General features: G+C 40.2%; 4 protein-coding genes across 5 annotated transcripts in view; 2 read left to right on the top strand and 2 right to left on the bottom strand.

Annotated features, from left to right (window-relative positions):
• The first annotated feature begins 19,174 nt into the window (after positions 1-19,174).
• On the top strand, positions 19,175-32,301 carry rhag (Rh associated glycoprotein). Its single transcript, XM_074615124.1, has 10 exons — positions 19,175-19,458; positions 25,506-25,689; positions 25,883-26,033; positions 26,124-26,271; positions 27,355-27,521; positions 27,612-27,749; positions 29,187-29,308; positions 29,471-29,544; positions 29,674-29,747; positions 30,532-32,301. Exons 1-10 carry the CDS (start codon positions 19,269-19,271, stop codon positions 30,604-30,606), a joined length of 1,323 nt encoding a protein of 440 aa, XP_074471225.1. The 5' UTR covers positions 19,175-19,268; the 3' UTR covers positions 30,607-32,301.
• A 2,075-nt stretch (positions 32,302-34,376) lies between these two features.
• On the top strand, positions 34,377-41,600 carry LOC141755995 (uncharacterized). 2 transcript variants are annotated; one of them, XM_074615399.1, is made up of 7 exons: positions 34,377-34,562; positions 36,868-36,940; positions 38,631-38,786; positions 38,947-39,008; positions 39,111-39,200; positions 39,620-39,709; positions 39,798-41,600. In XM_074615399.1, exons 1-7 carry the CDS (start codon positions 34,560-34,562, stop codon positions 39,846-39,848), a joined length of 525 nt encoding a protein of 174 aa, XP_074471500.1. In that variant the 5' UTR covers positions 34,377-34,559; the 3' UTR covers positions 39,849-41,600. The 2 variants fall into 2 exon arrangements, with proteins under 2 accessions (XP_074471500.1, XP_074471498.1); XM_074615397.1 differs by having other exon boundaries at positions 34,384-34,562; positions 39,108-39,200.
• A 607-nt stretch (positions 41,601-42,207) lies between these two features.
• On the bottom strand, positions 42,208-44,819 carry rd3 (retinal degeneration 3, GUCY2D regulator). The gene is made up of 2 exons (XM_074615396.1): positions 44,451-44,819; positions 42,208-42,684 (listed from the first exon to the last, which is right to left on the bottom strand). Exons 1-2 carry the CDS (start codon positions 44,738-44,740, stop codon positions 42,327-42,329), a joined length of 648 nt encoding a protein of 215 aa, XP_074471497.1. The 5' UTR covers positions 44,741-44,819; the 3' UTR covers positions 42,208-42,326.
• A 23,311-nt stretch (positions 44,820-68,130) lies between these two features.
• slc30a1a (solute carrier family 30 member 1a) overlaps positions 68,131-72,089 on the bottom strand; it is a 10,641-nt gene continuing 6,682 nt past the window's right edge. The window contains exon 2 of the mRNA XM_074614755.1: positions 68,131-70,762. Coding sequence (XP_074470856.1) covers positions 69,858-70,762 — 905 coding nt within the window. The 3' untranslated portion in view covers positions 68,131-69,857. The remainder of the gene's footprint in view (positions 70,763-72,089) is intronic.

The following is a 72,089-nucleotide window of genomic DNA, read 5'->3' as shown; positions in this document are numbered from 1 at the left end:
CTCTGCATATCTAGTGATCAAGTGCAGAGGATACATTTCCCCTTGCTCTTTCTTTTAATGAAATAGTGTTAGACGAGAAGGAGATAAGTGTGAAAAAAAGAAGAGAGAAGGAGGGAAGTAAGTTGGCGGAAACACATAAAGACATTTTCATAGGCAGGAAGACACTGGGAGATCAGTTACATCAGTCTGTCCAAACTGAAGACAGTTCATTTAGTCTGAGCTGTTATCTCATCACATCACAGTCCCGCTGGATTAGAAACAGGATGCTGGAAAAAAAAAACAGAGCTCACTCCATTTGGATCTGACCAAAGATCTCAGGGCTCAGTGCAGCACACTGAATGTGATTTACTGCGTTCAACTGACTTTAAAACCAAGATTAAATACTCCATGACACTGGGACAGCTGGCCTTTGAAAATAATTTGTTTTAAACTGCTTGTAGAGCTTAATGGGAGGGTTCTGCCCTGTACAAATCAGAAAGTGTTTCTATCGCTTGCCACACCAAACCTAAAAAAACTGTGACTTAGTGTCACGTCCGGGGTCATGGGGGTCTGAAACACTTAAATTAGATTTTTCCTGTCCTTTTCATTGGCCTGCTTTTATTACCTGTTTCCCTTCTTTGTCTATCTTTCTTTAGCACTTTGAAACTTTATTTTTAAAAGCCCCGTAAAAATAAATTGATATTGGACGTAATTCATGGTTTTGCAGAATCGTCCAATGTTGATTTTCTTGTCTGTTCTGATAGGAGTTGGGTTAAAATGTATATTCCAGCTACCCCTGCCAGCACAGCACACAGAGTTCCCAACTTCCCCAGTTGATTATGTACATTAAGACAATTATTTTTTGCATTGCAAGTTTTCTGAAAATGTATGTTTAATATGCAAATGAGGCATTATCATATTAAATTTGTGCTTATTTGCACAAATTTCCAGAACAGAAATCCGAACATTGGATAACGCCATTGTTCAAAATTAGAGCTGTCGCAATAACCGCAATACAGCGTTAATGACAAGCAAACCACAGGGGATGGCAAGCAACCACCACAACCGCTATGTACCTCAGTAAAAACCTTCAGAGTATAGAGAGGAATGAAACTGCAAAGTCTGGAGAATTTAACTGAAGGGGAGATTTCTGGCTTCGGAGTCTGAGAGAAACCTCATCTTGAGAAAATGGCCTTTAAAGATACGGATTGTAAAATAGTTACTAGGGGTGTAAGAAAAAAAAATGATGCACGAGTATCAGGATATTATGTGTTGTGATACTGGAATGATTCTCCAAAACACTGTATAGATTTTTAATTAACCTCGCCTGCCGTCGGGCCGAAGCCACTATTCGATCTTTCAGAGGTTGTAACGGCTCAGTTTTAAAGTCAAAGGGAAGATACTCGCATCATATGAAACTAGAATACCTAAGGAATCCATTGGTACCAACCATGTCATACTAGCTCCAGACTCCAAGCTTAAATATTTGTCATTGTTTTGTGTTATTAATTGATTTCCAATAATAAATATATACATATGTTTGCATAAAGCAGCATATTTGGCCACTCCCATGTTGATAAGAGTATTAAATACTTGACAAATCTCCCATTTTGAACAGATAATGTGTGATTAATTTGTGATTAATCGCGATTAACTATTGACAATCATGCAATTAATTGCGATTCAATATTTTAATCGATTAAAATTAACACCTACTTTAACAAACCCTTGACTGTATCATCACACCTCTGTTGTCCTAAAAAGGAAACAGATTGGGTCAACACTTTAACTACTTCTTGAGTCCGTTCTCACTCCTGATTTTATTTTCTTCACAGTTGTAATCGTGTGTGAACGAATGTTTTGCGCTACATTGTGTTTGGGATACGCCCACACCCACTTTAACCATTTCCTCCACGGCTGCCTTGGGACCCCTCTCCCAGTGTTTGTTGAATGTACGTCTGCTGGAGGACCATTGAGTGAGAATAGCTATCAAACAGGCAGCGGCTCGTAGAAAGAACAACACCCGTCTGCTGATGGCTGACGTGATCCAGGCCTGTTTTACTTAGCTGGGAGAGCTCAGTCTTTGGCCACTGGTTGAACTCGTCGCCATCACGCTAGCTCATGAAACAATAACCACACTAACAGGCACTGGAGGAAGCACCGGGCACACAAAAGACCCATGCTGTGCACCCAGTCCACAGGTTATTAACTTCTCAGGACAATATAGGGAAGTATGTGGTAACTTAGAACCAGCTACCACACACAGATTAGAAATGAAGTGTTTTCCATGGCTACAATCCTCCTTCCTTCAGGCCTTTATCCATGAAAGTGATCCGTCAGTGCTTTGGTATGTGTCAGAGATCTGTTTTCAGAGGGCTTTGGTTTGACGGTGGTCCTGCGATGTTCTTGTACTTGTTCTTGTGATGAAAGCTTAAGAGGCGAGCTGACGAGCCTGTTAGCAAGTTTTGTTGTGCTGCATCTCAAAGCACTCAATGAAAGGAAGGAAGCTGCACAACGACGGCGCTCTGCTCTCATTAGAGGGAGGTCTGAATGTGCATGTAGCACTCAGTGGGCTGGAGATCACTTCCCACAGGTGACACTTCAATACAGCGTGGAGAATGGGATCTATAGTCCTTCTTGACAAGCTAGTATGACATGGTTGGTACCAATGGATTCCTTAGTATTTAATGTATATATGAGTCAGAATTGATCAGATTTAGTTGATGTTTCAATCTATTTTCCAGCAGTAGAATGTATATTGTCACATTGATTGATCGTTTGATTAGTGTCAGGGTTATAACTGTCTTATCCAAACGGAAATTTAACTGATTTGCACTAGAAAACAACACAAGCAACAAACAGCCGCAATACTACATGAGCACAGTAGCAGCTGTAGAGAGACTAAACATTCAACATGCAGACTAACGTTGGCAGAAATGCATGTGGGCACCTGCTCCCCAGCATGCAGAGATGTATGTGTGTTATTAACTGAATGGCAGATGGGAGTAAAGAGTTCCTGGCTCTGTTACTTCTGAAACTGGAGGCCATATTCACTTTATCGCAGAAATACCAACCAAACCAAATCAAAACAGATCAGGAGAGACATATAGCTTGTACATATATATATATATATAGTTAGAAACTAACGTTACGTTTATAGCAAATTACTGTTTGACAATAATGTTATCTGAACTCTCCTGTGCATAGTAAAGTCTTGTGTGCAGTATTGTGATTTTTGGGGGGCAATATTACCGTTACCATGCCAACAAAGGAAGCACACACCCACATTTTTGTATCACATTATATGATATGTTCTTATGGCGCCTTCAAATGAAACACGTGAGCTTGTGTTTACAACACAGGAAGTCGTGTACACAATATGCTTCCAAGTGGTTAAGTCGTGAGAACACCGCTGCTAAGCAATGACAATATTAACGTTACTGTCGGTGTCTAGAAGCCACAGAGGCTAGCAATTAAGGAAGCTAGCCAGTGGGTAACGTAATGCAGTAAATGTAAAGGCATAATGACAGAGGAAGAAGATGAGGTCGTTGGGAATATCAACATTTTCCTCAGAGATATTATACAATTATGAAGAATTACAACTAAAATTACAATATATTCACTTATGTACCGAACTTCCATGACCTCCATTATTTCTGACAAAGTCAACAAACACGTCACAACTCGTGAAGCTTTCAGAAACTTTCAGTTTACGAGGTTTTGAATCCCACAAGAGGGGGGCGTTCATATGAACGCGGTAAACACGACAAGGCACCGTTACACCCCTACAGGAGAGGATGCATGTCATTCTTCAACATACTGCAACCTCAAAGGCCTTTTCAAACTTCGCTGTCAACTTTCATATGCATTATTTCCGTATGAAAAATACATTACGTGTTTATCCGCCCTGGTGTATTATCACACGAGGGAGGCCCAACGTCCTGACAAATATTGCATGAGAGAGAGGGTTACTTTCTCCAGAGCGCCGTTCTCACTGCAGCGCTTTTTTCTCCACTCTTTGCCTTAATAATAAATAAGCCCCACGGGTCTTTACATCTGCTTATCGCTGCTGCCACAGTAATCTGACACAGACGTTTTGCCGTGCCTGACATTTACACAGAAGACGAGGAGAACATTCCTTGTTCTCATCCCGGTAAATCTGTTTGCCATTAGCCGTGTCAGACAGATGCAGGGACTAAATCCATAAGCTTCACTCAGGAATGGTTTGGTCATGCAAGGGTCAGTCGCTCACAGTTCATTATTTCAGTGGCAGCCAATGCATTCGAGGTACAGCAGTTATGTGACGTGAGAAGATGTTTGAAAGGTCAAAGGTCAGGACTGGCTCGCACCAGCTATTTGTAAATCCTAAAGTTTGCGTGCAAAGTTCTTACTAACTATATTAGCTAGTTTCAAACTAGTAATTCACTAAATCGGGTTGCACCAGTAAAACTTAAGGATAGTAAAGACTTTAGTAATGTGTAAATCAGTTGCTCTTGTCAACATGGGAGTGGACAAATATGCTGCTTTATGCTAATGTATGTATATATTTATTGTTGGATATCAGTTAACACAAAACAATGACAAATATTGTCCAGAAACCCTCACAGGTACTGCATTTAGCATAAAAAATATGCTCAAATCATAACATGGCAAACTGCAGCCCAACAGGCAACAACAGCTGTGAAATAGGCTGTGACACTTTTAGTTTTAGCTAGCTTGCATGTTTTTATCTGTAGCCTATGATGCTCATTTTTCTCTGGTTATGTTATCTAATGCCAGCGATATAATCAAAATGATATCACTGTAAAGTGACAACAGCTGGGGGGAAAGTGAGTATATTTGCCGACGGTAGATACATACAGTATGTGGATATAATGTAACTGCAATATAACTTTGTTTTTGTTTTTCTCCTAACGTTATAAATGGAATAGAGCCCATGGGAGTGAACTTTCTTGGCTCTATGTTGTAAAGCAGCCGCCACCGCCACCGCTACGGTCTACACCAACCACCGCTTGCAAACAAAAACTTCCTGATGCTGGCCTCGAGTCAAGAGATATCATGTCAGTGACGGAGCATAAATGTGAATCCTACCTACAACCAATAAATACAGCCTTTAAAACCAGGAAAGGACAACTCGTATGCCATCTTATGTTATTTTGTTATGTGGATAAACATCTGCATGTGGTTGAGGGAGACAATATCAATTTTCACATTTTTTTTGACAGGCCAAACTTTATGAGGGAATAGAAATGACTGAGCTGGACATGTAAGAGAGAGATTTATAGATCTTAATTACATCCATAGTTGCATAATCAAAGGTCTCTGAATGCTTTACATTCAGAAACAACAGGGTGCACTGAGCTCCGTAAACATATTTGTAATGAAGTGTTGACATAATCTTCTAATTTACGGTTCTGTCGTAACCAACTACATATTTTACTTTAGACGTGTGAAGTATTTTCATTGTTCTCTCTCTAGAGGAATGTGTATAATTTAAAAGGGTTGGCTCACCCAAATTACTAAACATGAGTTTATCTCTTGCAGTTTACAGCCACGCAGATAGTTTTGGTTTAAAGACAAGAACATCAATGCTGGAGGATACTGCAAAATCCCAGAGTCATTGACAACATTATTTATGTCAAGTGACAATGTTTTTGAAATGATTTCTTCCTACAATACACAACAGGGAAAGAGCTTTTTACGAAGCTTTTGACCACATCTCACAGCCTTTTTTGACAAACAGAAGTTGCGAAAGTGACATCTTGTGACTTTAGTACTGAAATCTTGGTCACAACATTGACTGGGAAAGTGTTAAAGTCATCAAGCACGAGTTAGTGGACGGCCGTAAAAAGAAAAAGGAGGCCTTCGGTAATAAACAACTGAGACAGGTTCCATCCATCAAACACAGATATTTGTTTGCTCCATGCTCAAGTTTGTTTAATTTGCCTACTGAAATAAAAAAGTCTAATGTAATTAATGCTGTAATCATTATAAACACTGCATCATTTGTGTTTCATTTAGCCTAACTTTGGAGCATTATTTAGTGCTTCCTGACAAGCTAACATAACGATTCCTTAGGTTTCCAGTTTCCAGTGTATCTTCTAGCTTTAAGACTGAGCTACAACATCTGAAAGACAGAATAGTGGCTGAGCCCGCTAGCGTTAAGGTTAATAGTTTATATAATAAAAGATAGATACTTGATGTCCGTGTATCAATACAATATTGCCATGCAAAATATTGCATTACTGTGCTCCATACATTTTTTTCCCCCACCCCTATTATTTATTTATTTTTATTTATTAAACTTTTTTGGGGGGTACAACGCAGAAAGTCACAAGAATAAGCATTACTACAAAACATTAATAAATACCGTAGAAATAAAGGGCACATACTGTAAATACACAAACAAGTGGGAGATCTAGGCAACAATCAAATTAAATAAAAAGAAAAACTTCACAGGTAGTAGAAAACATGTTGGTATAATATAGGGAGGTCACAAATTGTCACAAAAAACTTGACGCGCCACGGCTCAAGATTAACGACGTCCCGACATCCCGGGGACGATAGAAAATGTGTTTGTGACTCACTATTGACGCGTCCAGGGTTTTCCTCTATTAATGCTTCATTGCAAATAACAAATCTGTTTTGAAAGCAACAGGACGAGCGCTAGTTAACGTTAGCTTTTAGCTCCGTGCAGGACTGTGTTGCTTACCGGCTGCTAACAGCTTACGTTAACTAGCTCTCGTCCTGCCGATTTCAATACATCATGATGCATTCAGGCTCTATTCAGTAAAATGAGAATATTGGGCGAAGGTAAATTCCTAATGTTATCATGATGTGTTCAAATGTAATCTTGTAAAATATAGTTTTTGGCGTGAAACTTGAATAAATCCAGTTGTTTGAAGGAGATGTTTTCACAGCAATATAAAATAGATATTAGAAAATTATGACCTGTTTAACTTTCAAACAAAAACCAGCATGCAAACGGTAATAAAGGAGTGGATGTTGGAGTACATGTGATTTATTGTTATACTTTTGTTTTATACTATTTGTGGTATCGTGTAATATCACTGGTATTGGTATTGACGACTAAATTTCTGGTGTTGTGACATCCCTAGTGTAATATAGTTATATAATTTGCCTCCCTGTGACCTTAACAGTGAACATAAACCAACATTGCATGCACACACATACTATATACAAATGCATACTTTCTAGGAAAACTGCAATAACCACATCCAGCTGTTTGTACAACCCAAACACAGCCTGTTACATTAGAAGTTAACCATGTCCTTCCAAATTGATGGTGTTTCTCTCACTGATTTAGCTCGAGGTGTTAAACTGTCATGAGAAAAGCTCAAGAGGACAAACATACGCTCTCCCATGTACAGTAAATGGACCCTATACTTCACATCTGTTATGTAATTAACATGCCTCCTTTAATAACTAACATGTGGGGAAATATTTAAACAGCTGGATCGTCATTAAAAAAAGACATATTCAACATATATTCTGTTTCATGTGGAAATTCTTTCATATAATCAGTTAATTGCTTTAAATCAATATTTTCAGGAGGGATTTCATTTCACAGCTGAAACTCGCACGACTGCTCTGTGTTTCCACTGGATGCCAAGCACTTTCTCGTTGTGTAAATGTTTTAAATACTGCAGTCATTAATTATATCGTATATACACACAGCTCCTCCCAGCTGTGCGTTTGCGTGACAAGTCATTTTCTCTTCTTCCCCTCCCTTTTCTACTTCATGCCTCAAACCACCAATCTCTCTACATCCTGTGCACTGAAAGCTCGCTCCGCATGTCGTTTGAGCCAGGATGTTTTTTCTTTTTTCCAGTTGCTTTTTTACCCCTCCCTCCTTCGTTTTCCTTTTCTTTCTATGGGAAGTCCTGGGTTGTGGTCCAATCATTTTAGTTTTTATTAAGATGCAGCGATAACGCGGCAGGTTGATTGCCGCGTGGAGCCACATGAGGAAAGGGTGCGGCGAAAGGCCCCTCAATTAGGCGTCATTTAAAGAAGCCTGCGCTAGATAAAGCAATTACAGCATGCACAGCGGGGAGGCTCTGTGCTTAAAAGGCGGCATGACATCAGGATGTGCTACTGAGGAAGCTGCGGCGCTGACTACCAAGAGGCTTTCATCCAACAATAATATGATAGGCAATTCCTTTCAGGCTGGGTGGATTTAAAAGAGTAAGACTGTGGGAAATCAAACGCATGAAAACAACATTACATGTCCTTTAACCCATCTCCACTCAGGGTGTTATTTTGCATACAATTATCTTGACGTTTAAAACTGAAAAGGAAAATGTCGCCCCCGTTTGAATGCATTTCTTGCCTATTTCTCTACCATAAGAAATGTCAAAATTAATAGAGCGTTATCATACATGTCGTACTTGCGGTGGCCTGGGACTTCGTGTTATCTTTATAATTGAGGAAACTAGAAAGTAAAGCAAAGATTTATCTCTGTGTGCGAGCAAATGGACGAAGTCCCACGACACTCTAAAGTAACTAAACTACACCCTCCCCCCTGCAATAGGCCGCATACTGTATCTGTAAACAGTAAGCATGGGTTGAGATGTATTTGTAGACGTAATAGGTCTTCATGGAGCCAAACGTAATGCCATCAAAGTATTACGTAATTCTAATTACTATTCAGTGAATCTGTTCTGCTTAAAATCTTTCAAAATGTGATACCATACTGCTGAAAGTTAAACTTGTTTAAATATATTTAATAGGGCTTGCCAAAGTTAACACAAAATCGTTTTAACACCGCTAATATCTTTAACGCATTAACGCAATTTTGGAGGTTGTAGCGGGCTCGGTTTTATAATATATACTGTACATACATTTTGCATAAAGCCGCATATTACCCACTCCCATGTTGATAAGAGTATTAAATACATGACAAATCTCCCTTTAAGGTACATTTTGAACAGATAAAAAATGTGTGATTAATTTGCGATTAATCGCGATTAAATATTTTAATCAATTGACAACTCTAATCATTGACGCATGTACTTTTTTCCACCTACTTGCACAGTATGTACTGTACATTATAGTTAAATGTTTATTTTTACCTATCTTTGTTCAGCTTTAATGTCCTAGCTTTATGTCTATTTCTATCCATGAACCAGTAAATTTTTCTTTGAACTGTGTGAGAGCAATGAAAAGAAACGTATTCCTTATATGTGTACATACATGTAAGCGATAATGTACAGCTAACGGGTCATTGTTGTGAAATAAACCCCGACTGGGCGATGCTTTGTGTCGGGGTGCCGCATGAAGGGGTTTATTTCACAACAATGACCCGCTAGCTGTACATTATTACGCTTATGACACGACTACTTACTTAAGAAATCACACAAAAATGGTCCTCCAGAGTCTGTTATACATAGCAGCGGTCTGCTATAAGGAAATAACAGACCGTAGAACGCCGCAAAAAGCCGTGTAATAAAGCTCATCATCAGTGGTGGAAGAGGATTTCAGATCCTTTATCTAAGTAAAAATACAAATACCACACTGTGTTACACTGTAAATCTGAGATTAATCGTGATTAATCTTGGACAATCATGCAGTTAATCGGAATTAAATATTTGAATTTATTGACAACCCTACTATTTAACCTTACAGGATTTAAACTAGCAACCATCCAGTAAGAACCACCCCTCTTTTAAAAGCATGAACAGGCTTCAGAGGATCAGTTGCTGTACATCTTCCTGCTGTCACCAAAAAAACAAAAACGCATAACTGTAAGTTCTCTGTATCATGTTTTGCACATGTGGTTTCAGTCCCACAGCGTTCGTACTGTACTCACGCTCCTCTGTCTGCACTCTGTTGTGACTGATGCCTGTTGCACATCCCACGGTAACTCGATCGGCACGGCGCTAAAGCCTCCAAACACCTGTTAAGCATCGGAGAGCTCTCAGGCTTCTTCAAACAGAGCTGCATATCAGCATCTGCAGTTGTATGCAAAGCCTTTTAAGTACATACAGTAGGTAAGGTGCTGGCTGTAAGAGGAAATGTTATAAAGATGCAACGCTTGACTGACAGAAAGGTATTTCTAAAACCTTATCTGACAGTTTATTCAGGGTCTACTTGTTGTTATAGTTTCTTTCCATCTCACCTTAAAACGACAGATTCCACCAGATGTGTGCTCTCTTAACGGTGTGACGTGAAACACTATAGGATGCTACACAATTGGCCTTCACTTAAATAGCATAAAAGGGACACCGCAACATAAACATGATGATAGCTTGTGATTGTTCTTGATTGCTAGCATCCAACATGCTGATTACCCGCCTGCAGAGGCTTCCCTCTGAGCGAGCTTATCAGGGTGTGCAACTGTTCCCCGCAGCCCCAGCGACAGGAAACGAGGGGTGGGGTACGTTCAGGGTGGGGGGGGGTCTGTGGTGAGAGAGGACGTCTATGCTATATCATCCTTTCCTCTCCAGTTCACACCCCCATGATGCATCAGGGGTGTTAGAGAGTTACATGGAGAGGCCAAAATAAATCTTGAGGTACTGGTAGCGATTAGGAACGTCACGGTGAGGACATTTTCCCACCGGTTGAGCCGGGCATACTCTGTACGATTTTAGAAACGGTGTTGTTTAACTCCTACTCCTACTGTACGAGTAGATTGTTTGTGATGTAAAGCCAAAGCTCCCGATTTATGTGCTCACACTGTACGGTCCGATCGTCAACCACGACCTTTGTGCTCACACTGGACGTGTAAAATAGAAGAAAAAAAACACGGCCTGTCAGCTCCTGCGAGTCGTTCTGGTTTATGTCAACATACTTGGCAAACTTAAGACCTTTAAAAAAAAGGGAGGATTTCAAAGCGAAAGCAGTTTGGTTGGGTTGAGGGGTCCTCCCTCAGAAACATTTTAGTTTCAGAGACTTTGTTTGCTGCATTCTGGTGACTTGAAAAGAGTGAAAATAACAAGATAATAAGTACACTGCAACAGCAATTTATGTTAAACTTTTGATTTTAACTTTAACTCCCAGGATAGAAAACTGAATAATTCGCCCCTCTGGTGTGAATCTCTGGCGTAAACTAATATTCATCTGTTTTTATTTATTTTTGCTCCTGCTAGAGTATTTATTTCTCTTAGTACTCTCCATTTCTCTCTCCGTCTCTCACTGAACTGAACGTCCTTTCAGACACAACGCGACAACGCCACGACAGCGCTCTGAAACGCGTTAACTCCAACGGCTGGCGCAGCGCCACGACAGCTTTCCGCTGCATCGAGCAAAGACCAACTTTTGGCGCTGCACGCTGTGGCGAGCGCAGCTCAAACTTGAGCTAAAACTGCGCTGTGTCGCGAGCTTAGACTGCTCTCTTCTGCCAGGAAACTATAGTTTTGGTGTAGCTCTATTGTCGTCCGGGTGGAAAATTGGGAGAAATACGGGAGAATTGTGACCCCAGGAGGAAACCAGGAGAGGGCGATGAAAAACGGGAGTCTCCCAGGGCAAATCAGGAGGGTTGGCAAGTATGGTTGACAGTTGTCATTAAAGATATGTTTTAAAGCTCCGAGGCAGTTAAAATGTGTTTGCTAGCAGAGGTCTGTACGGGTCTCAATGCAAACAAGGCAGAAACGTGCTGCCTTGATCAAAAGGCACCGGGATGTATAGACTCGCAGGTGGCTAGGAAGACGTGGACAGTAGAGAATTGGAGGTAAGCTAGCTACGTTCTACTATATCTATTGTACATTTTTATCTCGATAGCTACGCTCTGATTACTGTAAAAAAAAAAGTAAAAATAAGGCACTGACGTTGGGGAATCGGCTCGTGTCTCTGCTTTAACTGTTCCCCCAGAGCCTGGTCTGGTTTCTTCTGAATAAAGAATCCTTTCTCCTCACCGCCATGCTTCACATTTTTAGCTTCAACGGCAGTCACCCGCTGAGCGACTGAAGTGGACTACTTCTTTGACCCACGCGAGCGTTCTGACCTCTGCTCCTGCTGTCACATTACACCAGGCTTGAAAAGGCTGCCGGTGCACATACTGCAGAGATAATGACACATGTAGAGCAGGAAAGAAACGACTTGGTCTCAAAGCAAACCGCCCAAAGTTTCTTGGTAATATTAACTCATTACTTTTCTTCGCAAGAGTTTCAACACCCTTCAGTGAAACGCCTGCTGGATCAGAGAACAGAGAAGACAAGAATACTGCAGCTGTGGATGTGAATGATGTAGCGCACATGTCGATACGATCCCATCTGTGTTTAATCCCAACATATGTGTTCATTTTGCTCGCCTCTCAGGTGAAATACTTGAGAGGAGAGCGGTATCTAGACTTCAGTGATTCACTACAGTGGAAACGGACGCTGTTTCTGTTTGATCACAGTGAGAGGCGATACGTTCACACCTGTCAAAGTGTCCTTGAGGAAAACACTGAACTTTATCTGCTCTATGAACCCAGCTGGACCTGTCCTCTGTGGTGACACGCAGACAGGAGTTTCAACCAGGAGACCGGTGTTCAAGATTGGTGAGTTTTTTAGTGACATTTGTGACGTGTTTTCCGTACTTATGTTGCGTTGTTTCCGTACGTATTTTACTTAGTTTAGTACTTATTTTAAGCCCAACCATGACGTTTTTCCTAACTAAGTGGTTTTGTTGCCTCAACCTAACTGTGGATGTTACTATAGTTTTGTTGCGTGCTGTACAAATAACAGGCAAAAACAGGGACGCTGGTACCAATATAACCACTCCATTTTTGGTACCACCTCGATCGAGGTTCCAAGCGAGCTGAGTTAAAACACTACAGACCACTGATTGGTCAGAGAGAATCACAGGACGTCCTGCACAAACCGGCACAAACACGCGAGCCGTACCATGCAGTGGAAACACGGTTTATGATCCAGGAGGAGATATTAGCCCAGTTCTCTTATCATTAAAGACTTTAGAAATAAATGTTTTGGCCTTCAGTGGACATTTAGTCAGTTCTTTATCCAATTTGCCTGTAAACTCACAGCTACAGCTCCATAGTCTCTGGTTACTTTTACAGATACACATACTGTATATCTTATTCAAACATGCAGTATTACTTCCAGCTTTCTGAGCTCTGCAGGCAGGACAAACCTGCAGCTCTGCTCTGAAGCTACAACCGAGGTCATCCTTTATTCACTCGAGAAACTCTCTGGTGCTTTTATTTATCAGGCCTCATAAATCAGACGGGATTACTGAAGATATTGCACATGCGAAGCTCTCTAGAGCTCACGCACATTCATGTCGAAAGCCGTACGTGATGTTACCCCGCCCAACAAAAGACTGATTGCTTTATAGCTTTGATTAATGAGGAAAAAAGACCTGGGTTTTGTCTGTCACACCAACTGGCCTCTGTTTCCAATCAGCCTCATACATATCTCTATATGGAAGAATCCTCCAAACTGAGGAATGTGCTGTTGATCCCCTGAGTATCCAACAAGAGGCGTGTGCGTTTAGCTTCACAGGAAAGTCTGTATCATGTAGTGTAAAAGGAGGACTCCTTGTGAGGACATAATGGTTCTCATTACCAGTGATAAGAAGTGGGGTTGGGGCACGATGCATGTCAAGTTGACATTTGCATGAGGAAGAGCTGAACAAACAACCACACAGAGGAATGTCCAAAATATCAGCTGCGAGGTGGTGCCTCCCACACGAGACAAGGGTCAAAACGCTGAGTGAATGCACTGAGAAAAATGGTATTTGATAGATTTAAATGAATGAATATCCCAAATCTCTAACCACTGTATGACTTTTCAATAAATAAACAGAACTTTTTCATCATAAAAACGGATTATTCTATACATCTAGTAGGGGTTTACGATTTTGTAATTGATTTTTTAATGCCAGAATCGATATATTTGCTTCATTTGAGTCAATGTGGAGGTAGAAGGAAGTTAACGCTTTTATTGTTGTAGTCTGAGTAACGTGACGTCATATCCTTTCCGTATCCGTCAACCAAAACAAACCACAGCGAGCCGAAACGAGAAAGTAGGAAACGGCGGAGGGTCTGCGTGGATACGACCTGCACCCTCACATATTAAATCCAGCATGGTAAACACTACACATCCAGTAAAGTATAGAAACACTTTGGGTTTCACACATTGACAGGAAAAGCAGAGCTAGACATCACCGCTAAAGCTGCATGCTAACTCTGTCACGAACAGGAAACGTTATCGTATCGCGGTAACTTGCGGTCAAGCCGGCCGTCGCTCTCATCTCCGTGGTCAAATGGGCCGACGCTACAACCATGGATGGATAAAGAGAACGGAGCTGACAGGAGAGCTAGAGACGGACTTGGAGAAGTTAGAGGAAGTATACACGTGGGACTACGTCCGGTTTTCAAAATAAGGTGTTAACAAAGGGAACTGTATATACAAAATACATATATGGAAATAAAATAGATTGGATTATATTCACCAAAAGTATAAAACATTACATGTCCCTTATAAATTAAAAAGAAAATACCACTAATTTGTGAGAGAAATGTCTTTCTTCTTTGATTTTTGGGTTGCTGGAACAATTAAAATAAATAATTCCTGACAATGACTGATATATTTGACTTCAGGACATCTCTGACTACATACATGCTGAAAATCAAACATTTTTACGGTATTAATTTAGATATTTTCCAAAGTAAAAGTCCCTAGAAGTGTATGATTCAACTCTTTCCCCCATGGTCTAGTGTTAAAAAAGTTGGCACCAAAGTATTGGGACAGTATTGAATCGGGAGATGTACCAGTCCCAGTCCTAAAATCTGTTCTTACTGCTCAGATAAAACTAAAGGTTTTCCTGGATGTTTCATCAAAAAGCAATTATCAGAGCAATATATGAAGCAATGAACCTCAGTTTGACCTTTACATGCAGCAGACTAAAGCCTCTCCAGGAATGTCCTGAGGTTGAAAACTATAGTCGGCGTCCATCATCCATCTCCTTCGCTCTTTGATCCCTCACACTCACCGAGTCGTCTTGCCATTACAGCGAGACTCACCGTCTGTGACAGATGGACCGAGTGATCGCAGTATCAACTGTACAGTCGGTGTGGTTTCAAAGCGGCGCGGGACATCAGAGAGGTCGGTGTAGTCATGTGTGTTGCGTAACGGCACGTGGGGACGCCAGACAAAAGGATGGAGCACATTTAAGGCCTGATGGCTTGTTTATTTTCCACAAATCTGCGCTTTACGGTGGAGTTGTGAGTGAGTGGAGATAAATCGCTTAATGGTTTTCCTGGAATGTTCCTGGAAGTTCACAGGGAGGTTAGATTAAAACTGATCTGAGCTGATAAACTAATTGGCTGTTTAGCTTTGCATTTTTTTCTCTGCTTGGTTGCTTTAATGTTCAAAGTTTCTCAGATTCTGCGAACCTAAACAAGCCAACACTTTTATTTCCAGCAGCAATAAAAAGGGATTGTTTGATGAAATTATTCCTTTAAGACTGACGGAGCCGCAGAATGGAAAAGGAGCCAGAATTTGACGTAATACAACATCGCAGGCTCAGTAATAAACTCCCATCTCGGAACTCCCTAAACTACAAAAGGGAGTTCAAAAGTCAAACTAAGCAGGCATTTATTCAGACTACTCAATTGGCTAGCTCCTCAATAATTATAGGTAGCAAGCTAATAACAATAGTTTTCTAAGCTTTTTTCTATTTCCTCTGCTCAGTGCCATTTACTGTACCTCTCCCAGCAGTTTGTGCATCATTTCAATCAGTAAAGAGTAATTAAAGACGGACGGACGGGGGGGCTTTCCAAGCAAGCTAACTTGCTAACTGTCAAATAGCATGAGCATGGTCACTAACACACAGGGTGACCATAGTTTCAAAAGCCCAAACCGGGACCCTTAAAGGGACTATTTGTAACTTTCAGAATTGCTTGTTAACAGCGACACCTGTGGCCGTTAAGTCAACGAAAGTCAACGTCGGGCTCACGCTTGCTCGCTCTAAATAGACATGAACGAGCATCACTTACTTTCACCTCCTTTAATCACAGGGCTATCCCCCTCATGACACACTGACAGTTTGGGAGTCCCGTAGAGAGTTTTCCTGGTCTGGGACTACGGGAATTATTTTTCAACTTTAGTTTTGAACCCAAACAATCTCTATCACATCATGTTGCTCGCCACAGCCACACATCTACCTGTAGGTGATTCAAAATCAAAAATGTGGAGCTCATAACATTTTGGCCAGGACGGAGACACCGGGTGAAAGACTGACAGGAACGGACGGTCCTAGGGAAGTTATAAGAGGAGCGAAGAGGTTTAAGTGATTCACAATGTTTTGCCTACACGTCTGTTGATGCGCAGGAGGAACTGTGTAGAATAGTTGAAAATTTTTATTTTTTAAAAATGATTTGTCTACATAAAAATGTTATTAATATAACCTTTAAGCAGACTGAACAGTTTCCAATGATATCCCTTGGTCATTAGAGTGGAAATCCATTTAGTAAATCAGCTTAACTTGGTTGAACGCTTCATTTCCACTTTAACACACATCTTCTTATCAAGCTTCTCATCTTATTCTTGGAAAGAAAGCAAATAAGTGTATTTTCCCAAACTTATTTTCCATTCCTGCAGAAGTTCCTGTTTACTAGTGACATTCAGCAGATTAAATCACATCTGTCAACGTCCAATGAAGGCACTAAATCAAGCGTATTCCAAGGTTAGAGAAGAAATGTTGACAAAAGCAACAACCTAATAGCGCTGGTACCTCGGGGATACCCGGCTGAGAAATGTGAGACTTTACTGTTACTGAACAATCTTGACTAAATAAACACTTCTCATGCTCTCTGTCAAAAAGACTCTGACAGATTACAGCTGAGTAGAGAAAAGCTGAAAACTACCGACATAATAATTGGTTCAATAATTGCAAATTGGAGTTTCACCATTATACAAACATTTCTCAGGGTTAGAGCTTCTCTGGAGGCAAAAAGGATCAGTTTGATGTGCGGAGTCAAACAGTCACAGTTTGTTTTAGACTGAAATCTAATAAAAAAGAGTTAAAATAATGATAATAATATGAGGGGGTATCTGTGACTGTCATGAACGAATCACTGTGACAGTTGGACCACAAATCCTCCCATGCTGTTCAAGTTCACCGGTTAGCTCACTCGTCTGTGAAAAAAACAACAACGTGGCTCCGCCCAATGACAAAGCCTCCGCTGCCTGCCAAATATTAGAACAAAACGCCGTCAAGCACATGCTCGGCTCGAGTAGATTAGTCCGAGGAGTGCTGCAGAGTTTTTGATATCTCTCAACATTTGGAAGTAATTTCCCAAAGGGTCTGGGAAAAAAGCCTCACCGCTCCAAGACAAACAGAAATGTGTTGCTGGCAGTGATTAACTACTCTGCTCATTCATAAAGCTCTTGGACCCAAATGAAGGGCCTCTGGCCTCGAGGTAATTTGGCGAGAGGCCTCAGTTTGTCACCATACTCACTGTGGGAGCCACTTACTGTACTGGATCAGAACCTACAAGCCAATCAGCTGGGAGGGTTTCCAGTGGGAAAGGAAGCACAGGCATGTACTGTATGTTACAGTTGATTGTAAAGGACTTGAACTATGAAGTAACCTGATCACAGTTACACAGACTGTCTGTAGGGGTCACGACTGGAGCGACAATGTGCAGCATTTGTTAAAGCAACATGAGACAACTAAGAGGCCACATGTGCTTCGACGGGATTCAGTGGTGGGAAGCTGAAATTCTGTACTTAAAGTTACTACAAGGAACTTTTAACTGGTTCTGAAACCATCTCAGTTTAACACTGATTCCTCTATATGACCTATATAAGTAAACGAGACCATCAGCGAGAAGATTAGCTACTTCTATATACCGGTAGTTATTTTTAAAGCTTCAGTAGGAAAAAAATTTTTGGCATCATTGGGCTAAATTTTCATAATAACCTTTCAGCATTTTGTAATTCAAGTGTTCTGAGAGAAAACTAGACTTCTGCACCTCCTCATGGCTCTGTTTTCAGGCTTTAGAAAATCTAGCCCGTGACGGGAGACTTTGACCAATCACAGGTCATTTCAGAGAGAGAGAGCGTTCCTATTGGCTGTGCTCCGGTTGGTGGGCGGTGCTTGGTATTTCCTCAACTTGATCTCAACATAGCTGCCGGGTTACAAACTTTCTCTCACCTCAAAACAACTACACATTAAAACGCTGCTCGTACATGAATGTAGCGTTTTATTATTTTTTTTTATACTTATTTTATTTATCATCATCATTTTAGTGTTTATTTTACTCTTTCGTTTATCAATATTTTAATGCTGATCATTATTATCACTTTTATTTTATTAACATTTCATTATTTTTAATACAATCTGCTTATTTTGTGTAGTTTCATAATTTTTATTTATTTAATTTTTATTGTTATTTTTTTTCCTTGTATTTTATTTATCTTTTATTATCTTAAATACCCATCTTTTATTGCTTTCTTATTCAATTAACTTTTATCTTGGTTGTTTTGGTATCGTCTGTCCAGCACTTTGAATTGCATTTGACTTGTTTGAAAGGTGCCATACAAATAAAGTTTGATTGATTGATTGATTGATTGGATTAGTTATAATGGGTCCATTTACCATAACAAAGTACTTTTATTTTTGATACTTAAAGTACATTTTGCTGCCACTTCTGTATACTTTTATCTGTATAAGAAACTTAAAATGCCGGACTTTCACATGTAATTTAGTATTATTTTGCAGTGCTGTATTGCTGCTTTTATTTAAGTGATGTGTCTGAAACAGCAGGTGCATGAAAAAAACTGAGAAAGGGTTTTAATATCAAGGGAATAGTGTGTAAAGTCTTCTGCACTAAGAAAGAGGAACAGTGTTCAGTAGAGCGGATAAAAGAGGAATCTCAAAAACACTCTAATTGTGTGAAAGCTACTGTATATTTTCTTGAGAATATCTCTTTATAGAGACATTTCTTCTTCTAATGTAAGACATTAAAGATATGCACCAGTCCCAACATGAAGTCAACAAGTCAACAAACAAAAGTCTGACAGTGAAAAATGGGTGGGAAGGAGGCGTCATTAAGTCTTTCTCTCACGTCCGCTCACTGGCCGAGTGTCATTACGTTTGTGTTTTGCTCCAACGTCCAGAGAGAGGAAACCCATCCCCGTGAGCAAAGTGCATGAGGGGGGGTGTTCAGTTTTCTGCCCTGTCATTGGTCACCACGAAACCTGCATCAGTTTAAAACCAGACACCACTTTCTTCCCTCCCTCCACACAGCACAAACCCTAAAATAAGACAGATAGAGTGAGTGAGTGTGTCAGTCACTGTGAGAGATAACCAGTCTCAGGATGCCTGCGTACGCCACCAACATGAGGATGAAGTTCCCCATCGTGGCCTTGGTTTTGGAGATTATCACCATCATCCTGTTCGCTGTGTTTGTGGTCTATGATGATGGGAAAAGTCACGGCCATGACGGGCACGACGCGCAATCCAACGACACGCACACTGAGAAGAAATCACCCATGGATCTCTACCCCAGTAAGTCTGTGTGGTCTACGTTGCTTGCAGAGGGATGCTCTGCTGAGGAGGTTAAAAATTATGAAATTTGTATCTGATGGTTCGAACACATCACCTTTGTTGCAGGTTGCATGTTAACAGAGAAAAAAAGCTCCTTGTTCTGCTGACTCAGGGTGATTTTCAGTAGGATATGACAAAATAGTGTAAGAGAAAATGATGAAATTAAGCTTATATCTATTTATAAAAAGGAATAAATCTACACATCTTCCATATTTCCAAGCTTTGGTTGTATAGTCTTAAACTTTATACTTGACATTAGTATAATGTCAATTTAGTTAATTTATAGGGCTCTGTATTGGCAAGAATCTGGCGATACGAATCACGATACAGGGGTTATAATTCAATATATTACAATTTTTTTAACCTAATTTTAGGAAAACTGTCACAGTATAAAGAACACATCCATATTCATACAATCTGAGTTTAAAAAAAGTTTACTTTTTCATGCAATCTGAACACAAGGATCTGCATTTGCATTCATCACAGTCTCTGTAACATCAAATATCATAGCACTACTTTGAGAAGGCACTTACACTGAGAGGATGCATCTCTTTACAAATGAAATAAAGTATTGTCTTAGTTAATCTTAATATCTTAATCTTAATATTGCGATATTCAATATTTTCTTTTAAGTGTGTCATTTTCCGATTACTTGCAAACAGAAACGGAAGAATGTGGAGTCTGTTTTCCAGAGCAGGTCTGCTGAATGCAATAAGAGGAGTCACGGGGGTCACATTCTCATCCTCTCACAGAGTCTATTCATACACATGCAGCTGAGGAGTCTCCTGCAGGCCTCATACAGAGGAGGTCAACATAAATCAATGTGTCTAGCACACAGAGATAATAAAGAACAATGGTAGACGGTAGATAGAGCAGAGAAAATGCCTACCTATTTAGCGGTTTCTACAGTTGAGGAGTTTTTGTATCTTGACAGCTTGTCTGCATTGAGATTAGCTGTTTTACTGTGTGAACGTGTGCTCATGACGGGGCGGGGCAGGTGTGACCGATAGAGATTAGCTCGATGGTCATCATTCAGGCTGCTTCAGATAGGACAGACTAGAACACGTGCAGCAATGTAGTCTGAATTTACATCATTATTTTTGTTATTTCTTTACTTTTTAATCACACGATCTTCTCCAGACATGCTTAAAGACATGTAATAATACTCTGCTTTGAATAATAACTTGTGTCTGATACGGTTTTCTTGCAAAAAAAGTTCATGTTGCCTCGTTAAGAAATCTTCTCCTCCTTTTCCCTCATTGAAATATCCAGAATGTGCAAATATTGTTGACACACAAGACGGGTTTTTTTTAGTTGCATTGTAAAAAAAAAGTCTTTAAATCACATCTGCTCATCCAGAATGTGCAAATATTGTTTAGTTATGTTTAACTACTAGACACAATACACACGGAAAAGTTAATTATCAGTGTATTTTCCACATTATAACTGTGTAAGTGTCATATTGGACCACGAATGGCTTCCAAACTAGTTGTGATATTATATAACATGTGCACTACGGATCAGATATCAGGTCGATACTGACTCAAATACTGGATCGGATATCAGTGACAATGGGGCCGATGTATTCTATTTAATTCTATGTTTATATACTTTATACATCATATACTAGAATTGTAATTCCTGTTTAAGTTTTGACTAATTTGTTGCTGCATTAAAAAGGTTTACACTTGAATTTTCACCAAGTTACTGGTGTACGATTTATTATTTTAATAATAATAATTCATTAAATATTAATATCTATGTATTTATTTGTTACATTTTGTTTTACAAAATTAGGAAAGTAATGTTTAAGTCAGGCCTGATGTTACCTTGCACATAAAAAAATGATCCCAGTCACTTCCACACAGTGAGGCATACAGATTATTAATCAAACACTGGTATCGGATCGGTACCCAAAGACCAGGTATCGATATCGGGACTAAAAAAGTCGGATCGGTGCATCCCTGATGTGTACGCCTGTAAAACTGATATTTAAGGTGAACACAGAGAAACGTTCCCTCCTTCTAGAGTCAAACTCTGCACATACAAACATCCATGCAAAGTAACAATAAGCATTTACTTAAACATGTTGTTAAGGGACATATCTACAAATGCCTCTAAAACAATATCAAGAATCTCACTGATGCTGAGCTCAAGCTACGACCGTTTAAAATGTGATTAGATAACGTGAGGACTTGCGGTTGCGTGCAGAGAGACGCATACCAGACAGCTGCAGTTAAAAGGATCAAAGGAAGACAAACAAGCAGAGAAATGTGGACCGGACTGGAGCGAGGAAAAGCTGTCACGGCTCAAATCAATCAACTTTGAACAGAATGTAAATACCAGAAACTAATTCTGGTCGTTGAATGGCATGAAGAAACGCTGCATATGTTTCTTATTAAGACTCTTGGAAAGTCATTTTTATCCTAATGAGGAGTTGATCTGCAGAATAAAAACATCAAAGACGAGGAAATTTGTTGCTCAAGCATTTTTTTAAATGAAATAATGAATGTTTTTGCACCACTGCTGTACAGTTTGCTCTACAGGAGGTCCTGAGGGGATTCTCTCTCTCTCTCAGTTCTTCAGCAGATTACTGAGCGTTACCTAACATCCAGGCGTGGTGCCAGTCACTGTGGCTGCTTTCCAGCTTTACCTCCTCCCTCATCCTCAATCCACTGTTCACTAGAAGCCCCGACTACAAGAAGCACAAGTCTGTGTGAATGAGAGAGGGGGGTCAAAGTTGAGGGTGCAAACAGGTTTTGTTGAAAACAGCTCCGTGGATGTGAGCCAAATCAATATTTACACCTCAACTCGCTGCTGACGATATCAGAGCTCAGTGTTCAAAATGCTGACGGCGCGTTACGCAGCACTAAACAAACACAAGCTGATCATTAACACACATTACACAAACGTTTTCTAGTTAAATCATACGGACTCATTCATATGAGGGGTGGATGTCATAAAAATGAATTGAGAACTAATAGAAATCAATTAAATATACTTACTTTTTAAATAAAACATAATTCCATGGGAGTTAAACACAATGCAACTTTTAATATAAACTATTACTCATCAATTAAATGTATTTAATTCTAAAGTATCATTACATCATTTAAGTTGATATATTGTGATTAGAACTTCTTTCTGTGGACCTTTCAGTTGGGAAGAACTTTTATTTTAGCGTCTTGCAGTTGCGTTTGCCACAATTTTCATTTAAGAAGCTCGATTGGCTCGAACACTGATGGGCGTGGTGTATGATTGACCAACACGTTCTCATGCCAACTCGTCACATACTGAGGCTTTGTCACACCTTGGCACTAGGGATGTAACGATGAAGACATTTTCCCACCGGTTAATAAACTTGTGACAACATCGGTGTTTTAGCGAGTGCAACTGACGGTGCACACTAGAGCTGTCCCACACAATCCCAAAACAGTTATTGTCATCGGAAAATATGCGATAACATCGTTGTATATCGCGATATTACTTGCAATATATGAACAGATATTTAATATTTTAAATTTACTGCTTTTGTGCTGTTTTCAGTATTCCGCTAAAATAAAGAAATTGCTTTTTGAATTTTTAAAAAATTAAAAGGAAATAATTTCCAACATTGAAAAAATGTAACTGAACATAGTTACGTTTTAAAGTGCAGTTTTCTACCGATACTCTCTTTCAACTAACTAAAACCCCTGAGTGCAATATCGCGGTGTGTTTATCGTACAAGTTGGCGTCATGATGATGATAAAAAAACTACATTTTGTGCAGCCCTAGTTTGGATATTTGCTATTGCATATTGCCTCTGGACAGAGTGAGAGCCCCCGAGAGACAGAAACACTACTGGTACTTTTTTATCTATGGAACGCACTCAGTTCTGGCGAGTGAATGTCACGGATTGATAAGATGACAGGCGTCCTCTTAAATGGTAGATGGACTACATTTATGTAGCTCTTTGCTAGCTTAGCTTCTTAGCAACCACTCAAAGTGCTTTACACTACATGTCAGCATTCACACACACATTCATACACTGGTGGCTGCCATACAAGGTGCCAACCTGCTCATCAGGAGCAATACGCACACTCACACTTCAACATGTAGACTGCAGGGGCCACGGATCGAACCACGACCTTCTGACTAGTGGACGACCGCTCTACCTCCTGAGCCCTGTAGCAACATCGACATCATCGTCCATCATGATGTTTCACTGTGGACAGCGTCTTATTCTAATTCCGAAGAAATCGCCCAACCTTAGTGACTCATGGAGACAACAGGAAATGAAGCACATTGTTTCTCGGCCGGTGAACTCCTCAACCTTGATGTACTTTCCACATCAGGGGCTCATTCTATCAAGCTTAAAGGATTTTTTCCCACTTCCCACACGACATCTAGTGCACGTCTGTCCATCCTGGAGGGGGATCCCTCCTCTGCTGCTCTTTTTTCCCTGTTAAAAGGTTTTTTTTGGTTGGGGGAGTTTTTCCTTATCCGATGAGAGGGTCGCACTGTAAAGGACAGAGGGTGTCGGATCCTGTGCAGATTGTAAAGCCCCCTGAGGCAAATTTGTAATTTGTGATTTTGGGCTATACGAATAAAATTGACTTAACTTCCTGTCAGATGCTGACTCTCCGGGGCCAGTTTTACTTCCTGTTTTTTAGTTAACGTTCCTTCTCAAACAGAGAATGGGGGTGTGGTTAATAATCAGATGTAATTCAGTACCACGGCAACCAGATTGCATCGTTTTTCAACCCAGTTTAGATGAATTTACCGTTTATCAGACCACAAATGAGACAAGAATTAGCGCAACACGACGACTCTCTCTCTCTCGCTCTCTCCTTCACCGTCTCCTCCTGGCGAGGCGGCCGTCTGGCTGCTGCTGCACAGAGGAGCCGCCATTTGAAATGCAGTTTCGGGAAGTTTTGGAGGAGCACCATCCACCAGCACCGGCCGCTCTCGCCTCAGCTCCAGCACCGACACCGCACCGATTAATTTATTTCTCTAACGGGACTTTTCTCTTGTTTTCTTTTGGGCTGAAAGTTGTGCTCCCCATCTTTCAGAGTTGTGAGAGGCCTGAAACCTTCGGTATCAGCTGCTTTCCGTTAATTTATCTCCAGCAGGAGGAGACGGTAAAGAAGAGAGCGAGTGAGAGAGACAGTCAGTGTGTTGTGTTAATTCAATTCAATTGATTTCACAGCGCACACAAATGTGAAAATAAACACACTAAACTAAAAAATAAAATGAAACCCCTCAGTTAGCTAATGCAAAAAGTTGGGCAAGCTTACTACACCAAACTACCTAACTAACTAGAAAGACAAACTAACAGACAAATAAACAGATTTATCAGTTTGTTGCTGCTCAGACTCAACGAGCATGAGTGCGCCTGCAGCTTGGAGGATGATGTCCGTCCTGCAGATTCTTCTATAGTCAGACGTCATATTCCCATTTTAGTCTTTTTTTAACTTTGTGCACAAAATTAAGTTAAAGGCTTTAAAGACCTCGCCTCTTATTGCTGAGAACACGGTGAAAACATCACGTACTGACAACATGGGATGTGACCCAAACAAATTCCATCCGTGCTGTCTTTGTCCGAATAGCGACCGAGTCTAATAGATAAGAGTGAGCCAAACGTCTTCTCCCCTGAGACTTCATAAGTTAAACGTATTAAGATCATTACTCACTTAATAGAAACGGGAACAGCGGGAACATTTTCCCAGAAGCCCATTCATAGTGTGATTAAATTGCTTTTCCAGCAGGTCACGGCTGACAATGCAGCCCCTGTGGAAGGAAATGACTCCCGTGAAGTCCAGTAGTCGCTCTATAAATCATTTAGACTAAAATAAAATAGTCTTAGAAGACGACTAATGTCTAATTGATGGCAGCGCATCATAAAAGTGTTTCATCTTATTCAGTTTCATGTCCACATTCAGCTGAGACTAAAGAGGGACCCTCACAACAAAGCAATGCCCTGTCATCGAGTTAACAGCAGTACTGACCTCCCTTCCTGATGTCTCCAGTGTTTCAGGACGTCCACGTCATGATCTTCATCGGCTTCGGGTTCCTGATGACCTTCCTGAAGAGATACGGGTTCAGCAGCGTGGGCCTCAACTTGCTCCTGGCTGCCTTCGGCCTGCAGTGGGGCCTCCTCATGCAGGGATTCTGGCACATGGATGACGGCAAGATCAAAGTCAACATCTTTAAGTACGAATGTCTTCTTCTAACCCTCTGATTAACATTTACCAACTCAGTAGTTGCTCAATAAACCAATGACCTGTCCTGTTGGCTGCTGAGTAGCTCTAACAGATCACTCTAGGTTCGGTAAAGATTGAACTGTGCTGTTTCCACCTTTTCTCCTTATTATCCTATCATTTCTGTTTTCCTCTCTATCCTGCAGAATGATCAACGCAGACTTTAGCACGGCTACAGTCCTGATCTCCTTCGGAGCCGTTCTGGGTAAAACCAGCCCGGTGCAGCTCCTCATCATGACTATACTGGAGATCACCATCTTCTCCATCAACGAACATCTGGTGGTCGAAATCCTCGGAGTGAGTACACACTTACACATGCCTTAAGACCAGGAGCATTCACTGTGTAAACTGGGTTTAATTAAACTCTACCCCCCCTCTCTTTCACAGGCTAGTGATGTTGGAGCATCCATGATCATCCACGCTTACGGAGCCTACTTCGGCCTGGCAGTGGCTCGAGTACTTTACCGACCAGGTTTAAGAAACGGACACGAGAACGACGGATCTGTTTATCACTCTGATCTGTTTGCTATGATTGGTAAGAGCCAGTTACACGATCCTGACCGACTTTGCTGTCGTTCAGAGGCTGTAACAGGATCAGTTTTAGATCTAGAGTGAAGATACTGGCATCATATGAAACTAGAAAACTGCGGAATCCATCGGTACCAACCATGTCATACTAGCTTGTCAAGAAGGAGGTTAAATAACCCTCCAAACTCACGCCACATTTTGGCCATTTTCAAAGGGGTCCCTTGACCTCTGACCTCAAGATATGTGAATGAAAATGGGTTCTATGGGTACCCACGAGTCTCCCCTTTACAGACATGCCCACTTTATGATAATCACATGCAGTTTTATGCATGCAGTATAAATGTGTTAATTTCTGCCTATTCTGAAATGGTGTATTTGAATATATCTGCATACTGCATAACAGTCTTGGAATTACATAAATTGAGTATCACTGTAAAGCTGAGACTCTTGTGTATCCAATGAGTCCAACTGTATTTATGTGTGATGATGTTAGGCCCCATAGGAGACATTTCATATAGGGATATTTTTTTAAACTTGACCTCACTCTATAAAATGACCTGTTGTGACCTCTAGGATAATCACAGCCTCATGAAACTTTACAACCACAAGATCTATAAGACTAGAACAACTTGACACATAGTACTGAGCTGCATCTCAAATTAATCTTCAGGTTCCCAGCTTTCAGATGATGTACACCACTTCTATGTGACATCTACTGTTAACCTGCTATCTCCCCCTAAAGACCCCCCGTCTCCCCCTAAAAAAGACAGGTCTATGTGGTTCTCATAGGGTTAAACTAAGGTTATGTATTAGTCATCGGTTTATAGCAGTGATGTGTTTTATTTGGCTGTAATCTTCCCTCACTGGTTCATCACTGACCTCCTGCACATGTACGACTTATGCCACCCAGTGGACACAAATAACCACGCAGCATGTACAGTGACAAACAGATACTGACCTCAACTGTGTATCAACCCTGTTCATTCATCATTAATATGATGCGTCTCTAACTTGCGGTGTGGTTTGACAGGAATGAGATTTTCAACATGAACTGATGCTAATGCTGTTGCTTCATCACCCTCTCCTACAGGAACCGTCTTCCTGTGGATGTTCTGGCCCAGTTTTAACTCGGCCATCGCTGAGACGGAAACCGAACAGCTCACAGCGGTGGTCAACACCTATCTCTCCCTGGCCACCTGCGTGCTCTCCGCCTACGCCATCTCCAGCCTGGTGGAGCACAAAGGAAAACTGGACATGGTCAGATCACTTTCCTCTAATGTCCACAACAACACCAAGTTTTAAAATTTAAAAAACTAATATTTGTTTTTATATCTTTCTATACGACAGGTGCACATTCAGAACGCCACCTTGGCCGGTGGCGTTGCCGTGGGAACATGTGCTGACATGAACATTGGACCATTTGGGGCAATGCTGATTGGATTAGTGGCTGGCATCATCTCCACTCTGGGCTTCAAGTTCCTCACTGTGAGTGGAAAGCAAATGTGCAAAATAAAAAAAGAAAAAAGGCTGATTTTAAATGATAGTTTCTTTAAAAGTTTTTAAAATTTGTGACGTAAACAATTAATAGATTAATCAATTAGTGAGTTTGCAGAACACCTGCAACAATTTGAATGGATTAAAGTCATTTTTAAGTAGAGCTGCAACGATTAATCGATTAGTTGTCAACTATTAAATTAATCACCAGCTATTTTAATAACTGACTAATCAGTTTGAGTATTTTTTTAAGAAAAAAAAAGTCAAATTTCTCTGATTCCAGCTTCTTAAATGTGAATATTTTCTGGTTTATTTACTCCTCTATGACAGTAAACTGAATATCTTTGAGTTGTGGACAAAACAACACATTTGAAGACGTTATCTTGGGCTTTGGGAAACACTGATCGACATTTTTCACCACTTTCTGACATTTTATAGACCAAACAACTAATTATTAATTGAGAAAATAATCAACAGATTAATCAACAATGAAAATAATCTTTAGTTGCAGCTCTATTTTTAAGCAAACATGGGGAAAAAATCCCTGGTTTCAACTTCTCAAATGTGAATATTTCATGGTTTTCTTGCTCTTCTATGATGGTAGATTGAATATCTTTGGGATTTGGAGTGTTGGAAGGACAAAACAAGACATTTGAAAATGCTCTGAGAAGCTGTGATGGACATTTTCTACAATTTGTTGACATTTTTTAGACCAAACGATTAATCGAGAAAGTAATCAGTAGACTAATCGATAATAATTATTTGCAAAACACTTTACTTAACTACAAAAAATGTCTGTCAGCCAAAAATGATGAATTTCTAGATATAATTCAACATCTTTTTGGCAATATGAAGGCTCTTGTCCATTTTTTTTTTTTTTTAAACAAAATAGATAGATAGATAGTAACTTTATTGATCCTGAGGGAAATTCAAGTTTCCAACATCACAGTTCCATAGTGCAAAACATGTTAGTACAAAGGCAGTAAAAAAAGTTAGTAGTGCAAAGTACAAAAAAATATACCAGATATAAAAATACAAGGAGATGAAGAAAACTGTTCAAACTGAATATAGTGCAGAGTAACAGCTGAGATACAGGACTATTAAAATGTGAATATAGTGCAGAAAGTGATATAGTGCTGGATAATAAAATATAAGAGATATACAGTAGAGACCAGGGGATTAAGAAATGTCAAATAGAATATAATGTGGGATGAGAACTGAGGTAGAGAGTTTTTTAAAAATAGACTAAAGTGCAGAATAAGCTGTACATTATTGGTGGGATACAGTAAAACCAGTCTATAAAGGAGCAGAGTAGAGCTGTTGGTGGTGTGCAGAATTTTAAAAAAAGCTTAGTCTATTGAAGTGCACTGTGTGTAATGTATATTTCACCTTTTAAAAAGACACTCCTTTGGTTTTTCTCCTCTGCAGCCCATCCTGGCATCCAACCTGGGCGTCCAGGATACCTGCGGTGTCCACAATCTGCACGGCATGCCCGGCATCCTGGGCGGGCTGGCTGGTATTGTGGCTGTGGCTATGGGGAAAAAAGACAAGTAAGAGCCGTTTAACTCACCATAAATCTAACATATACATATAATAATACACATACACACACACACACATATAGCTGTGCATTGCAGCTTTGAAGTAATTTTATACTTTAGTTAAATGCTTACATTCTCTTCTACCCTTCTCCTCCTCCTCCTCTTCCTCAGAGGTAATGCTGTCATGCAAGCTGCTGCCTTGGCTTCATCCCTCGGGTTCGCCTTGGTTGGAGGTGCTATTACAGGTGGGTGGAGACCATAACATGTGACATATAACAGTTCAATTCCTGAGCAGTAGGTTTATCACTCAAACGGAGAAGGCCGAGGTTTGTCATGATGGAGCAAAAAGCCTGAATTAATTTCCTTCTTTCCAGGTTTAATAATGAAGTTGCCGTTCTGGGGCCAGCCGCCAGACCAGAACTGCTTCGATGACTCTCTTTACTGGGAGGTAAGATATCCCACTCCTCATAAATATTATCTCTAGTTTCTGACTGTCGAACATCACAAGTGATAGACGCAGTAGCCCAGTATTTCTTTAAGTTATTAAAGCATCATTACAATCAAGATTTCATTCATAGAAAAGAGTTCTTCCTGTGTTCAACTCTCTGGTGGTACAGCAACATACATGTCCATATGATGTACACCCAGGGAATGAAATTAGCACCCACCTCCTGCCAAATAAATAACAGGGTAAATGTTGTGGCAGGTCAAAATGTCAGGTCACCTGTAGGTAATAGTTTGCATGCAAAGATGAACTCAGTCAATGCTTTATTGTATTTGCAAAGATATGCGTCCTCTGTGATAAATGCAAATGCAGATCCTACTAATCTGATTGCATAAAAAAGTAAACTTACTCAGATTTTATGCATATGGCGGTATGTTCTTCATACTATGACAGTTTTCCTAAAATTAGATAAAAAATATATATATATATATCGCCTTACTTACAGTACCGCAATATATCGTGTTATAATGGTAACCCCTGTATCATGATACGTATCGTATCGCCAGATTCTTGCCAATAAACAGTCCTAGTGTTTATAATTGTAAAGCGTTCTACGTAGATTTCAGAAGTGGCAGACGAAAAAATTGTTTTGCTAAATGTTCAGTGACCTGCCACAGTGGCATGTGAGGAAAAAACTTAATTCTAGACCCTGCATACACCCATGTCTTATTTAGCTTCCTATCATTATGCTACAGACAAATAATTTGAATGTCTGCATGTTTTCCAGGTTCCCGAGGAAGAGGAGGAGAACGAGGAGAGCTTGGCTCACGCCGATCACTCGAAGAACAAAGCAGAGGTTTAAATATCTGCTCAAGAAGTAAATCATTAATCGGCTGCACCATGTCTGCAGATATCAATTTGTCAAGTATATTAATGTGATGAAAACAAAAACTAGACGATTTGCTCTCCTCACCAACACTAGTCAACTCTGAAACTGTTTTGTGAGCAAAGATAGCTACAGTGGTGTATTTCTTTTTTTAATTAGGATGGTCAGAGAAGGTTTTACACATTAGAATCTCCAAAATATACATGAGTACTTTCTAAAAAATAAGATTTGGTTAATTCCATTTACACTACGAACAAAAAAACTTTAAGAATTTGAAACAGGGACCTTCAGGGAATTTTTTTTTACACTGAAAATTGTGATCAATATTTTTTTAAATCACGGTGGGTCATAGATTCACTGCTGATACACACAACTACTTCCATAAGAGCTTTCTTTAGGGCTGACCCGAATGCTTCAAGGCTTCAAAGCTTCGACCGTTGCCATGGTAATCGACCTCCAAATCAGTATTCGAATGCTTCATTTTTTGTTGATTTTTAGTATTCAATAATAAAGTATATATACCCCCAAATAGTCCGTGAAATAAGGAATAATCACACAATATTATTCATTATTCATATTCAACATTGCTCTGTCCAGGGCACTGAATATTTCTCACATTGAAGCTTCGAAGCCCAAAAGCTGGTATTCTGGTCAGCCCTATTTTTCCTTTGTTTCATTTTTTATATTATAAAAAAGCATGTTTTTTTTAAAGATATTAGTATAGTGTGTATTTGTCTTCATACGTTCTTTTATATTCCCATACACCTGGCGTATGTGTTTCTGCTGAAGCTGAAGGTCAAAAGGTTAGGAGGAGTTCAACCTGCTCTGATCTGCTGCTTCACGTCACCTCACTGGAGCCCAGACCTTCTGCAAGGAGTCCGAGTCCGACAGCTCTGACATGGGCAGGGATAGTCGCATCATATGTTGTCACTAATTAACCTTCGCATTGCTTATCTCCCACTGTTTACCATCACTTTCTATACACCTGAGGGCAGCTAACATTTTCTTAAACGCAACGAGGATGAATGTGTTTAGCGTTTATTAGATTGGCTGTCACTGGGCGAACTGAAGTTATGTGTTTTTATTCTATTTACATCTAATGTATTCTTACATGTACATACAGTTTAGCTTTTAGATGGATCGACATGGTCGGTTTTATCAAAGTCCTGCAACTGGTACTGAGTACTTTTCAGATGCCTTAAAAAGAATTCAACAGGAACTGATAAATAAGAAAGGTTTGTGGCATTTATATGAGGTGTGAATGTGACAATAAATTAACTTTTTTACCATTTTCTTTGTACAATTATATCCTTTTTTTGTACCCATTTTCGTCTTTCTTTATAGATGAGTTACTGTTGGATTCTTTTTCATTCTGAGTTTTGAAACGTCACACCTGCAACAAACCAGAGAGCAGCTGTTTCTTTTTAAGCTGCATAAATAGTGTCTGAGTGCTGAAGTACAGGTATTTTAATGTTTAACATTAAAACTGCAAGGCTAGATGGAACTGACTACACATACAGTAATGTTAACCAATATTTTTTTAATGATTCATGATGTTCAGAACACTGAAACGCATCAAGATTTTGTATTTTTATACAGTGGGCATGTGCTCGTATTTGTATAATATACTATTACTAATACTGTCATAATAAATATGTTTTTTTACATTAATGTGTGTTTTTGGGGTGGTAATCTTTCAGATATTTGCGGAAATATTACAGTCTAATAACTTCCTTACATTTGACTGTAACTTGGCACAATTAAGTCAGAAGTAAATGATTAATACTTGCGTTACATCAGCAGTAGGGCTGCACGATTTTGAAAAAAATATCTAATTGCGATTATATTGACTGATATTGCAATTGCGATATGATTTGCGATATTAGAAGAAATAATAATTTTTACATCATTATTCTCATCATCATTATTCTCATTTGAAAAACATATTAAAATGATTATGGTGTGATTTTTGCAGGGATCTGTACCAAACAAAGATGTTTTCTTAAGTCTGCAGAAGATGATGTGTACATGTAAGCCAGGACATCTCTGCAACACCACAATATTTAATTAAAAATGGTATTTTGACACATTTCACCTTTAACAAATATTGCAATGTCCTCCTCATCCTACAATTTGAAAATGCAGTAGAAGATATTGTGATTTTGATAAAATTTCGATTAATTGTGCAGTTTTGATCAGGCATCATGTCAGGTTTACATTTGTGGTTTAAATTAAATATCTATTTGATGGACTACCATTGTGGTAGAAATTGCCTGCAAACATTCAGCACACAAATTGGAGGGAAAACAATATATTATATACAGTATATTATGGTCCCCTTCTCATGATAATTTACTTTCACACCATGAAATTTGGTTCAAACATTCATGGCCCCTCAGGATGAATTGGTGATCCCCTGACCTTTCCTCTAGCACCACCAGCAGGACTAAAGTTTAATTTAATTTATGACCAAATACCAGAAAAAAAAAACACATATCCATCCATGATTAAAATTAAATTATATTATAATTATTAAATTATTATTATTAAATTATTATATTGTAATTATAATTATTATATTATAATTATTAAGGTATTATTTATTGCAGAAATTATTCAAATTAAATTATAGTATAATTATTAAATTATTATTACTACATTATTATATTATAATTACAATTATTATATTATAATTATATTGTAATTATTAAACTATTAAAGCATTATTTATTGCAGAAACGATTCAAATTAAAAAATAATAATTGTATTAATATAAATGTTTTAATAATTAAAATAAAATGAGTTTATTATTCATTTTAGCTAGCTGGGTGTAACGTTGCCTAGCAACCTTTACAACGTCACTCTATTAGTGAAGAAGTGAATTATTGAACCCCTCCCAAGTGTTTAGCGGTCACTTTCAGGCAGCTAAACATTAAAATTAATCGGCAGAAATAAAATATATTTAGTATATTTTAGTTAACAGCTTTAACTCACCTTTTTATAATGTTGTGTTGGTGCACAGACAGTAGAGTGTGAACTAGTGATGTGTCGTCGCGAACTAGCCGGTTCAAAGAGCCGACTCTTGTTAGTGAACGATAAGAGCCGGCTCCGTCGGAGAGCCGTTTTTTTTTGTTTTTTTTAATTCAAGGCAGAATGATAGGACGATCTTCCTCGCGCCACTCCATGCGCTAATGGTACGTGTCCACAGGCTCCGTCCTTTCCACGCTTCCCAGTCACGGTCTATGAAAGCAGCCGTGCAATGCATTCTAGGCCATGTAGCGCTGCGTAGCGCTGCATAGCGCAGCGTAGCGTTGCATATCGTTGCGGTGCTATGCGTTGCGGTGTGATGAGGTGCGTTGCGTTGCAGTGCGTTGCGTTGCAGTGCGGTGCGGTGCACAATAGCAGACAAGATGAGGGACAGTTGGAAACGAAGCAGCATGTAAAATTACGGTATTCTGGAAATTATAAGGTTTAGTATAATTATATTGAATAATTTAAGTGATAAATGTGCACAATTACTAATCATAGGTCAAAACAGCGCTAAATTTGTATGAACTATGAAAGGCAGAAGTGGTTAACCGAAGAGCCGTTTTTGAGCGGAAAGAGCCGACTCTTCTTGGTCAGCTGAGCCAAATGATCTGGCTCACTAAAAAGAGCCCGATTTCCCATCACCAGTAGAGCGTGAACTAGTGATGTGAACATGTTGTTTCTCTCCTCACCGCTGGCGGAGCTGCCGTGTCCGATTTTCGCTCCCTTGTTTTGAACGCATCAGCCGCGGTGCATCATGGGATACAAGATGTCTCCTAAGAGTGCAGGCTAATGCTACTTCAGGAGCGATAACTGTTATTAAATCTCTAGTTCCTCTTCTTTCTGATCTGTTAAAGTCTCAGTGTCTATATCTGGTACATTAACTGTGTTCTGACGTCACCATGGTGAGTGCAACACGTGTTCTTTCACCTGCAACTAGCTCATTTAGCTGATAGCTTTTAGCTTTAGCTTTGTGAACGTTGAGAGAAAGACAATTAAGACAAGAGACCACATCTACTGAGTCTGCGACCACGTGTCTGTTAATAAGGTCACTAGTGCATGTATTAGATTACCTGTTTAAAGCAGTAAAGGTGAGCTAGAGCTGTGCAGAGTTTAACTTCATCAGCTAGTCTTCTTTCCGGATGCAGATCAGATCCTATGAGAGACTGTCTCCTGTCACATCATCACACTACAGCTGTCACATCATCACACTACAGCTGTCTCATCATCACACTACAGCTGTCTCATCATCACACTACAGCTGTCACATCATCACACTACAGCTGTCACATCATCACACTACAGCTGTCTCATCATCACACTACAGCTGTCTCATCATCACACTACAGCTGTCTCATCATCACACTACAGCTGTCTCATCATCACACTACAGCTGTCTCATCATCACACTACAGCTGTCTCATCATCACACTACAGCTGTCTCATCATCACACTACAGCTGTCTCATCATCACACTACAGCTGTCTCATCATCACACTACAGCTGTCTCATCATCACACTACAGCTGTCTCATCATCACACTACAGCAGTCTCATCATCACACTACAGCTGTCTCATCATCACACTACAGCTGTCTCATCATCACACTACAGCTGTCACATCATCACACTACAGCTGTCTCATCATCACACTACAGCTGTCACATCATCACACTACAGCTGTCACATCATCACACTACAGCTGTCTCATCATCACACTACAGCAGTCTCATCATCACACTACAGCTGTCTCATCATCACACTACAGCTGTCTCATCATCACACTACAGCTGTCACATCATCACACTACAGCAGTCTCATCATCACACTACAGCTGTCTCATAATCACACTACAGCTGTCTCATCATCACACTACAGCTGTCTCATCATCACACTACAGCTGTCTCATCATCACACTACAGCTGTCACATCATCACACTACAGCTGTCTCATCATCACACTACAGCTGTCACATCATCACACTACAGCTGTCACATCATCACACTACAGCTGTCTCATCATCACACTACAGCAGTCTCATCATCACACTACAGCTGTCTCATCATCACACTACAGCTGTCTCATCATCACACTACAGCTGTCACATCATCACACTACAGCAGTCTCATCATCACACTACAGCTGTCTCATCATCACACTACAGCTGTCTCATCATCACACTACAGCTGTCTCATCATCACACTACAGCTGTCTCATCATCACACTACAGCTGTCTCATCATCACACTACAGCTGTCTCATCATCACACTACAGCAGTCTCATCATCACACTACAGCTGTCTCATCATCACACTACAGCTGTCTCATCATCACACTACAGCTGTCACATCATCACACTACAGCTGTCTCATCATCACACTACAGCTGTCACATCATCACACTACAGCTGTCACATCATCACACTACAGCTGTCTCATCATCACACTACAGCAGTCTCATCATCACACTACAGCTGTCTCATCATCACACTACAGCTGTCTCATCATCACACTACAGCTGTCACATCATCACACTACAGCAGTCACATCATCACACTACAGCAGTCTCATCACACTACAGCAGTCCCATCATCACACTACAGCTGTCTCATCATCACACTACAGCTGTCTCATCATCACACTACAGCAGTCTCATCATCACACTACAGCTGTCTCATCATCACACTACAGCTGTCTCATCATCACACTACAGCAGTCTCATCATCACACTACAGCAGTCACATCATCACACTACAGCTGTCTCATCATCACACTACAGCAGTCTCATCATCACACTACAGCTGTCTCATCATCACACTACAGCTGTCACATCATCACACTACAGCTGTCTCATCATCACACTACAGCTGTCACATCATCACACTACAGCTGTCACATAATCACACTACAGCAGTCACATAATCACACTACAGCTGTCACATAATCACACTACAGCTGTCACATAATCACACTACAGCTGTCTCATCAGCTGTCTCATCATCACACTACAGCTGTCACATCATCACACTACAGCTGTCACATCATCACACTACAGCTGTCTCATCATCACACTACAGCTGTCACATCATCACACTACAGCTATCACATCATCACACTACAGCTGTCACATCATCACACTACAGCTGTCACATCATCACACTACAGCTGTCACACTTCATACATTAATGCATGAATATGTGTGTCTGTTTCTAGTCAACTAAAGCAGAGTCCAGAGTGTCCAGCTCCACCTCCAGAACAGATGAGAGGAGGAGATCCAGGAGCACAGGTAAGACCTCTTATAAAGAGACACATGACTCTCACTGTCACAACAAATACCTGACTAGTGTTCAGTCACATGTTACTGTTTGTTTTCCTCACTTTCAATACTGTCTGAAGTGAAATGTTGTGTGCATTTAATGTTAGAAGAGTTTTTTAGACTGCATATTACAGGATTGTTGTCGTTTTTTTCCTCCTGTGAGTGTTTTTCTTTTCTAAGTATCCTCTTTAATCTTCTCAAGTTTCAAGTTTATTTGTCATATGCATTTAAAAGTACAGTGTACAGTGAAATGCATTTTACCCTGGCTCTCTCTCAGCCTTTAAAATCTATAATAGTCCATCCATCCATCTGCAACCGCTTATCCCGTTAGGGGTCGCGGGGGGGCTGGAGCCGATCCCAGCCGACATTGGGCGAAGGCAGGGTACACCCTGGACAGGTCGCCAGTCCATCGCAGGGCTGACACATAGAGACAGACAACCATTCACGCTCACATTCACACCTACGGGCAATTTAGAGTCCACAATTAACCTAACTATTACTGTTCTCATTTTCACTACTATATCAAGTGAAATGTTGTGTGCATTTAATGTTAGAACAGTTTTTAGTCTGCATATTACAGAATTGTCTTTTTATTTCTCCTGTGAGTGTTTTCTTTATTCTTTTTTTTTCTGATTATCTTTTTTAGTCTTCTAAATTTCACTCTCTAGTATGGAGATTTAGGTGGAATATGATGGAAACTACCACAAAGAAAAGGAAGAGCAACTACAACAAAGACTGTGACATTACTTATAAGTATTTCTAAGCCGGTGGAAGGTGATTCTCAGAGTTATTTTTCAATTTCACACACGGGGAATACGACATAAAGCGACACGGTTCATGTTGTGCGGCTCATAAAGAGACGTGCCGGTCTCTGGATGCATTCGGCAAAGCATAGAGATGTTACAAGATAAGGGGCAGAATAGAAGTGTTCATTATTTAAGTTAAATAGACATATCAAAATTGTAGACTACCTCTCAGCCTTGGTAACTTGTCCCACACAAACGTACTCTTTGTCCCACATTTGGTTTGTTGGGATCTGGTCATCCTACTCTCTAGCCCAGTTTCAAAGTTGTATTTTTATATTTATATGGTGGAACGAAGGGAGAATAGTTGTTACTTGGATTAATCAACTAATGGCATCCTAAAGAACACAGTGGGTAGTTCATCCCCAAAGTCTCCAGCCATTTAAAGTTTTTAAGTACCGGTGTTACACCGAAATCTGTGAACAACGGAATCTGTGACCGCAGAGGAGCCAGCAACATGTGAGGTCATGGCTGTCGTCAGGAAATGTGACCCCACTGTTACCTGTGTGATGTGTCATAAATACGTGACAGAAAACACACAAAACTAAATTATTATTTTTTTAGATTTTTACTTTAAAGATATATTCACAAAACTCTAAAAGAAAAGCAAAAGATAGGCACAGCAGGGTCACATTTTCTGGCGACAGCCGTCAGAAATGTTGACCTCATATGTTGCAGGTTCTTCTGCAGTCACAGATTTTGGTGTAACACTGGTAGTTGAGTTGTTTCTCAGGACGACAGATAAGTTGACGGTTACAGCTTTTCTTATTCGTCGCTCTTAATAAGAATTAAGTGTCATCTTCTGTGCAATGACGAAAGAAGTTTTATTTTTATATTTCTGTCTTCTGTTTATTCAGGTGGAGAAAAACCGAAGCGTAAACGCAGCCGTAGTAGATCTTCCTCATCGTCCTCTTCCAGTTCATCGTCGTCCTCTTCGTCATCTTCGTCCTCTTCTTCATCGGGTTCATCACACTCATCCAGCCAGAGTCGGAGTAGCTCTAGCAGTAGTAGCGGTAAGTGTAATTTTTAAAGTCTGTTTTCGTCAGTGTTGAATTGTATTAATGTCAGATGTTTTTATGTATTTTTTGCTTTGTAAATCCACATATGTCTATTTTTAACATCATAACAGCACCAATATCCATAAATTGATTCAATGTGTTTTGTTGTTTTTAGACTCCCGCAGTAAATCCAGAAAGGAGACTAAGAAAAGGAAAAAGGAGAAACAACACAAAAAAGTAATCTTGCATATTTATAATTGACAGCAGGTTTCAGTAACAACTAACTGAAATGTTTTATAACAGAAAACTAAGTCCAACTTACTTTGTATCCTGCAGCAGAAAGGGAAGAAAGAGAAGCGACAAAAACGTAAAAAAGAAAAGAAAGCAAAAGGAGGAGAAGAAAACGCGGGACCTGTACAAATCTCCAAGGTAACTGCCCATAAAGATCCCATTAAACTAAAAAGCCGTTACTTACCTGTGTGACCAAAACTACACATATCAAAAAATGCATTTTGCACATTATTCTAGGTGCTCCCTACCTTTTCCTTTTGAGTTGCACCATTTTTTAATTGACGTCCACCTCAATAAGGTTTTCCCCAAACATGCTCCAAAACACACATGGTCATTTTTCTTTATCTCAAATCAAATTAATTGATCCTAATAGGTGGTGATGTTGATCATTTTAGAACCTTTTTGGGAAGTTTTTGCCAGCCTCAACATGTGCTATTATGATATACACATACCTAGTTACAATTGTAATCACAATCTATATAATCAGACAACTTAATTAAATTGTTTTTTGGTATTCTAGCCCCCATAAACACACATTATATTTGTTTTTCTTTCAGTACTTGAAGGACAAGAAAAAGGGCAAGTACAGCATGATTTCAGGGAAGAAGATAAAGATGAAAGTAAAGAAATCAAAGAAAGACAAGCAGGTAATCTCACCTTTTTGCTGTCAAGTAAAGTGTATATTTATAGTTTGTGAATGGATTTTTATTTTCCTTTTTTGTTTGTTTGTTTCAGCGGGATAAGAATCGAGCAGAACTTCTTGAGTTCTTGAACTCTACCCTGTGAAGCCCCCGTGGACGGCAGTAGTGGTGCTCGGGCTCGGACGCGTCAGCAGAACTCAGGAAAACATCAACTGGGCTTTCCAGGAGAACAACAACGAAGAATTTTCTGAGAAAGAGATGAAGAATACGACTTGCATCGACAGCACCGAGCCCGATGGACAGAAGGAGCAGTGAAGTGAGATGCGTTCAGACCACGAGCTTCATTTTCACCATGGCACTGCGCAGGTGGCCAATTCTTCAGCTTAGTCTGATAGCTTTTGTGATATGAGAAGTGTTTATGTTAAACAGTGTCATCCAAAAAAAAATTCTGTAACCAACACCATGGAGATGAAGGCCAATGACTGTTTGTGGTTTGAACGTATGGTCGCCCCTTTAGAAGAAAGAATACTCCACCGACTGAGCATTTTACTCCTTCAACATTGTCGGACTCACAATGGACCAGAGATATCCTCTTTTGTTTCACACATTCTTCTTCCTTGTCAAAACCAGGCGCCTACATTACCCACAATGCCTCTCTACCTGCCGATAGTTTGGCTGGAAACTTGGGTGAGAGGCATAGTCCCGCCCCTTCCGGTGGACCCCATGGGATCTTATTTTGGAAAAAAGATGAACGGTAGTCAACGACAGAGATAAATGTTTTTTCTTGAAGTCTTAGTTTGTCGTAGTATCATTTAGTTTCGTGTGAAACCGCTCAGTGAACTACATCTCTCGTCTCGCACAATAAACGTCACCAACGCTATCTAGCTGGCTAACTTAGCTATGTTCCACACCACAGATGAAACGTTATCTGACCTGATGTGTTTTATCCAGAGACTCCTGGTCTTTTTATCAGCCGGGAAGAGAAAGAACGATCAGACCCGTCGCTGGTGTGAGTTCATCCGAGTAGGAAACACAGACTCCCCCACTCTCTAGCTTCAGAGAGAGAGACGTCACTGACGCGACCTTTGGGTTTGTCGTCTTTCTAATTACGTATTTTCAGTCTGATACTTCAACAGTTTCACAACAAACCGCGACTATCTTGCAAAATTAAATTGACAAACATCATATGTGTGATTCATGGTGAAATTCAGACAGGATCAAATAAATATTTGTCTCTCCGTTGACTACCGTTCTTATTCTTTCTGAAATAAGGTCCCATGGCGGTCCACCGGAAGGGGCGGGACTAGCTAATGTAGCCTCAAGCAGAGATGAGTAGCAGGCTACAGAGGTCTGGTAAGCTCACGTCTTTCTAACGCCACGCCTGCACATTTTTTACATTTCAAACTTAGCCTTCAGCCCCGACCCACGTCGACTCAAGTGACATCACTTAAGGACATTTATCAGACTTAACGCAGCTCCCTCCGGAGCCACAAAAGGCTTTACGCAACTTTGACTCACGTATCCAGTCGTCCTCCCCCAACCCAACACCTGTAAACAGACTTTGATGTGTAAAATTAAATCCCCCTTTAAAGTTTTAAATACTTTTTCTTTTACCTGCTGGCTCTTGTCAACCACTTGAAGGACCGCCCGTACATTTATTTTCTTTGTAGATAACTAATCCTTCTCTTTCCATAGTAGACGTTGGCTGTGAGAGCCTCAGTGTGTGCTGATATGTAATATGTACATTTTGTTTAAAATATGAGAACAGACTCTGCGTCGTTTGATGGTAACTGTACGTCTTATTCATAACATTCATTCCCCCGAATTCTGTCATGAATATTGTTTTCAACATCAGTCATTTTATTAAATTGAAATAAATCAATCCAGTTGAAAGCTTTACGCTGTACTGTTGAATGTTGACGTGTGACAAACAGAAAAAGATTTTCACTTCATTCACATTCAGTGATCATTTCTTTCAGTCTTTTCTTCTTCTTCTTCTTTACGCCCTCTTGTGAATGATGAACAGAAGGAAAGCTTTCAGCTTGCTGACCTTGAATGATGAATTATTGTGCTGAGTCTTTGTGTGCCGTCTGTAGAAGTAGAGCATGACTCACCCTCCGTATGACGTTAATGTTGAGCACTGACTCTTACTGACATACAATTTATACACGCAAAAAACATCCTTTCATAAAAGATCATTCACCTCTGCAGCAATTTTGTGTTGTGTAACGAAACAACGTCATTTCATTTGTTTCTGCATCATTTAGGAGTCAATAAAGCCTTTAAATTACATAAATCAGGCCTACAGTAAATAGCCCTCTATGCTTAGATGTCTACAAAATATAAAACGTATCACTGCGAGAGGCGATAATCTTACGCAAAGTTTAAAATATTTAAAGTCCAAAAAATGTTTTCAAGTTTCAGAGGATGTGAGAAAAAACATCTGACATTGTCCTCTCAGGTGTAAAGTAGTAAATGGATCAATGCTGATTGGTCTCATACTGAGAAGAGGAGGATTGTGGGAGTCGTCCTGCCTCGTCTGGTGCAATACTGCAGCAGAGGAGATCCTCTGGAGGTCAGCATGTGTCCCACTGAAACGTCACCGTCCCCTGAACGACTCACATCAGACCACCTTACTGCTGCTGGCTCCTTTGTATCTGAAGTCAGGCATGCTCCACACCCTCTGCGTCCTCTCCGTCCCTCTCTCCACGTCCTCCGACACCGTTTTGAGGTCGCTCATCGCCGCCCCGTCGCCCGCAGCGGAGGTCAGGCCCACCGTGCTGCCGAACGGGTTGATCTTGATCCGGGACCTGAAGTTAATGAGGGACGAGCTCATGGCGCGTTTGTTGTGCCACTGGGTGGCGAGGCGCTGCGCCTCCTGCTCCTCCTTCAGGTGATCCATAGCCTCCAGGAGGACGCAGCGGAACAGGCCCGACACCTCCTGCACCTCGGGCTCATTGGCCTGCATGACCTCCCTGAACCTGAGCAGAGCACAAGACACAAAACACTGAACTCTGAGCTGGTTGCACAGAATGTCAGTTTATAACTTCATGGTGGACAAATGGATCAAATCAATGCAGCAGAACCAGAGATTTTTTATTACATATGTTCTTCTTCCTTGCCAAACCTGGTGCCTACATTACCCACAATGCAACTCAGCTGCTGACAGTTCAGATTCAGGTTTTTTATGCTAGTACTGGCTTTCGTTGTGATTTATTATCACTATTTACTTTGTTTCTCTTTATTTCTATTTATTTATTTATTATTACTAAATTATTTTATTTATTTTTTACCTATTTATTTTTTAGTATTTCTATTTTCTAAATATCTCAATTTTTTATTTATTTTTATTTATTTATTTATTTATTCTTTTTCAATTCATTTTCTATACTTATGTTCTCTCTTCTCCTAATATAAGTATAAATAAACATGTTATTTTTCCTCCCTGTACATTTATGTATTCTCTGGGCCTATGGACGAAAAATATTTACTCATTCCTACTTAATGGAACAATATAATGACATTATGGGGATGCCGAATTTTCAGGAAACAAAAAGAAGTTCAACCAAAAAATGTATTAAATAACTCTCCAAACTTACGCTAAATTCTGGCGAGGAAAAACTGGCATGGCCATTTTCAAAGGGGTCCCTTGACCTCTGACCTCCAGATCAGTGAATGTAAATGGGTTCTATGGGTACCCACGAGTCTCCCCTTTACAGACATGCCCACTTTATGATAATCACATGCAGTTTGGGGCAAGTCATAGTCAAGTCAGCACACTGACACACTGACAGCTGTTGTTGCCTGTTGGGCTGCAGTTTGCCATGTTATGATTTGAGCATATGGTTTTATGTTAAATGCAGTACCTGTGAGGGTTTCTGGACAATATCTGTCATTGTTTTGTGTTTTTAATTGATTTACAATAATAAATATATACATACATTTACATAAAGCAGCATATTTGTCCACTCCCATGTTGATAAGAGGATTAAATACTTGATAAGTCTCCCTTTAAGATGAGAAGAGGAGCGGCTGGGATTTGGGAAACCCCAGATGAACCTCAGTTTCAGAGAAAGTGTTAAGTGTTAATTACTCCTCCTCCTCTGTGCAGCTAATTAAAATCACACCAACATGCTGCTGTGTTTGTGTGACTTCTACTCAGCGTTTAGCACCTCGCTGCTCACTCACATTAACACCAGCAGTCAAGCTGCTTCCCAAAAACCTGTCGACCTCTTAACAAGACACCTGAGACTTCAACAGCTTTCTGAGAACAGATGCTGCAACAAGCTCAGGATGTCCCCGCTGTGGATTAGAGGACGAGCACACCAAAGATTTACAGAGTCGCCTGAGGGACAACAGAAGTTTAAAGAGCTCTTTGAATTTGAGCCAAAAAAGGAACAATTAATTAAGATATTTCTTCCACTGAATGGTTATCTGTTGGCCATAGTAGCGATAAAATGAAGAGAGATTGTTCCTGAGAGTGAACTTTCATGGTCAAGAAATTAATTTAATATTCCTTAAAGGAACAGTGAGTAAGATTTAGGATCTATTAGCAGAAATGGAATATAATATTAATAACTATGTTTTCATTAGTGTGTAATCACCTGAAACTAAGAATCGTTGTGTTTTCGTTAGAGTGAGCGGAGGGGTACTCAGTTGGTTGCAATCTGCATCCACACCACTAGATGTCGCCAAATCCCCCACACTGCCCCTTTCAGCTACACAGTCAGTGGTTGCGTGTCCTTACTTGAGTATGACGAGGCCGCAGCATGGCGGCGGCACCTTGGAGCAGAGCTCCTCCAGGCAGAGCCGCTCTCCGGTGCTGATGTTGTAGGAGGACCGCGGCGCGCTTGCCAGCCAGCTGTAGTCCACGCCGGTCTTGAGGCGTTGGTACTCGTTCTCCCGCTCCCTCTGCTGCCTCTCGGCCTCCTTCAGCTGCCAGCTGAACTCCAGCATCAGGGTGTCGGCGACCACGTCGGCCGGGTCCCGCCGGGGGCTCCGGTGGTACGGCTCGTTCCAGCTGAACCAGGAGGCCATGGCCTTGTCCTCCCTCACGGCCCCCTGACGAGACAGAGACAATCACACTGAAATGACTGTGTGCTCAGATTAATTTATTTCACAGCTGTGAGTGATGAGCATGCTGGGAGCTTCTTCAACGTGTTACAGGCCCACAGAAATAGATTAGCTGCTTTTATTAAACGTAATGAGCTGACAATAAGACATTTCGGAAAAGGTTGTACACTAATTGAAATCTCTGTACTCTGCAGAGCTCGAAATGTGAAACCAACACAACAAAACAGAGCTGTTGCTGTTATATTGATCATTTAATTGATTGTCTTGTTCAGTCGATTGTGTTTTTGTTGCTTTTCAAGGCGGTCTGCGATTGTGGAGAAGAAGAGAGAAGTAGTGTTTGCATAATCTGGCATCATTTATATCAACCACATCTGAGTGCTGTTTCAACATCTGGACAAATTCCCAGAAGACAACGTCCCCCTCGTCTCCCCGTCTCCCCGGTCCGCTGGCTCTTTGTTCTGCAGGTGTCATATCCGCTCCCTCAGATGCTCTATTCAATTCAATAGGAAGTCTTTTATTTGCATTTCTTTTAGTGATGAAAGTAGAAAACCACAACAGACGAGGCCACTGATGATGACGGCGTTGTGAGTCGTGAATTCAGAGCAAAAGGTTTTAAGGAGTCTAACGTGAAGACAGAAAATGCATCGGCAACAATTTCGATATTCAAATAATTGTCAAGTAATCTAAATCTCCGGTTCCAGCTTCTTAAATACGATACGACTTTATTGTCAGTTTGCACTGAAATTAATTTTGCATCCACAGGCAGCTCAATTTGAGGAAAAAGTACAGACACAGACAAGTCAAACAGATCACAATCAACCATACCTAACACATTCAAAAATGACATGTGTGTTTTATCCTTCCTGCTGCTAATCTGCCTCTTCTGCTGCTGTAGTGCAGCTGCTGACCTGCTTCCACAAACTGCTGTGTTGTTTCACGTATCAAAGAGAGGCTGTACGGTGTTACACAGATCATCTTTTTCCATTTTGACAAGTGTCCACCTCCCTGCTGACATGTCTGCTGCTGCTGCTGCTGCATCTTTGATATCACACAATTCAGCAGGGATCAATAAAGGCGACACATTCACATTTTGGATCATCTCGAGACATTAATTGATTTATAACAGAGGGCTCCAGGGATGACGTATTTATTGTAGGCCAAACAGTAAGTGAAGATTTGCTGCTTTTCTTTGTCTCTTGTGATAGAAAATTTGAATCAGAGTTGAAACGATTAGTCTATTAATCGATTAATCAACTATTTACCATGAAAACATGACACACATTGTCTCGTTCCAGCTTCTCAAATGTGAGGATTTGCTGCTTTTCTTTGTTATATCAGATTGTACACTGAGGCTGCGCTCCAACTCACATACTGCACTGCAGCTGCCCTTACAAAGTAAATACTGTTGCATGCAGTTTGCATACAATTGGGACATACTACTTCCTCATAACATTGAACTTTGACCCTCTTGCGCAGATGATTGTGGGTCAGAATAGTCAGAAAAGCTTTCTGGCTTGGAGACTGCAGAATGCGACCAGATGTAGCAGGACATCCTGGTATTTTTTGGCAAACTGCATTTGTGATTGACAGCTGCTCAGAGACGGCAGGCTTCAGCTCGGCTCCGATTGGTTGTTTTCCTCTTGTAAATGCTGTCAGGAGCACCGGAGGACACCGAGGACACCGAGGACACCGAGGCACGTGATTACCTGTCTCATGCACTACTGTCAGGATATAGTGACCGTTTTATAAAGATAACTTTTTTTTTTTTTAATCATATTTACTCCATTTCTACCTACTGCTGCTTTAAATATTGTTTTAATGGAGATTCTTTTACAGAAAAAATAAACATGAGTAGGGATTATTTTCATTATTGAGTAATCAGACGATTCTTTTCTATTTTAATCTATAATAGAGCTGCAACAATTAAACGATTAGTTGTCAACTATTAAAATAATCGCCAACTATTTTGAATTTCAAAAGTTTCTTTTCTCCTCTGTGACAGTAAACTGAATACCTTTGAGTTGTGGACAAAACAAGACATTTCAGGACGTCATCTTGGGCTTTGGGAAACACTGAACGTCATTTTTCACCATTTTATAGACCAAACAACTAAATCGATTAATCGAGAAATAATCGTCAGATTAACTGGCGATGAAAAATCAAAGACTTGTTTTGTCTGACCAACAGTCCATAACCCCCAAAACATTTAATTTACTATAAAGCAAGGCCAAAAAATATAGCAAATTCTCACATTTGACAACCTGTAACTATCAGATTTTGGGGTATTTTTGCTTGAAAGATTATTTAAACGGTTAAAATAATGTTAATTTTCTGTTGATTGAATAATCGTTGCAGCTCTAAATAGGAGATACTATAGGTCAGACATTTTTCTCTCAGCTTTTATTACATTCAAATTTGACTTAATTAATCAGTTTGAGTAATTGTTTAAGAAAAAGCTTCTTAAATGTGAATATTTTCTGAGTTCTTTACTTTTTTCTTTACATTTTATAGACCAAACAACTAAAAATAATCCACAGATTAACAATGAAAGTAATCATTAGTAATCTATAAAACATCAGTAAACAATGAAATAATGTCCATCACAGTTTCTTAGAGCCTAATGTGATGTCTTCAAGTGTCTTGTTTTGTCTGACCAACAGCCCAAACCCACAAAATATTAAATTTACTATAAAGAAAAACCAAGAAAGTTGCCAATTCTCACATTTGACAACCTGTACCTATCAGATTTTGGTGTATTTTTGCTTGATTATAATAATGTTATTTTCTGTTGATGGATTAATTGTTGCAGCTCTAATAGGAGATATAGGTCAGACATTTTTCTCTCTCAGCTTTTATAACATTCAAATTTGACTTTGATTAATCAGTTTGAGTAATTGTTTAAGAAAGTCGATTCTAGCTTCTTAAATGTGAATATTTTTCTGGTTTCTTTACATTTTAAAGACCAAACAACTAAACGATTAATCAAGAAAAAGATTTACTGACAATGAACATAATCATCAGTTGCAGCTCTAATCTATAAGCCATCAGAAAACAATGAAATAATGTCCATCACAGTTTCTTAGAGGCTATAATGTGATGTAAAACAAAACCAAAATATTAAATTTACTATAAAGAAAAACCAAGAAAGGTAGCAAATTCTCACATTTGAGAACCTGTAACTATCAGATTTTAAAATACAATAATTTAGATTATTTAATTGATTATGATAATGTTGTTTTCTGTTGATCGGTCAGCCATTTTTCTCTCTCAGCTTTTATTACATTCAAATTTGACTTATTTTCCATCAGCTTGTTTGAACTTTCTTTCTTTCTTTTCCCTAGAATATCCTCCCCGTGTTCAGTTTGTTCACACATGGACTGCTTCCTACTTTTAGACAGATTCAAACATGAATGTATTGAAACATCACATCCTTTTTGCTCCAATGTGTTGCTGTTTACTCCAACGCAGAATAGAAAATGAACTGTTTTCTTACCTCTTCTTCTTTTTGAAGTTTTTTCTTGGACTCCAAAAGAGACAAAATCAGTGAGAAGCAGAATAAGAAAAGTCCTCAGACATCAGACAGGTGGATGGATGCTGAAGAGAGAAGAAGAAGAAGAGAAATGGATTCTCTCGTCCTCTCACAGTCCCACAGCATTATCTCCACCTCCCTCTCTCTCTCCGTCTCTCTGTCTGTCTCTGTCGTCTCCCCCCCTCCTCCCTCCCATGAGCCTCTCTGGCCTGCCTTTACTTGTTGCAGGAGGTTGGGGGCACCATCTCCAACGGGAGCCATTGGATCACGGCCCCCTGATGAAGTGCTTATGTAGCTTTTTACGATTCGCCGTTGCCATAGTGATGCTCCTATAAGCCTATTTGTCCACAATAAGCTCCATCAGCTGAAAGGGAGCTGGAGAGCGATGAAGAGGCAGATAAAGAGGACACAGTGGGTTGAGCGGCGAGATGGAGAGAGGCAGATAAATCAGAGCTGCTTGTTGTTTTGGGAGGAGGAGGATGTAGGGTTAGTGTGTGCAGGGCTCGGCGTGCAGGAGCATGAGAGGTCAGCCTCTGGGTAAATTAACTTCACACAGATAATGAGTCCCGCTGGCCTCCCGAGCAGACGTGCATGAATTACAGGAGGAAGAGGGCTAATTGCAGGAGGAAATGTTGATGTGAGTGTGTGATGCAGCTGATAGAGAGGCAGAGAGGTAAATGTGCAGTCGTTGTGTAGGTGGATATCAAGGTTTGTTGGCTTATTCGGTGTGTGTGTAGGTGTGAGCAGAAATCTCACACGGTTTCCTTCTGCATGTAACCTTGAAATTCCCGTCACACCTCCACCACCACCATCCTCCTCCTCCTCCTCCTCCTCCTCCTTCGCATCCTCCTACAGCTGAATAAAATGCCGGGTGAACTATGAACTCTATTAAGTCAATGCAGAAACACCAGCAGCCAGCAGCATTAACAGAAAACCAGTGGGATTTATAAAGAGATTCAACCGTGCTCCGGTGTTTTTCAATATAAAAACAACAACAAATTCATTTAAATTAATTGTGTTTAAACCATCAAACCATCCCAAAGTAAGCAATTAAACTGGTATATAATTGCTCGTTTTTATGTGCATCTCAATAAACATTAATGCAACAACAGTAAGCCACATTAAATACAGTATATACGTAGTTGTGGGTTACATGTAAAACATAAACAAATATAAAAATAGATACATATACTACAAAAATATGCTAGCTCACGTTTAGTTAACACACTGTAATAATAATACTAATAAACTTTAATAAGCACTTTTCAAAACACGTGTTACAAAGTGCTTCACAACAAGATACTGTGATAAAATAATAAGCAAAGAAGTAAAATATTTGCTGGTATATAAACTGAAAATACTGTAAATACTTTAAATAATGTTGCACACGGTCAAGACATAACATTATGGGCAACTTTCAGCATTAAGCTGCTTTAATATAGCATCAAACAACTATTTGCTATGTAAAGATATAGAGGAGTAATGTCTACCTGAGTAGAGTATGAAGTCTCTCTCCGTCTGTGTGGGTAGTAATCCGAGCTTCTCCATGCTTTGTTGACATCGCCGGGCCGGCTGTACGTGCTTTTAGTGTACGTAAAGTAGAAGGACACACCAACCCCACGTCACAGAACTAGCGGCGATGAAGGACGGCTGTTCACATTCGCGTCGCCTCACGTTGCCTTTGTCTTGACCAAAAAGTTGCACTGGAACACACCGCAAAGACGACAGCCGACGGCCAGTTAGCACGTACGTTCTGCGCCTGTGTGAGAGGAAATAACTCTCCACAGCAGCAGGCGGCGGTAGTCTGTATTCGTCATTTGAAAAGGGAAACGGGAAGACCGAGGACGGCGTTGTGAAAATATCCGTGTGTTGGAACGATCAGATGAGATGAAAGACGAGAAGAGCCTTCTGTGTTTTTCCTCTTGACTTTACTCTTTGGCTTGCTTTCCAAAGATTTGTTAACCATTCAGATATTAGACTTTATTAACCTTTCATTCAGTGATTCAGTGATTCAGTGATTACATACATGAAGTACATGAGAGGTGATATACACTCACTAAGACACTGCTCCTGTTCAGGGACATACTGTATATAGCGTCATGCTTTTAATCTGAATAAATGAATAACCACACAGTGAGAGTGAGAGTGAGGCCTCCGACATGTAAAAGGCAGTGTGTGTGTGTGTGTGTGTGTGTTGAGCTCATCCTGAAGGTGACAGATGGGAAGGTAAACTCTCCCTGTAATCCCAACAGACGACAGCGTTAATCCTCTAAAGTGATTCCCTCCATCAACTCCATGTTAACCTCGCCGCCGCTGCCATGTTTGTCGGGGAGGTTTTGGGAGGTTGTGAATGGTGAAAGAGACACCTGTGTGTCCTGACGCATTACAGCGCCGTGCATATGGGCGGCGACAGGGTCACATCAAGTGTTTGTGTTCTGTATTGACCAGCAGTGGATTAAAATATTGGGGTAATTTGGCAGTAATTCCAAAGAAATTTCAAATAGTTTACTTGCTAATTATCACTTTATTATCATGAAATTTGCAGACTTGTAAAATTAAGTGTTACCTAATTTTTTATGTTATGTATTTTTTTATTTATTCTGTATTTTTTTATTTATTTTCTTTTTCTTAAAAGCCTAACGAGGGACAAGGTCTGCAAATTAGCTATGGCTAGAAGTCCTATACGTTGCATCGTTTGCAATTTAATTAAGTGTAACAATGCCTATGTATTGTCCCTGTCAAATAAACTAATAAATAAAAGTGCAGAGTGCAATAGTTTGATATCAGTAAATGTGCTTATTTATTTATAATATGAAGCTGGAGTCACCAGCCGGTTAGCTTAGCTTAGCATTAAGAGTATAGACTGTATATAAGAAGTGGACGTAGTCATCGTGACGTCACACATTTTGAAGCCTCGAAAATTGGTAATTTTTCAATGTGACCATATGAAATATATATTTCTCTGTACAATATATTGTAATACTACACTTCAGCGATTTTGGACTGAGAGCGACTGCGGACGCCGGTAGAACGACCGCCTACAAAGTGGCGTCCAAAAGTAAAACAAAATGATTTATTTTTTAATATCATATATTCAATGTCTCTACTGAAATGGCCTGTGTTGAACAAGAAAAGTATTATGAATATGAAAACAATTGTCCATTGCCATCTTGGTTTTAGAACGTTGCCATCATCACCATTTTTTGCAACCAGAAGTGACACAAGAGGGCGGAGCTAAGTACAACCGAACGCTGAATAAGACGTTTTTAGGCGACCAAAAGATTATAATGAACGTTCATGAAGTGAAAACACACTGTTAAAGGGTTAAAGCTGTAAGACAAAAACACGGACAACGCCGTGGTAGCGACCTGTCAATCACAAGGTAGCCCCGCCCTAAAGCATCCCCTGCTTTATGGTCTATCTGACTCTAAATGGGACCATAATTTACTAAATGAACATCATGCTGTAGTGAAGAAGACTTGAAACTAGAGATTGAGATCATAAACTCATGTTTACAATGTTTACTGAGGTAATAAATCAAGTGAGAAGTAGGCTCATTTTCTCATAGACTTCTATACAATCAGACTTCTTTCTGCAACCAGAGGAGTCGCCCCCTGCTGGCTGTTAGAGAGAATGCAAGTTTAAGGCGCTGATTAAGAGTGGAAACGGTTCTCTCAATGGAGGCAAATTGTCGTTTTGCACTTTGGTTTTTGTACGGATTAAACAAGCGACAAAACTTGTTAAATTGTGAGTTTTAGAGGTGCCGGTTGGTCCATTTTGCCTCCTTTAGACAGAGCCAGGCTAGCCGTTTCCCTCCTTTTGCAGTCTTTATGCTAAGCTAAGCTGCTGGCTGTAACTTCATACTTATCGTACGTTAAAGAGTGGTACCAATCTTGTCATCTAACTCTTGGCGAGAAAGCAAATAATCCCAAAATGCCAAAGTGTTCCTTTAAAAGTTCAATTATGAAGTATGAAGTGAGTTAAATTTGTTGTTAAACTGATATTAATGACACTAAGATCGAGAGCGATGCTCTCTTTGCAATATTTGGAATCGCACCTTATTATTTTACTGCGTTTCCGAACCTTTCTTGCCAGATATTTGATTGTGAGTAAATGGATATCTCCCTCCTTCCTATAATGTGTCAAACACTTTTAAAATGCTCATCAGGGAGACTTAAAGTAAAGTGGTTAAAGTCACATTTCCTCTGTTAGTGAATCTATTGTTTCTGTTATCAAAGGTGATTTCACTGCACCCTTTAGACTGTAACTAAGACACACACAGAGAGACGCTGATCCTGATGTATAAACCTCATAATCTCCACCAGGTGACCAGGACATGTTGTTGCATAAAGACACTGAGTCAGTGTGACTCAGCTGGAAGCACAGACTGGTCACAAGACATCCTATTTCTGCATACTGGGGTCCCTAAACAGTCTCTGAATTACATAACTTGGGTATCACTGTAAAGCTGAGACTCTTGTGGATACAATGAGTTCAACTGTATTCATGTGTGATGATGTTAATCGCCATAGTAACCATTTAATTGTATTGTGAGACCATTTTTTCAAATTTGATCTCACTGTATAAAATGACCTGTGGTGACCTCTAGGATAATCACAGCCTCATGAAACTTTACAGCCACAAACTAGAGACCTAGAGCATTCAGAGGATGGATGGCTTTCCTAGCTAGATTAATCCCACTCAGAGTATAATTCATGGCGACGATGTTGACATCGTGCACTCTTATAAGTACCTGGGCACAGTGTTTGACTCTCATCTCAAGTTCGATGTAAACATTGAGTCCATTGTTAAACGAAGCCAACAGAGAATTCATTTGCTGCGGAAAATCAACTCCTTTGGTGTGTGTAGATCTATCCTGTGTACTGTCTACTTGTCATATATTGAGAGCCTTTTAACCTTTTCATTTATTTGCTGGTTTAACGGTTTGTCTATGAAGGACAGGAATTGCCTAAATAACATTGTGAAAGTCTGCTCCAAAATCATCGGAGCCCAGCAGAGCAACTTAAACTCTCTGGGAGAAACGTGTTCTCCAGAAGGCCACAAACATTATTAATCATGACCACATCCTGTCCAGTGTTTCACACTACTGCCTTCAGGACGGCGCTATCTGCCGCCTCACAGAAAGACAAACCGCTACTCCAAGTCATTCATTCCTTCTGCCATTACACTGCTGAACGCAGAGTAACTATCATGAATGAACGACAACAAAAAATGTTTTATTTACTTTGAATGTACAATTATTTTGCACTAACCACATAACGGTTGTCTGTGTTTGCATTAGGTACATTCTTGGAATACAATTTGCGATGTGCAAATACTCTTGGCACTTTATTCTATTCTAATTATTTATTTATTCCGTTATTCTTTTATCTCGTCTCGTTTTTATTCTTGTATTCATTGTTTTTATTGCGAAGATTTTTAATTTTTAATCTTGTACTTTTATTGTTCTGCACCTCCCCATATGCCACCTACTGTGTTCCCTCTGTCAATGATGATTGTGCAGTATGAATGTGTGTATATGTTTCGGTGGACTGCAGAAACTGAATTGCCCTTCGGGGATAAATAAAGCTCTCTGTATCTGTAGATTGACAATAAAGGGGTTTCTGAGCAGTTTACACAACAGAATAGCTCACCATCCAATCGCCGAAAAGTTTAAAAAAATACTCTTCTGTTTAATTTTCCCTTTTATTTGTTTATGTATTTATTTTAATTCATATTTCAATTTATTTTTTTATTTTATTTTTTGCATTTATTTTCTATTTGTTTATTTATCTATCTAAACATTATTTATTTATTTGTTTTATATTCATTTTTAAATGTGTGGATTTATTTATGTATTTATGCATTTTTTATTTATTATTTATTTAAAGTGTCAAAGGTTTTTGATACCAAATCACAGCACGGCTTTTTCTATGGTGTTCCTCAAGGTCGTGGTGTCTTAATGTGGTATTTTGGAGGGATTATTGATCTTTTTTTTTTCAATTCCTAATAGGGATACTCAAAGTTAAGTGGTTAAAGTCATTTTTCCTTTGTTAGTGAATCCATTATTTCTGTTAAAGGTGATTTCATATGTGAGAACTGCACTGTAGGTTCCTTTATACTGTAATTAAAACTAACACACAGACGTTGATCCTGATGTATAAACCTCATAATCTCCGGACATGTCGTCATTTAGAGACAATGAGTCAGTGTCACTCGAGGGGAAACACAGATTGAACAACAAGAACCTGAACAACACCACTAATACTCATGTGGACAACAATCTACATCACGCTCTTGTAATGCAGCTGGTTTTATATGGAAGCATGCTGAGAGAGCTTGATACCTGTATTGTGGATTTGCTATTGCTTTATTATTATTTTTATTATTATTTGTGACAGAAGTGACTCATTCATAAATGTTTTTCTTATAATGGTTCTAATTATTTTCATTGTTATATTTATTTATATAATCAGAAAAAGATTAAATAAGAAAACCCTACATTGTTAACACGACACTATCAAACTATGATGTTTATAGCTAGTAACTATTTAAAGTAATTTGATATAATGGCTTAAAAAGTAGATCATTTAATCATTTCACATCAATGCATTTAGATTTTTTAGATAAAACAGACACTAAATGTTGCCCTTTGTCTCTATCTGCTGGTTAAATAAAATGCCCAGCTTATCCCAGCTTTTATTTTGAAAGTAAAACAGGATGACCTTTCACTTCTAGGTCAAATTGAGCAGGTGACACATTCAGGTGATTCAGCAGACTGCCTAAAAGATTTGATTCATAATTTCTCTTATCCACTTTTAATTTCTTTATTGAATTTGTTGCAAATTATTACTGTAGTAACATACATTATATCTATTTGTTTTTTAATAATATATCATTTATCTAATTCCTTTTTCATTGATTATTTTATTTTTTTCCATGGTTTTAATTGTTATTCTTATGCATTTCTTCACCTTATATACTGTAAAGGGTTCGGGTTAGCACTTCATCACAGATTTCAGGTTTAATTTTAAAGAATATATTGTATTTTAAAAGCTTATCATATGTGTGTTATGTTAGTCATTACTCTGCAAAAGTAACAAGTAACAAAAGTTATCTAATAAATGTAATGGATTAAAAAGTACAATATTTCCCTCAGTAGTAGAAGTATAAATTAGCAGAAAATGGAAATACTCAAATAAAGTAAAGTACCTCATCCCAGTTATTCCCTATGATGTATATAGTTATGTTTGATGCCCAATATATTTTCATCAGGAAATTTGATTATATTTTTTATTTTTATTTTTTTGTCTGACACTTTAAAGGTGAAAAATGTCAGGTAAAACATGTAATGCCAAGTATCAAGTAAAAGTGTAATTTTTCATACTTTCATTGTTATTATTTAATTTACTTATTTTTTTATTTTTATTTGTGAAACAATTGATCAAAGTGCATAACTTGAATATTACCATTCCTCCCAGTTATCTTGTGCTGTACATAGTTATGTTGGATGCCAGCAATTAATGCCTGCAAAATATGGCATATGAGGAAGGAACCCAATATATTTTCATCTGGAAATTTAATTTATTTTATATTTTTATTTGTATTTTTCTTTATATTTAATTTACTCAGTTATTAATTTTTATTTTGTATTTTTTTTTATTTGTGATCAAAGTATAAAATATTCCCTTGGATAATAGAGATGACTCTCTTGATGATTAATCTAATGGAATTATTTTTTTTAATGTAATTTGATGTCAAATTATCAAATTGTTTTCTGTAAATTCTCTGGCTGCCAATAAAGAAACTGTATTAAAACAAAAAGAAAGTAGCTTGTTAACACTCAAACACACCACTAGAGGGCAGCTTCTCACTATTTTACCTGCAGAGAGGCTTCAGATTAGCCTCATTATTATTCATCTGTTTCTCTGCTGCAACATCTCAGTTTGTTAGGGTAATAATCATGACCGCTGGTGTTTTATACAGTTTGTGGGTGAGGAGAAAAGGAGCTCCTGAGGGTGAACTTTTTTCTGTTTTGATAACACACAGGCTACTTCACATTCTTGAGATGAAAAAACCCTGAAAGTTTGATCAAACAATGCCACCACACCTCCTGAACAAATATTAATCCACACATTCCTCCACTGGGCTGCCATAACAACACGGAGCAGAGAGGCGAGGGGGCTTCAGAGGAACACCTGGCAGAGAAGTTAGTTAGACAAACATCTGAAGTGAGGTGTGGAGAGAATTAGGAGCTTTCACCCCACATCAACTCTTAGAGCTCGTTGTGCAGCACATTAAAAGACAATCAGGCCTCTTTGGGCTCTTCCAGGAAAGCAGCAGTGAAGTGTGGAGGACGGGCGGACGCAGACGGAGCTGAATGTGGAGCTTTGTCTGATTGTCAGGCTGCTGGTTAACTCAGAGAGCTCCATACAGACACATCTGTCTGGCTTTGTGCACTCCACACTGAAGTGAACTGAGCAACAATCACATGATACATGATGAGCCGTGCACAAAACACACCAACGTTCATGATACATGATGAGCCGTGCACAAAACACACCAACGTTCATGATACATGATGAGCCGTGCACAAAACACACCGACGTTAACCACAAAAACAGACAAGTGTGGGAGATTTCCTCTCTGTTGTTCGGTGATTTTTAACTCCAATTAGAGATCATAAAGGATAATGTGTTACTCACTGCTACAATACAATGTATTTATGTGATAATCTCTGAATTTATAATACGATCTGAAGATATCATTTTACATATATTTGTGTGAAGACACCTTATATTATCAGTCTATATTTCAAGATTATTAAACTAAACAACTGACTGGGGGATCCCGAGGCGTTCCCAGGCCAGTGTGGAGATATGATCTCTCCACCTAGTCCTGGGTCTTCCCCGTGGCCTCCTCCCAGCTAGTTGCGCAAGGAACACCTCCCTAGGGAGGCGCCCAGGAGGCATCCTTACCAGATGCCCGAACCACCTCAGCTGGCTCCTTTCAACACAAAGGAGCAGCGGCTCTACTCCGAGTCCCTCACGGATGACTGAGCTTCTCACCCTATCTCTGAGGGAGACGCCAGCCACCCTCCCGCTTGTACCGCGATCTAGTTCTTTCGGTCATGACCCAGCCCTCATGACCATAGGTTAGAGTAGGAACGAAGATTGACCGGTAGATCGAGAGATACCCCTGCCAATAGATCCCCCTGCATGTTACACACTGTTCATTTAAGTAAAGGATCGGAGTATTTCTTGAATCCAGCTGCTATTACTTGTTGAGACATTAAAGGGAAGAGGGATGAGGAGGAAGGAGTTCCTGGAAACAGAGGGGAGGAAAAGTAAACACCTGAGGGTGTTAACAGCTTAATATACCAATATATAAAGCTGCTGCTACTGTGACACTGTACTGTAAACTATAACGGTTTCTTATTATTTTATAAATCCAGCTTCTTCCTCTCATATGTCTCAATAAACAGATCCTCTCGCTCGTTATGTAATCTCATGTTCTTTACCATCTGACTGGAACTAGCTGCCCTCCGCTGTGACTAAAGGGAAGGAAGTTCAGGGCAGATCACATGAGAGCAGTGTAAAAAAAAAGGGATTTGCTGACATCCCCATTTTCATGTTGGCCTTTGTCCAGCGTCACTAGAAAAGCCTGTGTGGACTGCGTACTAAGGTCAGTGAAGCTGTACTGGGAGCTAAATACTCTCAACAGCTCATAATGGTCTGAGCTGATGACATACTTTGTAAAAACACGTTATATAAAACGTATCATGGTTTTCCCTGCAGTGCAGATATCCGCACGCCAGCTTTCAGTCAGATAGTGAGAGTTTGGCTCAGACACCCCGAGGCCCGATTCTCTGCCTGTTACAGTACACGGCCATATTGAGGGGCCAGATGGCTGCAAATGGGATGAAATGAATGAATAAATTCCTCTTTTGAAAAACTGGAGTTCACTTTGGGTGCAGAATGTTATCTCTCTTTAAAGCCTGGGAATCACCAAATTATTGTCTGATTGATTTAGTCTGTTTTGAAAGTCTGTGTGTCTTAGATAACACTGTAAACATTATCAACTTGACTCATCTGCAGCGTGAGTCGATGTTTGCTGGAGGATCTCCAGTTTCTCCTTCCAATGATGAGATAACATTATACAGAGCGCCCGTTATTTAACCCTCTGAGACCCACAACAGACCTGTTTCAGTCTTTTTTAGGGGAGTCCAGGGGGTCTTTAGGGTCAGATAGCAGATCAACAGTAGATGTAAGATAAATGATGTTAAGTTGTTGCACCAATTTTTGTGTTGATACCATTTGTTACACGAATTTAGTGCTAAATTAACAATTTTTTACCTATAGATAATTGATTAAAATGATCAATAATCCCTCCAAAATACCACATTAAGACACCAAGACCTTGAGGAAGACCATAGAAAAAGACATGCTGTGATTTGGTTTCAAGAACTTTTGACATTTGGAGATTTCTGCAAGAATTGCATTTTTTCTGCGATTGGATGGCGAGCACTTCTGTTGTGTAAACTGCTCAGAAACCCCCTTATTGTCAATCTAGCCAGGAAAGCCATCCATCCTCTGAATGCTCTAGGTCTCTAGTTTGTGGCTGTAAAGTTTCATGAGGCTGTGATTATCCTAGAGGTCACCACAGGTCATTTTATACAGTGAGGTCAATGAAATGCCTCCCATGGGGACTAACATCATCACAGATGAATACAGTTGGGCTCATTGGATCCACAAGAGTCTCAGCTTTACAGGGATACCCAATTTATGGAATTCAAGACTGTTTAGGGACCCCAGTATGCAGAAATATTCAAACATATCATACAAAACTGCATGTGATCATCATAAAGTGGGCATGTCTGTAAAGGGGAGACTCGTGGGTACCCATAGAACCCATTTACATTCACTGATCTGGAGGTCAGAGGTCAAGGGACCCCTTTGAAAATGGCCTTGACAGTTTTTCCTCACCAAAAACTAGAGTAAGTTTGGAGCGTTATTGAACCTCCTTCATGACAAGCTAGAATCATCACCAACCTGGACATGATATACGGAGGGCAGTGAGACAGAGATGTGTGTGAGAAACATCTATATCCACAGATGTGTGTTTCTATCTGTGTTTGTGTGTGTAGGAGGGGAACATATCAGAACCAAGTAAATCAGTTACTGTACGTGCTGCTGGAGAGGAGGGAGCGTCTTCTCAGCGGTGAGTCGGCTGTTTTCGCAGAATCCCCCTCGTCAGTTATTACACACATCCTTCTGATAACGTGTGTGTGTGTGTGTGTGTGTGTGTGTGTGTGTGTGTGTGTGTGTGTGTGTGTGTGTGTGTGTGTGTGTGGGGGGGGGGGAAGGGTTGAGGTATGTGCAACAGCAGCATTTGTTTGTTTCCAGAGATAAACGTAAACCATAAAAAATCTGTGAGCTGGAGGAGGAGGAGGAGGAGGAGGAGGAGGAGGAGGAGGAGGAGGAGGAGGAGGACGTTGGGAGGGAGAGGAGGAAGAGCAGCAAACACATAATTGTGTAACAGACAGATTTAACAGCGTTACGTACGACAAAATGCATCCCATCATGTCAGAGTAGTCACTGATCAGAGCTGAGCAACAACATGTTGTAACATTATAAAGTCATTTTATTCATCAGGTAATTCATTTGTCTTGTGTTTATTTATACATTATTTTTATATGCTGATTGAATCAGTTGTTTTATCCATTTCTTTATCATCATAGTAACACATTACTGTGTTCATTGAGCTAAACGCCATCAGCAGACAAATCATTAGTCCCTTAAAATAACAGGAATTACTCTTTAATTGACCCCAGAAAACTTGATGAATGATCAAGGTGTCTACGAGTGTTTTGTGGACTTGGAGAAGGCTTCTGACCGTGACCCCAGGAGAGTCCTGTAGTCGGTACTGCGAGAATACGGGTCACTGAGGTCGTTGCTATGAGCCATCCGGTCCGATAATGTATAAACCCAAGTGAGAGCTGTGTCCGCAATTTTTTTATTCACTCGACCCAGATTTTTAAAAAGTGGCACCCTGCAAAACTCTGTGGTACAATTGACGAAGTGCAGACGTTGATGTCAAGATGATGTCACGGCAGTTTAATGCGGCGTTGCTACGGCGATCAGCTGAGAATCACGCCTACTATCTGCAGTGGAAAACAGAAATAGAGAAAAGGACCTGGTACCAAAAGTGAGTCGAGTCGAGCTGAACCGAACTATGCGGTGGAAACACGGCATTAGGTTTAGGCAACAAAACAACTTGGTTAGGTTTAGGAAAAAAGATCATAGTTTGAGTTAAAATAAGTATGTTATGTAAGTTAACTTAGGTACATAATATTTGACGACCGGGCCGGATGAGCTGTTGCAGTCCGCTTTACCACTCTGGGACGACTTCACAAAACGATTGGGCGGCTTTTGCCGGCGCTAAACGTAGCGTTTGCCAAGCAAATAGCCTCTTGGTTTCTTGGTATTTGCATGTATTTAAATGAGGTAATATGTATGCATTTAGTGCAAAATTAGCCCCCAAAATGAGCTTCATTGCAAAAAGAGTCCAATTCACAAAGATCAGCGTTAATAGATACACACAGTTACAGTGACATTATCAGCGTCTTCGGAGAGTTGGTGGTAACTGAAGCGTGTTTATACTGACAGACTGGGATGTTAAACCCAAATACGGTTTCTCTCTTGAAGTTTTAATTGGTGTAGAGGTTGTAGATGAGTACAAGGTAGATGGGTGAGTTACTGAGGAGGTAGTGGGTGAATGACTTTTTGTCTTATAGGTCTCCTGTGAACTGCCAGAAAAAGAGGTGTGTATACCCGGTACACCCTCCACTACACCTCTGGTTTTGAGGCGATTTTCATTTTCTTTTTCTGCCATTGTTCATGTTTGCGCTGTAATATCATTAGCGCAATACTGTTTTTGTGAATTAGACCTTGAGACGGGGCAGATAGCGGTTGAAAGTGACGGCGCTATCAGCGGCCGCAATCCATTCTTTGTGAATTCGCCCCTCTGAGTGGTCGAGTAGCCGATAACGGCTGTTAAAAGATGCCATTTATCTTTTACTGTATGCAGATTACATAATCACAGGAGGGGAGAGAGAGTGAGCGTTAGTTTGGTGTTGATCTTGTTTTCTCTCTTCCTGGAGGAGTTGTTAGCGCTCTTTCTTTCTATCAGCGGGGGATTGATTATCACCGGTTGAACCCACTCAACTGCATGATCAAAGTCTGCAGACGGTACAGTACGGCGGTGAAACATTAACCTGAAGTCTTCCCCCACCAACACCTTCATTCAGTCAGGAAACACGAGGTTCAACGACACACTTCCTCCTCCATCATGACTGAAGTGATCTTTGGTGGGTGAAATAAAGGATCAGCAGAGCGCCGTCATCGTTAGTAGCCTACTATACTTTGAGTTACTCATACTTTAGCTGAATATTTCTATTTTGGGTAACTTTCTATGTTTAATCCACTTCATAAAGATCATTATTTTGCTCCACACTACATTTATAATTCATTTTACCTTCTTTTCAGATTTTACATTTAACACGGTATGGGGTCATGAAGTATTAATGTTACTAGGCGAAGGGTTGTAGTCAGGATTTAAGATTACTGAGGTCATGAAGTCCGTCCTCAACTCAGGGTTACACAGAATACATACCAGCACCTCTAAAGCTCCCAGCTGGTTATCTGGCAACCTCCTCGAGGTGAAGGCAAGAAGGTCCCCGCCACGAAATAGTTCTGCACATAACCCCCCATAAAACCCCAAATTATCGTTTTTCACTTTACTTTTTGTACGGATTTTTTTATTATTATTATTTTTTTACACAAAATCTAAAATAAATAAATAACTCAATAAATAAATACATAAATATGTCATTAAATGTAGAAAACATTATATTATAATATTAAAAGCTAATAATTAATTGATAAAATGTGACATAAATTGATGTTTCTGTTTAAATTAAAATTATTTACTCTTCTGTTTAATTTTCCCTTTTATTTGTTTACAAATTTATTTTTATTCATTTTTAAATGTATTTATTTATTCATGCATTTATTTTTATTATTTTTTATTTATTTATTGCATTTAAATGTATGTATTTATTTCTGTATTTATGCATTTATTTACTTATTTTATTTATGATTTTCCCTTTAGCATTACACCCCTTATTTTTTTCCCAAAATTTATTTATTTCTGTATTATTTTCTTTGCACATTTCTTTTTACATTTCTGCCTCATTGAGCAAATGAGGGGGTATAAAGAAATGAGTACAGAAATACATAAGTTTGGGGAAATAAATAAGGGGTGAAATGCAAAGGGAAAATTGTGCAGAAATAAATGAATAAATAAATACATTTAAAAATAAATAGAAAATAAATGAAAACATAAATAAAGAACAATTGCAAACATAAATAATAAAATAAAAAAATGCAAATATAAATAAATAAATACATTTAAAAATGTATAAAATAAACACACAACATAAATAAATAAAAGGGAAAATTAAACAGAAGAGTAAACAAATAAGGGAATTCATACAAAGACAAATAAATAAAATTGATGTCTCACTTTATCAATTGATTAATGACTTTTAATATTTTTGCTACATTTACAGACATTTATTTATTTATTGAGTCATTTATTTATTTATTCATTTATTTTTAATTTTGTCATGTTCCGTCCTCCATATACTTTTGCCAAAAAATACCAAATACCAATTTTTTGGTCAAAATACCCAAAAAGTTTTGGATAGTTTTCTCCATCCTCCGCGTTTACATCTGTAAGTACATGTTTGTGCATCAAACCATTTTAAACTGACACCTTGATGCTGATAATTGTTGATTTTTACTGAAGTTAAACTCTTCATGTCCCATTGAGGTGTTTCTATTTTAGTTACATAAAGGATTTGAGGACTTCTTCCTCCACTGATCATCCTCATCATCCTCATCCTCATCATCATCATCATCAGCAGCAGAGAGCTGGTTAACATTCCAGCCCTGCTAATCTCTCTGTCAGAGACCGATGGGTCTTTGAGGGCACCAACCTGCCATGTGGTCAGATTAAAGGTTCCTGAGAGGAGTGTGGGAGACGACCATCCTGAAGCAAAGTCGAAGTCCAAGATTCTCACGTTTTTCTGTTTCACTCTGTGAGCCAGAAGTTTGGATGTTCCTGTTTTAAACAGCAAGCTCATCTATTCCACTGCCTTAGGATTTCCCTTGTGTGTGTGTTTGTGGGGAGTTAAGCGTGTTAGCATGCCAATATTTGCTAATTAGTGCTAAACACAAACTACAGCAGATGGGAAAGTTGTCGTTTGCACGTTGAGATGTTTCAGTCTGGACCAAAGTGGTGGACTAACTGAGAGACAGACGTTGTCATCCATAGAGCCACACTGCTGGCATCGCTAAAACCACAATGAAAAAGTAAGAAATCAAATAAAAAGGAACAAACAGTAGCCCGTGGTAAAACCCACCCAAAACTGAATAAAGGAAATAAAAGTGCTGTTGAGAAAGTGCTGAACAAAGGAAGTGAAACCAGCTATAAGTTTCATCCTCATTTAAACCCATCAGTTCATCTTTACAGCCCACACACACCGACTGACGCACACAGAACCCGGCTGTTCTGCAGCATTTATTCCATATTAACTGGTTAAAAGGTCACACAGCGTTCTGCTTTTTGGTGCACACGTTGGTGTTTCAGTTCAGTATTTCTGTGTTTGTTTCATAGAAAGGAAAACCCTGCAGCCTGCATTCATTTGGTCTAACCTCACTGTCACATGTGAATCTGACTGTCTGGGAAAATATAACAAGTCAAATCCAAAACAACAAGACATGTTAATGCCTCAGTACTGAGAGTGAGTTGACCTCAGCAGCAGTGAAATGCCAGCCTGTTGGCTATGAATGAGACTATCTGACACAGTTTCTCTTTCACCTGTAAACGAAGCTCAGATGTCACTGACATGAAGCTACAACATTCACTTTCACTATTAGTTTGACTCTCTTTTTCTCTTTTAACAGGACAGAAGACGAACTATGACTGTGCCTGAAATCACTCCCTATTTCACACCTAGTGTGTTAGTGCTCTATATTTATGTTCAATCATTTGATTTTAGCATTCGAATTCTGTGTAAATTGTACGCACTACAATACAGTATAACGCCCTCAAAATGTCCCCCAGTGGAACTAAGAGTGTCCCGCGTTGATGGCAGAGATTAAAGGTGTTAAATTTGAAATGGAGAGCATATCTATTGCCTCCATAAGGCTCTCAACATGGACAGCTGAGCTGGCGGGGTCATGTCTGGAGGGTAATCCCCAGATTGAGAAAACTTTTCAAAAACTTGCAACTCGCGAGACTCAATGCCCGACGACCTATCCTAACCTTAACCATACAAGTTCAATGTCTAACCTCAACCATCTCACCAGAGTTTCGCAATTTGCGCGTTACCTTGTAGACACAACCAGCCGGCGGCTCGCAGCTAACGGTGCTAACAGTGTTAACCTGAAGGGGAACCAGAGGCTGGACACTATGCTTACGCGACGATGCCGTCGGTTGTAACAGCGTCATCGGCTGTAACAAACGTATGAGAGCAGGGGAGCCAGGGCGTCAGCCGTGAGCTAGCCAGTGGAGCACGCTCACATGCACTAAAGGCTAAGTCCATGCTAATACGTTTTAAAACGCAAAACTTTTGCGCCACTGCTCCGGCGTTTTCGAGCCCCTAAAACAGAGACGTTTGAAAATGATGACGCAGACGCCCACGTTTGCTTCTTGATTGGGTCTTAATCAGTCATGACCCAGAAGGTGGCGCCCTATGCAACCGCCTATATGGAACTATGCCGTAAAACCCCGTGGCGCAATGAGAGTGAGGGCCAGCGGGCGCCGGCTAAAGTGGTATCGGTGCCGTTGTATCGGAGCCGTTTTGCGTGTACGAGTACATGAGCACAGTATCGGACCCGATACTGGTATTGGTTAGAGCCAGGAGCCGATTAGCTTAGCTTAGCATAAAGACTGGAAACAGAGGGAAACAGCTAGCGTGGTTCTCTTCATACCTCATACTGGAGGCTGAGCTTCACGTATCACCAGGACGCCTCTTTTTGGGCGTATTGTTTGTACAAACGCTGTGTTGGCAAAGGTGAATCCATTTAGCAGCAGAGTGACCTCTGACCTCAAGTCCAGTGTTCACCCCCCCCCACCCCTCCCAATGAACTCAGCCTGATGTCCTGCTCACCCTTTTAGAAAATCCCAGAGACAAAGACAGAGAGACAGATGGCCTGGTGCGACCACACACACACACACACACACACACACACACACACACACACACACACACACACACACACACACACACACACACACAGCAGGGTCAGACCGGTTCGTCTGGTCGGTACAGGACCTGCAATATCCAGTACTGTCCGTTATGTGGTCTTTTACTGTTATGGGGGGTTCCTGCTGTCACTTTGTATGTTTGTTGAGTTCAACAAGTTCATCCAGATACTTAGAAGAGTCGTTAAAGGAATAGTTTTTATCATTTTAGGAAATATGCTAATAAGATATTGAACTTTTGCTTTCAGGATTCTGGAAACCAACAGTGGTGCGTGTTGTTAAATGACTCGCGTCTCGTGTTTCAATTTATGGATGCATTAAACCTTAAACAACCTACCAACCTAAGACATAACCATAAACAAGTTTAACAATGCTGTAGTCACTATTTTGGAGGAAAACAAATTAAATAGCATACTGATGCGTTGAAAATGTTGCCGGATATGTCATAATATTATGAGAATAAAGTCATAATATTATAAAGTAGTAATTTTACGTGTTATTTTAGAGGGGAAATAGAGCAGTGCCTGTGTGTAAATGAGGAACGCGGAGCATCTTGTGAAGTTATACTTTAGTTTAGGTTTCACAAATAACCAAATTTAATAATAACTATAATAACTCTCGTACGTTTTGTCGGTTGCTGGTAATATATTTTCGTAAAAAATGTTTTTTTTTCCTTGAAATTTTAGGACTTAAGTCTTGTAATATTATGCTTTTTTCCCTCATAATATTACAATGTTTTTTCTCGTAAAGTTATGACTTTATTCTCAATAATGTACGACTTTTTTCCTGTAATATTATGACATTATTCTCGAAATTTCAGATTATTTCCCCCCTCATTGTGGCCCTAATACTCCGTCGTACTACAGTAACCCAGAGCGGACAAACCAAACACTGGCTCTAGATAGCGCCATTCACGTATTTGCTTCAGCCAACAAAAGTTTCAGTTGGTTCCAGTCTGCAACCTCACAGCTAGATGCCACCATATCCTCCACACTGCACCTTTTATAACCATTTACTCATTATGTTAATAGAAAACATTAACCAGGTGGCGTTAATTTTCCTTCCACTGTTGCAAATTAGTTGTATATAAACATAATTTCTGGGAGACGGGGGTCAATAATAGATGAGAGGCACAGACTGAGGTCAGCAGTGGATGCACACAGACCCACAATGCTCTGCAGTAAAGGTGCAAAGATCACCTGACTTTAACACAAAGAGCACAAAAAGAGAGCTGCCCTGTGCATGAACCTCTTTCTGTCCACATGAAAAGGGACAGACAGCGAGGAGAGAGCGGCCCGGCAGCACTGAGGAATGCTGGGTAGAGCCCCGTGCTTGTTGCCGTTGGAATGCCCCCGGGGCCTCTTACATAAGTCCCATCAGGCCGGTGGCGGCGGCGGCGGCGGCGGCAGCGGCGGCAGCGGCGGCGGCTGCTGCTCCGTTAGCCACACATTCACATTCAGCAGCCACACCAGACTATCACTGAAACTCAGCCACATATTCAACCAAGCATCCGCTTCTTCACACCGCGGAGAAGAGCTGGGAGACGCTGTAATTATGGACTTTATGTAATTGCAGCATGACACCCACAACAACTCACTCACACTTCAGGTTTACTAGTAACCATTATTACTGTTTAGGTGGTCTGAGGTTTTGTAGTTGGACAGAAGACGTGAGCCACAAACATCCTGTTGGCCTTAACATGTGTGTTGCTTTACATACAATCTGTTTGTTTGTGGTTTTTAAAGACAAATAGATTTAAACTCCCACCACAAGTTTTGGGGGCAGGTTCTGTTGAGAACATCAGTTATCAATACACAGTAGAAAAGAGGCTTAAAACGGATCTTTCTTCTGATTCTGGTCCCTCCAAGTTTCACTTTGAGGTTATTTTTTTGTCTCTTTGTGGTTGTTTTACAACATTTTGAGGTTATTTTTTTGTCTCTTTGTGGTTGTTTTACAACACTTTGAAGTTGGTTTTTAGTCTCTTTAAGGTCGTTTTACAACACTGAGGTTGTTTTTAGTCTCTTTAAGGTCGTTTTACAACACAGAGGTTGTTTTTAGTCTTTGTGGTTGTTTTACAACACAGAGGTTGTTTTTAGTCTTTGTGGTTGTTTTACAACACTGAGGTTGTTTTTAGTCTCTTTGTGGTTGTTTTACAACACAGAGGTTGTTTTTAGTCTTTGTGGTTATTTTACAACACTGAGGTTGTTTTTAGTCTCTTTGTGGTTGTTTTACAACACAGAGGTTGTTTTTAGTCTTTGTGGTTATTTTACAACACTTGAGTTTGGCTTTAGTCTCTTTGAGGTTGTTTTTAGTCTCTTTGTGGTTGTTTTATAACGCTTTGAGTTTTTGTCTCTTTGTTGTTGTCGTATTACAACACTTTAAGGTTGTTTTTTGTCTCTTTTGAGGTTGTTTCTTTAAATCAAATAAAAAATAACACTAATTTATTTTTGACTGAAAAAGTCAGAAAGTAAAAATAAGGCAAAAGGACAAATTTGGGTTCATCAACTGTACCAAACAGCCATATTTTTTTTTTATTTCACAATGACACATTGGACAGGTACTGTAGATATATATATAGTATATCAAAAACACATCAGTTGACATGTCATATCTAAAATTAAAAAACACTCGTTTCAATTTGCACATAGAGCTCAAGTCTTAAAAGACACGGAATAAAAGTGACCGAACATTACAAATGAAGGAACGCGTCAAAATACATTTCCCAGCACATATTTCTATATTGCATACACATTTACTCAGGAGTGGAGATCTGAAACACGTCGATGGATCGCCTTTAAATGATATCTGTGGTGAACGATGAGGGAATCAATTTCAAAAGGCCACCATATGGACTTCAATTCAGCAGAAACAGCCTGCTCAGCTGCCCAAAGCAGAGGACAGACGACGAGCTAGAAGATCAGTCATTCCCTACACGGTTATGAGAAATGTTGGGGGATACCAGCAGGTACTGGTAAGCAGCAACTGGAGCTCTTAGAGGAGCTCCTGAACGTCCAAGTTTCACTCAGTTTGGTCATGCAAACATAGAAGAACGTCCTGGAAATATAAAACCTCCCTCAGCGTAGATTGTGACACGGTGCCGAACACATTCGTGAGGGTTTTTAAAATGAAAATCTACAGCCATCACCAGAAAGCTTTCCAGTACAGATTCATCCGGAGAATGTTGTTTCATTAACAGCTTACAGTGCTCATTACCTCACAACACACCCAACCCTCTGGCATCACATTTATGAATAAACATTTAGGTGACTGCGTCAATGCAAGAGGTTCGTTTACACTGTGTCAACTACTTTAGTGCTATAAACACAGCAGGTTGTCTGTATTTAAAAGGCAAGGTGAGAGAGGTGTTGATACGGCGTCTGTATCGTACTAATGACTGCGAGTAAAACCGAGTCAAGGCCAGAGAGAAAAGTCTTGAGAAATCATTATATAAAATGTCACATTTGAAAAAAAACTGACTACAGCATAGATGGTCTGTCAAAAAATTCAAGACAGAAAAAAAAAATGTTTTCTATCATCCAAACTAAATATTACAAACAGCATCTACAGAGAGAAATAGATCATTTCTAATAACTTAAAAATAGTTAAATTATTATGCAATACAATACTCTTCCATTTGGGGCCAGAGGGTAAGAAAATAGATCTGCTCAAAGCCTACGCAAAAAAACAAACAAATAAGGTGTTTGCCAACAGGTCCAAAGGCTAAACAACATAACCTAGTGATGTGTGCTCCGACTTGCATGTGTTGAGTGTGTCCTTTTTAGAGGAGAGGACGGTCTCTCAGATCCCTTCAAGTCCTGCAGTGAGAAGCTTTGGCACACAGAAACACCATTGGGACGAGATGACGCATCACAACACGGTGCTAATGAGGGACACTCATGCAGGCCTCGCTCCAGTCCTGGAGGAGATAAGGTCAGTGAACCCCGACATGCATCGCCACCATACTGCCAGGGCGACAAGAGACAGAGGAGAGGCTGGGAGGGAGGGACGGGGGAGATAGGTATACAGAGAAAGAAATGGCTCAAATGCATGAACACAGAGCAGCCGTAACAGGGGGGGGTGATGACGGAGAATAAAAGTTATGGAAAATGATCTCTTAGTAGGGCCACGAGCGGTCAGAAAGATAACATGGCAGTGATGATTTCAGTCTGGTATGGTGGTTTTCCAGCTTCCCCTCTGTTTCTCTCTACCCCCTCCATCTCACAGAGACGACTCCACCTCTCTAGCGATGGTGATCTCGGCCTCGGACCGAGGGAGCACCTCAACGTCAGCGGCCTGGTCCGGGGTCTCGCTGATCACCTCCAGGGCCGAGGCGGCGGCGGCAGCCTTGCACTCACCGCCGGCCTTCTTATCAGCGTTCTGTTTGTCTGCGGAGCCGCAGCACAGCTTGGGAGCACACTGAGTCCGACAGGAGAGCTCGCAGAGCGAGTCCCGAGACTCCGAGTTGAACGTGACGAACTCGGGCTGGATGGTGGTGGCGTGGATGCCCTCGTCGTGGAAGAAGTCCTTGATGCGCTTGGCCACCTCCATGTAGGACGTGGGGTCGTGGCACTTGATGTGCGCCGTGGCGATGATGCGACTGCCGGCCAGCTGCCAGATGTGCAGCTCGTGGATGGCCAGGACGCCCTCCAGGCCGAGCAGACGCTCGTTGAGCCGGTGCATGTTGATCTGCTTGGGCACGGTCTGCAGCAGGATGAGCGCCGACTCTTTGAGCAGCGGGTAGGTGGTGTACAGCAGGATGCACACCATGATGATGCAGAGCGTGGGATCCAGGTAGAGGACCCAGCAGGGGCCGGCGAACTTCATGGCCGACATGGTGGGGCCGTCCAGCAGGTCGACCAGCGTGTGGTTGACATGCTGGTGGTCCGTGGTGTGGCTGTCGATGCACGGGTTAATACACGTCTCACCGTCTATGCAGGGCTGCCACACAAAGGTGAATATGAGAGAATTGACCACCACGATGACAGAGCCGAGGGCGTCACCCAACACGTGCAGGAAGACGCCGCGCATGTTGAGCTGCGACGCCGCGTCGTGTTCATGGTCCATCTCCTCATAGTGGGTGTTGCCATTCATCTGCACATCTGTGCCGTCTTTACAGCTGATTTCTGAAGAGAAAAAAAACAAAGTTAAGTTTAGTTTACCAGCCAAATAGCCTGCAGTCACTGACAGATTATGAGACAACAAGCCCATGGATACAGACATATAAAAATCCTTCAGCAAGACACCCAGACTGAAAGAGACACAAAATGACAACAAAACATGGCAGTCATGTCATTTTCTGTCTCTATGTGGTCATTTTGTATCTTTGTGGTCATTTTACAACTCTTTGAGGTTGTTTTTTGTCTCTTTGTGGTAATTTTTAGCCTCCTTGTGGTGGTATTACAACATTTTGAGTTGTTGTTTTTTGTGCCTTTGTTGTAATTTTGTGTCTCTTTGAGGTTGTTCTTAGTCTCTTTGTGGTCATTTTGTGGTCGTATTTTGTCTCTTTGTGGTCGTATTACAACATTCTTAGGTTGTTATTTGTTATTAAGGTTAGTTTAATTTCCCAGAACTTGAGGTGAACTTTTAATAATCAGATGGCCTTTCACAGTGCGATACTAATAGAGCATTCAAAATAGATATAAAGACAATACAGAAAAATAGAAATATTGCTTTGAGAAATTACAGGAAATCAACAACAACAATCTCATTGCCGTGCCAAATAAAAGCTGTAATAAATTAGACAGCCGTAAGGAGATTCCTAGAAGATGCTATCAGTGCTTAATTGCTCAGTTACATCATTTGGTGTCAAAGCACAAGTCCAACTGAAACAAAGAAGCCAGAACTCAGCCTGCGAAGTTATCAGGTGAAACGTGTCAGAGCTGCTCCATTAAAAAGTCAAGAGGAGGATGACTACGGGCAATTTACGAAGACATTCAGTCCATTAAGGTGACGTAGAAGTGTGTTTTTTTCTTGCTAACAATGCGCTAGCTTTCACCGTGGAAGACAATGAGGGACTGTGCTATAACTGCTCGGGGCTACAAACAAGAGAAACGTACCAGACAGCCGTGCTGGATTATACGAAAGAAAACCCCCAGCATGTGGGATCCTAAACGCTCCAAAAACACTCTACAGTAATTCAAGCATTCATTCAATTAGTAATTGCAGGCGGTGTGGTAACGTACGCAGCTCTAAGGGAACGGCACCTGAGCAATGGCTGCTCTCTTCCAGCCAGGGACGCCGCCGGGTCATTCATCAACGGCTAATAGTGTGGCTGGGGCTGTCGGCTCCACGGCTACACTGATGTATGACCCAGTAAGAGCCATCGGGGCATGGTGAGGGTGGGGGTAGCCTCCACTTATTGAAACTGGCAGGGCCTAACAGTGTGGGGGGAGAAATGGTCTTCTGTACGGGTTTAACTCTTCAGTGGACTTTTGGGGGTGGGGGAGAAAA

Source organism: Sebastes fasciatus, chromosome 18, assembly GCF_043250625.1.
Source record: "Sebastes fasciatus isolate fSebFas1 chromosome 18, fSebFas1.pri, whole genome shotgun sequence".
Taxonomy (NCBI): domain Eukaryota; kingdom Metazoa; phylum Chordata; class Actinopteri; order Perciformes; family Sebastidae; genus Sebastes; species Sebastes fasciatus.
This window is presented reverse-complemented; position numbering and strand designations above follow the sequence as displayed.

Bases quoted from the DNA above. Each gene is read 5' to 3' on its own strand.
- rd3 (XM_074615396.1), bottom strand. From the start codon at position 44,740: ATGGCCTCCTGGTTCAGCTGGAACGAGCCGTACCACCGGAGCCCCCGG. The intron at 42,685-44,450 runs GTAAGGACACGC...TGCTCTGCTCAG, and splicing joins TGCGGCCTCGTCATACTCAA to GTTCAGGGAGGTCATGCAGG.
- rhag (XM_074615124.1), top strand. From the start codon at position 19,269: ATGCCTGCGTACGCCACCAACATGAGGATGAAGTTCCCCATCGTGGCC. The intron at 26,034-26,123 runs GTGAGTACACAC...TCTCTTTCACAG, and splicing joins TGGTGGTCGAAATCCTCGGA to GCTAGTGATGTTGGAGCATC. The intron at 27,750-29,186 runs GTGAGTGGAAAG...TCTCCTCTGCAG, and splicing joins TGGGCTTCAAGTTCCTCACT to CCCATCCTGGCATCCAACCT.
- LOC141755995 (XM_074615397.1), top strand. The intron at 36,941-38,630 runs GTAAGACCTCTT...CTGTTTATTCAG, and splicing joins GAGGAGATCCAGGAGCACAG to GTGGAGAAAAACCGAAGCGT. The intron at 39,710-39,797 runs GTAATCTCACCT...TGTTTGTTTCAG, and splicing joins AATCAAAGAAAGACAAGCAG to CGGGATAAGAATCGAGCAGA.